Genomic DNA, 72,089 nt, shown 5'->3' with positions numbered 1-72,089 from the left:
ACCTAATAACAGAGTCTCTAAATACCTGATGACAAATCAGAATTAAAGTAAGAAATAGACAATTTCACAAGTATCATTATAAATTTTACACTCCTTTCTCAGAAATTGATAGAACAACTAGACAAAAAATTCTGTGAAGACATAAAAGATCTGAACAACACTATAAGCCACCTTGACCTAATTTATATTTAGAGAACACTAGGTGAGAAGTGATGGTGATTTGGACCAGCAAGAACAGCAAAGTGGTGACACGTGATCAAATTCTAGATATATTTTAAAGGCTGACTTGGGATAGTCACTTAACACCTCAAAACATTTGTTATAAATCAGTAAAATGAGGATTAATACTATCAACCTCATGGAGTTATTGTGGAATTAACTGAGATAGTACATATAAATGCACTATGCTATACAAATTATGAGATAGTATATATATGGTGCATAGCATAGTGCATGGCTCAGAGTAAGCAATAAGTATACTTAGCAATTAGTCTTACTATTACAATAGTAAGCCCTCCTATGTGCACCCTCCTATGTGCCAGGGCCTAAATTAGGCACAGAGAATACATATTTCAATATGAGGCTCACATCTTACAGATGAAATGGAAACCAAACATTGCACTCACTTCATTGCAGTACCAATGGGAGCAGGAATGTCCAGCAGCTATAACAATGGGACATAAAACACACAACTTTCATTTATTAAAATGTCTGTCAGGAAGACACACCTGTGATTCCCTGCATTTTACCACTCCCACAATTTCATTTTTGAGCCCCTATGCAGAGTCAGATTACCCAAGAAAAGCTTTAAGTCAGGGGAAATTTGGGGAAAAGAATAAGCAATACCTGATACAGAGTTTCATGGTTAAAGTTTAGATTTTTGTATCCTGACTGAACTCAGGGTATTTATTTGGCTTCTGTTGTTTTTCACTGAAGGAATATTGACCTTTAAACAGTCCTGGCTTCTGTGGAATTAGAGGAGAATAAGAAGTGTAAGAGCTGGAGACTCAAGATAGAGCATTTACAGTAAATATTTGAGTAGCACATTGTTCGAGTCATACAACACTCTGGCCAAAAATATTTTGACAATGGGGAAAAGAGCCTTTTCAAGTTAATTCTTCAGATACATTAACCCTAGAGGGTCTTGTATGGGTTGGAATAGGAAAAGGGAAATTATGTAATATGATCCTGTGAAATGAGTGGGTCAGAAATAAGTGTTTCTACATGCATGGGGTTAACACCAACATCTTTATTATATCTACTATGGGCTGGGCTCAGAGGATACAAAGAAAAATGAGGCACCATAGAGGTTTCCTTCAGGAGGTGGTATCAGTCTGGGAGAACACCCAGTGACCTTAGGATCATGCCACCAGCCCAAATTCAGGCTATATTCCTGTCCCTCAGAAAGACATGACTACCGTGGGCAAAAGCCTAAAGAAGGGATCCCCTGGTCTTTGGGCTGGATGCCTTTTGAGTGCCTCTCCAGACCGATTCTCCCTGCTATGTGACCACAGAGGCTAACTTTATGGTCTGCCCCACTTGGCTCCATTGCCCTGAGGCTTCTGGTGAGCTTTCAGTGAGTGCTGGGGCAGAGCCAACAACTTCAGATTATTAAAACAAATATCTATTTCAGTCTCATGTTAAACAAGGACTTATCTAAAAATCTATCGCCAAATATAAGATCATGTAGATTTACCCCTTTATTTTCTACTAAGGTTTTTATGGTTTTAGTCCTTACATTTAAGTCTTTGATCCATTTTTATGTATTTTGTGTATCATGTGAGGTAGCTGTCCAACTTCATTCTTTTCAATGTGGATATCCAGTGTCCCAATATAATCTGTGAAAAAGGCTATGCTTTTCCCCATTGAATGACCTTGGTACCAGTGTCAAAAATCATTTGAACATATATGCAAGGGATTATTCCTAGGCTCTCTATTCTATTCCATGGTTCTATATATCTCTCTTTATGCCTGTACCACACTATTTTGATTATTGTAGCTTTGTAGTAAGTTCTGAAATCAGGAAGTATGAGTCCTTCAAAGTTTTGTTATTTTTCTAGATTGTTCTGACTATTCTAGGTCTCTTGCAGTTCTATATGAATTTAGAATCAGCTTGTCATTTCTACAAAGAAACTAGCTGGAATTCTGATAGGGATTGTGTAAAATCTGTAGATCAATTTGGGGAATATGGTCATCTTAACAATATTAAGCCCCTTGATTCATAAACATGGATGAATCATTTAGGTCTCTCATTCCATTCATTTAGGTCTTCTTTAACTTTTTCAATGTTTTGTCATTTTCAGTGTATAATTCTTCCACTTCTTTAGTCAAATTTATTCTTAAGTATTTTATTCTTTTTGACACTATTGTAATGAAATTGTTTTCTTGATTTTATTTTGATTCATTGCAATTGTATAGAAATACAACTGATTTTTATGTGCTGATCTTGTAATGTGCAATTTTGATAAATTCAGTTATTAGTTCTAATCTTTTTTGTGGATTCTTTGGGATTTTCTATATATAAGATCATGTATCTGCAAATAGAGATAACTTTACTTCTTCCTTTTACAATTTGAATGTCTTATTCATTTTTCTTGCCTAATTGCACTGGCTAGAACGTCCAGTACAATGTTGAATAGAAGTGGTGAAGCAAGCAGCCTTGTCTTGTTTCTGATCTCAAGGGGAAAGCTTTCACTCTTTAATCATTGAGAGTAATGCTAACTGTGAGTTTTTTTTATAAATGCCCTTTATCCTTTGGGGGAAGTTCCTTTTTATTCCTAGTTTGTTGAGTGTTTTTATTATTAAGTAGTAATGAATTCTGTTAAAAGTTGTTTTGGTATAGATCAAGATGATCGTGTAGTTTTTCCCCTTCATCCCGTGAGTGTGATTTTCATATGTTGAACCACTCTTGCATTCCTGGTATAAATCCCACTTAGTTATGATGTAGAATATTTTTAATATGTTACTGGATTCATTTTTCCTAGTATTTTGTTGAGGATTTTTGCATCTATATGCATAAGGGATATGAGTGTAAAGTGTCCTTTTCTTGTGATATTTTTACTGGCATTTATAGCAGAGTAATTCTGGCCTCATAGAATAAAGTAGGAAGTGTTCCTGGCTCTTCTTTTTATATTTACTTATTTATTTTTTATACTATAACCATTTTATTAATGGTTGACAACAAGAATATATAAAATCAAGAATATATAAAATCAGTGCAGAAAAATGGTATTACATAAATATCATTCTTATAATAGAATCAAAATCTCATGACTACAGAGTATTTTCACTTTGTGTAAGCAATAACTAAAGTCAGTTTTAGAGCTCAACATTCTGATGAAGTTTAGAAGTATTTTAAACTAGCTTTTGGAATCTTAGAATTTATTTTTTAATCTTTCTTTTTCTTTCTTCTCCCAGTAACACTGAGATATAAAATATAAAATATAATATATAGCATATTTATTTTTATTTTTTGAAGAGTTTGAGAAGTATTGCTGTGAATTCTTCTTTAAGTGAATGGTGAATTCACGAGGGAGGGTACCTTATCCTAGGCTTTTCTTGCTTGTTATAGGTCTGTTCAGATTTTCTATTTCTTCCTGAGGCAGTTTTTATAATTTGCATGTTTATAGGAACTTATCCATTTCATCTAGGTTATTTAATTTGTTAATATATAATTGTTTATGATATGCTCTTATAATTTTTTATAAGATTTACAGTGATATATTCACTTTCATTTCTGATTTTAGTAATTTGAGTCTTTTCTTTTTTTTCTTAGTCAAGCTAAAGTTTTGTCAATTTTGTTGATCCTTTCAAAGAATCAAGTTTTGGTTCCAGTGATTCTCTCTTTTGCCTTTCTATTCTCCAATTCACTTATTCAGCTCTTATCTTCATTATTTCCTTTTTTCTGCTAGCTTTGTAACTGAGCAGGACCCTATGAGGCCTTCCTGGGACAGAACCCTCCCCCATATCCTTTGCTTTAGCTCCTCTCTGAAGTACCTAGGTAATAGTATCTGATGCATATTTCCTTAGTTTTTCAGATGCTAAAACCACCACCAAATGGAAGAAATTAACTACTTGATGATGAGGAGGACACAGCCTCCAGACCTTTTGGCGCTTAAGGATTGATTACCGTCAACCAATCAGAGAATTATGCACGAGCTGATCACGTACCCTGGGACACCTCTCCCTCCCCTTGCCTTTAAAGATGCCTTGCTGAAACACTTCCGGGAGTTTGGGGTTTTTTTAAGCACAAGTAACCTGTTATCTTTGCTTGGTCCTGCAATAAACCTTTCTCTGCTCCAAACTTCAACGTTTTGTTTTGTTTGGCCTCGTACATTGGGCACACGAACTTGTATTCAGTATCAACTTTGGGTTTAGTTTACTCTTCTTTTTCTAGTTCTTTAAGGTTTAGAGTTAGATTACTGGTCTGGGATCTTTCTTCTGTCTTCATGTAGGTGTTTACAGCTATAAATTTTCCTTTGAGCACTGTGATGGGGCTTGGGGCAGGCTGCCCCCAAATATGCCAAGGTGGCATATTGATTATTATGAACTGAAGTTACTTGACAAACAGCCAGTACAAGAAGAATATTCTGACCCTCCTTTGTTTCTCTGAAAGCAGGAAACAGTGCTCCCATTGGAAGATACCCTCTCTATGCTGAGAGGATGGAAGGCATTCTTATTACTGGCGATAGGGAATTCAAAACTGAGAAATCTGTATAAACAAACTGTATTATTTCTTCATTAATTTGTTACACCAAGCAAAAACCCCTCTGCTTTGTCAGGTCTTCACAAATAATTGATTCTTTGTCTAAGAAGGTATATTAACCCTGCTTTGGTCACTTCTTAGGTCCCACACCCATGGGACCTCTATACAAACAAAATTACATTTGTGTATTTTTCTCCTGTTAAGTTGCCTTATGTCAATTTGATTATTAGGCTAGCTTAAGAAACCTAGGAGGGTAGAGGAAAAATTTTCCTCCCCTACTACTGTTTTCTCTGCATCTCATAAGTTTGAATATGTTTCATTTTCATTCATTTCTAATTATTTTCTAGTTTCACTTCTAATTTCTTTTTTGACCCATTAGTTGCTTGAGTGTGTTAATTTCCCCATATTTGTGAATTTTCTAGTTTTCCTTCAGTTATTAGTCTTATCTCATTGTACTCAGAGAAGAAATTTTAGATGATTTAAATATTTTAAAATTCATTAAAATTTGTTTTGTGGCCTAATATGTGTCTTTCCTGGATAATGTTCCAAGTACACTTGAGAAAAAATGTATTCTGCTGTTGTTGTGTTCCACAGATGTGTCCCATAGATGTCTGTAAAGTCTAGTTGGTTTATAGTGTTGTTCAAGCCCTATATTTTCTTATTGACCTTCTGTCTGGCTGTTCTACACATTATTGAAAGTAGGGTATTGAAGTCTCCGACTATTACCGTTCAATTGTCTATTTCTCACCTCAATTCCATCAGTTTTTGTGGCATATATTTTGGGGTTCTGTTATTTGGAGAGTATATGTTTTAAATTGTTAATTTTCTTGATGGATTGACTCTTTAATAAATCTATAACGTCTCTGTCACCTGTAACAATTTTTGTCCTAAAGTCGATTTTGTCTGATATTAGCACAGCCACACCAACTCTCTTTTGATTACTATTTGCATGGAATATATTTTACCATGCTTTTACTTTCAACCTATTTGTGTCCCTGGATCTAAAGTGAGTGTCTTATAGATGGAATATAATTGGATCATGTTTTTTATTCATTCTGCCAATATCTGCCTTTGCATTGGAAAATTTAAGCCATTTACATAAAGTAACTACACATAAGGAAGTACATACTTCTGCCATTTTGCTATTTGTTACCTTTAAGTCTTATATATTTTTTTCCCCATTTTCTCCATTACTGCCTTCTCTTTTTATTGATTTTTTTTCTAGTGTGCTATTTTGACTACACTCATTTCTTATTCTGTGTATTTTTGTTTTCTTCTTAGTGGTAACCCTGAGGATTACAATAAAATCTTAACTCTATAATAATCAAATTTGAGTTAATGCTAACATTTTCAATAGCATACAAAACTCTTCTCCTTTATAATTCCATCCTCATTTTTCCCAATGTTTCTGTCACAATTAAATGTTTCTACATTAATTATAGATCTATAATTATTATTTTATGCATTATTCTTTTAAATTATAAAGAAAAAAGAGAAGAATTACAAATAAAAAATATAACAATATCAGCTTTTATATTTATTCATGTACCTACTTTTTAACATTGTTCTTTATTTCATATGGCTTCAAGTTACTGTCTAGCATCCTACCATTTCAGACTAAAGGACTTACCTTAGTATTTCTTACAGGGCAGATCTACTAGTGACCAACTCTGTTTTTTTATATCTGAGAATGTCTTAATTTTCCCTTCATTTTTGAAGGATGGTTTTGTCACATATAGAACTTTTGGTTGACAGTGTTTTTCTTTTAGCACTTTAGAAATGTCATCCTAATGCCTTCTGACCTCCCTGGTTTCTGAAGAGAAACTGTTAACCTTATTGAGGATACCTTATACATGATAAGAAACTTCTCTCGTGCAGCTTTCAAAATTCTCCCTTTGTCTTTAGCTTTTGACAGTTTGGCTCTAATGTGTCTCAGTGTGGATCTCTGAGTTTATCCTGCTTGAATTTAATTGAGTATTTTGAATGTATAGATGCCTGTCTTTCATCAAACTTATGTTTTTAAACATTATTTTTTCAAATATTCTGTGTTCTTTTCTCTCTTTTTTCCCTCTACGACTCCTATTATGCATATGTTGGTATGCTTGAGGTGTCCCAAAGGTCTCTTAATCTCTGTTTATTATTCTTCATTCTTTCCTCTTTCTTCTCCCCAATTGACCTAACCACTGATTCTTGTTAATAGTCACATTTGTTACTGATCTCCCCTAGTGAATTTTTCATTTTATTTTACTTTTTTTTTCAATTCCAGAATTTCTAGTTAGTTCCTTTTTATAATTTCTTTCTCTTTATTGATACTCTCTATTTGGTGAGACATCATTCTCCTGGTTTCCTTTATCTCTTTGAACATATTTAAGACAGCTGATTTAAAGTCTCTCTCTGGTAAGTCCCATGTTTGCTTTTCCTCAAGGATGGTTTCTGATGACCTCTTTTTTTCCTGTGGATGGGCCATATTTTATTGTTTCCACGCCTCATCATTTGTGTTGAAAACTGGACATAATGAAAATTATAATGTAGTAACTCTGGAAATTCAATTCTTCCCATTCCCAGGTTTGCTGCTCCTGCTTGTTGTGAGTTGTTGTTGTTGTTTGTTTAGTGAGTTTTCTAAAGTATTTTCTACAGTCTGTATTCTTTGTTACATGTGACCACTGAAGTCTGTGTTCCATTAGCTTAGTGGTCAGCTAGTGTTATGACCATAATTTCCTTAAACAACTACAGCCAAAATTAGAAGAAAAAAAGAAAAAGAAAAAATTACTCTCCCAGTTTTTTCAAGTTGGTTCTGTGTTGGGCATTCCTTCAGTGCTTAGCCAGGGATTTATAACTCTGCCTTAGCCTTCACTTCATGCTACCATGGAGACTGAAGGTCAGCCAGAGGTGAAAATATAGGGTCTTCTAAGGCCTGTTTTGAACATGTGTCCAGACTTGGGTATGAGCATTGACTTCCTGATTCCCCAGTATACATGTGAACTTTTAAAAGACCTTATTCTCCCATGTATCTCTTTTCTTAAGTTCTTCCTTTCCAGGCTTTTTGACTTGTCTATTGCTTATTCTGTTTTATATCTTGTCCCACGATGCTGCAGCCAATTCTTTTGCCTTTAAATGTTTTTGGCAAACACTTCCCAGGAGGCCACCACAGCCCTGGGAATGCTTCAAATCAAATAAAAGAAAGGAAAGTACCTGCACCAGTCCTTTAGGGAGCCTCAAGACAGGTCAAAACACACAACCAGAATTCTTTGAGAATAAGGTCTATCTTCCTCCTTCTGGCACTAGCATCTGCACCAGGGGTGCAGGCTGTCATCTTCCTGGCTGCCATTGATCTGGGGGATGAAGGATGGCAAGTAGGCAATTAAAAATGCCACAGCACTCTCTCACTGCAATGCACCAGCTTCTTTCTTCGTTAAGCTTTTTGTGGTTGTTGTAAGTTTTTACTAGATTGAAGGGTAAGTGAAACTTGATTTTAACAGCTCTTGTCAGCTTATTTGTTGCTTTTGTGAAGGCATGGAACCCTGGAATTCCATATTCTGCCATATTAAGTGACATCAATTGAAATAGTTCTGCAACTTACATTATGGACAAGAATATGTTTAATTTTGTAAATGTTCTATGCATGCTTGAAAAGAGTATGTATTCTCCACTCTTAGATAAAATGAAATTTATATATCCATTTGACCTACCTCATTGATTGTGTCATCCAAGATTTCTAAATTCTTATGAATATTTTTTCTGCTTAATAGTTGCTTATACATATTCAATCTCTACTAGAATGATTGATATGTGTATTTCCCCCCATAATTCTATTCATTTTCGTTTTATGTACTTTAGACTGTAACAGATTTTTGTTACTTTAGATATATTTCTTCCCAGTGTATTGAATGTTTTGTCATATTCAGTAAACTTCTTCATCTTTAGGTAAACTTTTTACCTAAAAGCATAACATGAATGAAGCAATACTAGCTTTCTATTGATTAGTATTTGCCAACATATAATTTTCTAACCTTTAATTTCAATTTATAGATTTTGTATATGTTTCTTAAAAACAGCATATAGATGAATATTTTCAAGTCCAATCATATTAGTTTTTGTTTTTGTTTTTGTTTTTGCAGTACGCAGGCCTCTCACTGTTGTGGCCTCTCCCATTGCGGAGCACAGGCTCCGGATGCGCAGGCTCAGCGGCCATGGCTCACGGGCCTAGCCGCTCCATGGCATGTGGGATCCTCCCGGACCGGGGCACAGACCCGTGTCCCCTGCATCGGCAGGTGGACTCTCAACCACTGCGCCACCAGGGAAGCCCAATATTAGTTTTTTGACTGGAGCATATAATTCATATAATGAAATTATTGATATATTTGGGTTAAATATACTCTATTTTGTCTCTTCTCTTTGTCTTGTCTTTTGCATGTTTTGTTTTCTCTCCTTTCTTGATTTGTATTGTATGAACTGTTTTGTTCTTTCTCCAGTCTTGCTTGATTTGTATTGTATAGACAACTATTTCATCTCCTTTTTTTTTTTTCTTGGGCAGCACCATGGGTCCTCTAGGATCTTAGTTCCCCAACCAAGGATTGAACCCAGGCCCTCAGCAGTGAAAGTACACTGCACTGCTAGGGAATTCCCTATTTTATCTCAGTATACTTGACCTCATTCTATTTTTCCTCCTCCAATAGTTTGGAAGTTAGTTATGTGCCTGATATCTATTATTCTGAAAATCTTCCTGAAAAATGTAACAGGCATGTTTAATGTATCTAAGCCTAAAATTCAGGAATATTTTTATCCTCTTTCTGACAAATACATGGTCTTAGAGAATTCCCATTCCTATAATCACCTCTCCAGATTTATGGGCTACTTTTGTCATGTATTTAGTTCTAGCTTTTCTTAATATTACAATAAATTATTATCATCATTTATACTCAATATTTGTTTAGTAGTACCTCCATATTTATCATATGCTTTGCTCTTCAATTCTACTTGAACCTTAGGTCTACCATTTGGGGTCAACTTCCTCTGTCTGAAGTATATCCTTTACAATTTCATTTTTAAAAGTCTGCTTGTAGCAAACCCTCAGTTTTAGCTTTTTTTCTCTTTTAGGAACAAAGTAACATTGCCAGATCTAGTATGTGTCTGTGGGTCAGCAAAATTTCAGACAGCCTCCTTGTAGCTACCCTGAAAGGAGGCAGTTGGTACTTGAGAATGAACAGGAGAGAAGAAAGAACTATGTAAGTCATAAAACCGGGGTGACCATATCTCAGTATTCACCTATTACTCTGACTAATTATTAATAACACTTTTCTCATTCTAAAAAGTTTTACAGTTTGGATAATAAATTCTACTGTCACTTGAATAAAGCCCAAATGACCTGCAGTCCTCCTGGCTTCTGGAGCCATGTTTTCATTTGTATTGAACTCAGATAGCTAGGGACTTTCACTTCGAATAGAATGGAGTAGCTTGTGGCAGTCCAATGTTGCCATTAAGAATAACCAAAAAGAGGGCTCCCCTGGTGGCGCAGTGGTTGAGAGTCCGCCTGCTGATGCTGGGGACACGGATTTGTGCCCCGGTCCGGGAAGATCCCACATGCAGCGGAGTGGCTGGGCGTGAGCCATGGCCGCTGAGCCTGCGCATCTGGAGCCTGTGCTCTGCAACGGGAGAGGCCACAACAGTGAGAGGTCTGCGTACTACAAAAAAAAAAGAATAACCAAAAAGGGCTGATAAAACATCACAAACAAACAAATGAACAAACAAAAAAACAAGCAAACAAAAACCCATTTAAGGTAAGAGAAAGATAAGAAGCATTGAGGATGAGGAATCAAGATTCCAAGGACAGGGAAGCTGAAGCTACAGCTGCTTTTTTCCCAAGGGCATTGGTCAATTCCATGTTTGCACCAGGAGGCAGGCAATCTGGATTCTCTCTGGGCAGAAGGCCACTGCTAGGAAACAGAGAAATCAGCAAAGTCTTTGGTTGTCTTGTGGGGCTGAAGAGACAAAATTGGAGCCTTGAAGGGCCAATAACTTAGTGGAAAAAAAAGGCCGGGGAGAACTGAGCCTGACATACAAAGAGTCTTCTCCTCAAAAAATTTGCCAAATTAGGGAATTGCATGAGGCAGAGGTTTAAAATAATTAGAAAGCCATTAAAACAGAGCTGAAGTTTTGGCAGTTTTTGTTGTATTTTGCAATCTTACTCTTCTGAGGAGAGAAAAGTTATAGTGCATGACTGCTAGGGGAAATTTTCATAATTTAAAAATTTGATTAATCCAAAAGAAGCAAAGAAAGAAAGAAAATGTGGCATAAACCAGGAGGACAAAATATAGAAAAATAAAGCAAAATTGTAGACATAAATGCAAATATATCAGTAAATACAGTAAATATAAGTAGACTAAATAGTCCAGTACAAAGATAAATGATAGCCAAACTGGTTAAAAACAAAATAAAACAAAAACCAACTACATACTGCTTATAAGAGATACTTCTTAAATAAAGAGGAACATTTTATAATAAAACAGAGTTCAGAGTACATCATAAAGTCACACTGTTTATCCTTTGTAATCTTAGTATTTGCAAGAATTACCAGGGTAGAGCATAATGACAGGTCCCTTGGTTGTTGCCTGTCATCTCTCCCTCCCATTTACTGCACACAGCTCAACTCCAAATCAGCACAGATCGTCTAGCTTCTTGCCTACTTGCCTTCTTCCTTCACTGCTTTATTTCAAGAGGAGATACAGCCCTCTTCTTTCATTCCTCACAAACACAACACTTAGCTTGTAACAGATAATTGCTCAGGCTTAGGGATAATGAAAGTGTTGCATGTGACATGACTCTCATGTGAATTGGAAGTATAAAAACAGAACATAAAATCCATAATTGCTGGATTAATTTAAGATGGAAATGGGGAGAAGACAGAAAGCAGTGAATCTTAGTTGACAGGATTGTAACTATTGGCTTTTTACATGCTATTAAAACCTGCTAAAATCTCATCCATTCAGCTCTCCCTTCTACAGCAATTTGGTTCTCTGCCAAACTTTCGGTAATAAATAGAGACTGCAAGCTCTCTGAACAGAGAACTGCAGCTTTTCAGGGGAGAAATCAAAACAAGATTACAAGGTAAGAATGAAATCAATATTCTGGTAGATTTTTAGTCACGTCTTGCAAAGTGAGACCTTGAGAACCATGGAGAAATGGTTTTATTTCTATAAAATAAAGGATTAGGTCGATTTATTATTATTGCCAATAGAAGTAAAAGTTGATGATAATAGTTGCTACTAACTTCGAATTCCATTTTGCTTTCCTTTGAGTGATTTATAAAATTATTAACAGATTGCTAAAATAAATTGTTTTTATAGTACTGTTCCCCTTCCTCACCACAAAACTTCGTAAAGCAAGTTGATAATTCTATTTCCTACTCCTGAAATGCTTATCCAAGACAAACATACTCACAATTGTTTACAAGCGGTTTTCAAGAAAGAAGGACAAATATAAGAACTGAAAAGTGCCATTCCCTCAAAAAAATCTGCTCAAAAATAATTTGTGAAAAAATAAGGAATTAACATTCTAAATAAGTAAATTTAAAAGCTCATTAGTGTTGTTACTATTCTTCATTTAGAGTGAAAATAGTTTTTGTTCTCTTTAATTCTTGCTGTCTTGCACTTTCCTTTGCCTTATCTTTCCCTGCATGAATACTTGCCTCCAGACTATTTTAATTTAAAACATGACACAAGGTCCTAAGTATTGTGGCTGCACAAGAGTTGATTCTAGAAGGTCTTCGGAGACTTGAGAGTGGAGTATCTAGGACTAGGTGTGGCTGGATATTCTTGATGCTCACTCACTCCTCAGCATTGTGCTTCCTCAGCTTGAATCATCTCTTTATGTCACTGTATGCATCCCTGTATGTCATCCTATGCTGTTCCCTACATCCCTACCTACTGCTTCTCACATTTGTCTTTTGAATACTTAGTGCACTTCTTCTAATTTCGACCCTGAAAAGGCACAGCTCTGTATTCAGAAAACTTCAGAATCCTCTGTTTCTTAAAGTTTAGGGTGGGTGCTTGAGGTGAATCACACAGCTGGGTAGTGCCCTTAAACTGTAAAGAATTCTCATGGGCATCACTGTCTGCAACTCAAATTTCACATTTTCTTCTCCATGCTTCTCTGAAAGGATCCTGGATTTCCTACAAATATTTGACTGGTGGCTGCATAATTCATTTTCTCAGCAATGTGTTGACCTAGATGTTTTTCACTTTCCCATCACTGTTTAACTTACAATATCTAAAGCAAGAATGTACCTCTTTTCCTTTCCCATTTATGGAGAGAGAAGCATCCTGAGGGGAACTTTCACTTAGGGGTTGAAATAGGTCTAAAAAGTAAGGGAAGCAATTGAGAAATGGGAGCTGCCTCTTCTGGCCAAAGTCTGTAGAGGATTAAATAAACAGCTTTCGACCAACTTCAGGGAATGTATCTGAGTTTCAGCTGTAAAAAGTTCTGCTCCATGGAGGAATTAAATCATTACAGGGAAATACTGTGGGAGGTGAGGAGGGGGGTTGGGGTGCAGCATTGAGGGAAGAAAAAAATAAACACCAAGAATTGTTTATGCGAGTAAATCTGACAGCATGAGGTCTGTTTTGGAGATATGAGTGCAAAGTTAAATCATTACATGGAAGTACTGCAGAGGGGGCAGCACTGGGGGAAGAAAAATATATACATCAGGGAATATTTATGCCAGTAAATCTGATAGCATGAGGTCTTTTTTGGCGATGTGAGTGTAACTGCGCCAAAATCAATGTATCTTTCATTCAACAAGTTGAAATTTTGCCAAACATGGTGGGAATCAAGTGATAGAATTCTCTTATATCTCAACTTGCAGCAGGAACATTTAGAAACATTAAGACCAAAAATAATCTCCTTGAACAGCAGAAAGAGATCTTAATTCCATTAAAAAAAAATGATGCTTGGTTCAAGGACTTTAGGAAATCCTGGTAGAACCTCTAATCTCTTTTCAATTTCCCTGTGGTTTCTCTGGTGCTATATCTGTATGCAAAAAGGAAACTTTAAGGGTACACAGCCTTAGAGGACAGGCAAAGTTCATTTTTGGAGGTGTTAAAGGGGGGAATAAAGAGTTTGGGGCACTTCTTCCCTGTAGCAGACTCCTGGCACACGTTCACATGCTGTCCTTGTTATTGTTGGTAAATCATGCTATATCTGTGAAGGTTTTTGATTTTTTTGTTTTGTTTTGTTTTTTGCTTTAAGTGAAGAGTGCAGTATAGCATAATAGTAAAAAACACAGATTTTTAGATAAGATAGGCCTCAACTCCATTATCTGTCATTGATTAGCTGTATGATTTTGGATCTTAACTTTCCTGAGCCTGAATTTTTTTTCTCTTGTGTACAATGTACAACAAAATCGAAACAATAATAAAACACTCTACCCTAGAGAGGTGATGAGATGCTTATGAAGGTAAAGCAAGTCAGAGCAGTCATGAAAGGTAACTGTTAATGATCACTGAAATTTTACTAAATGTGAGACATTCATTCCACATTCTCCCATTTAATCTTCACAGTACCTCTGTGAAATAAATATTATCTTCTCCATTTATAAAATTAAGCAGGTGAGATTTAGAAAGATCATACTAACCCAACATGACACAACTAGCAAATTTCAGACAGCAATTAAAACCCAGAGTTAAGTTCCATGAATGAGAAAGACCAACAGGGAAAATGGATTCCAAATGACTTAATTTAATGTGTCTCTAATCCTCTTTGTGAAGCCATTTTCTATTCAAATTTTCCATCATTGCCAAACAAAAATTTTAGTGAGATAACATTAAAACCTTTCACCTGTTTTCCTTAGGGCTACATTCATTACCATCTGAGGGAAAGGGTTCTTGTCAGCCACTGTTCTCTTATGTGACTTTCTTTTGTCATTCCCACTGGTAATGCCAGAACAAACAGTATCCATCCATAAACTTGGCTTTACTTTTAACCAGCATACCAGTCTACATCTAGTTCCCCTTCACTTTGAACAGCTCATAAATTGGATGATCATCACAATTTTCCCCAGCAGTGTTAATGAATCTGAGACCTTTTGCAATTGTAAGAATGTTTTGCTCATTACTTCTCTTGGATTTCCTAGCAAAGATTAGATATTTTCTTAAAGAGTTGGACAGAACTTCATAGTTTTGCATGTCTGCTGTGTTCGAATCTCAACCACTCTAACTTCTTAGCCCTAACTTCTTAGCCTGCTGGCTCTATCAGTTGCAGTTGTTTAAGAAATGCTATTTAAGTAGTTTATATTTTCTTTAAAGAGAGGAAATGATTTGACTTTTCCCCATGTTCTTTCATTTGGGGGCTTGTTAAACCCAAACATGAACTTTCCTCTAACCTGAATTTATTAGTTCCAAAATTTTTCCTACCTAAGGTTTTATTTTTCAATTATCTTTTATACATATATTATATATATTAATTGTCCACACTCTTTAGCAATCCTGTTTAAACAATACTTTATCAGTAGTCAGCATGATTGCTTCATGCAGGTAAATCAATAGTAGTAATATTGTTTCCTTGAGTAAATATTTCTTATTTTCTAGTCATTTTTAAGAGCTTGAGCCACAGACCTAGGTGTCAACATTCATTCTAGTGTAATTCGGTGGCTATCTTTAGCTTCCTTTTTTTTCTTCACTATGACTTGTATAAGATCCGTATTACCTCAATGTATATGTAGCATTACTTTATCAAAGAGCATGCATATTTTTTTCTTCACTGACTTTCTCACATGCCGTATGGTTTGTGAAATCATAATCATAATTGTCACTATGTGGTGCCAATTACATTTATTAGAATAAATCGGATGTTATTGACTCAAAGGAGTATAAGCTGTTTTACTAAAAAAGTTTGGAGGGTTCCATGCCTAGGATGTGACATATAATGCTTACATGTGGCTGTCCAATTATTATTACCATTCATTATGTCAAGTGGAAGGATTTCTCCTCAGTACTATGAGGTCCATGAGATTAGACACAGCATTTAGAAGCATTAAAGTCATTCGCACTGTGATGTGCCAGTTGGAAAAAAAGGTTGTTTATAAATCTTTGTATTTTTTAATTCATAAAAGTATAAAAAATTAGATAGAAGTCCAGTTTATAGCAGCGTCCAATTTTTTTTTCTGGTTATTTGTGGGAAATGCTCCTAAAAGAGCATCTGGCTTTAGACTTATTGGCTCTCCCTACTATCTAGATAGAATCATGCAGGGACTAATAACCTCGAGGGTTGTAGTTCACTGCTAGGTCCAGATAACTTCTGTACTTATTACATGCAACACCTCTTCTTGGCAAAGAAAGGGACACCAGTTATATTCTTTTGCTCTGCATCATTAGGCATAGAAAGAGGTCATATCTGTCCAGGGGAGGAAAATAATTAGGTCTTATTTTGGAGAAGAGAAGTGTCTAGCATAGTCTTTTCATTTCAGTAGTTTTCACTTTAAACTCAGCTACCAGGTAACCAAGACTGAGCTTACTTGGATTCCCATGTAAGGATGATGAAGTCAGCAATCTGGGAAACTGCTACAGCCCATGAAGTAGGCAGGGTGGGAGACAAAGGCTTGTCACATCATGGTGGACAAGTTTCCAGACCTCTGAGTTGTATTTCTGATCATTGCACAAGATAGCTCTGTTGAAACTTTTATGGGAATTAAATATCCAGGGTATGGATTGTGTCTTAGCTTATTCAGGTCAATGTCCAGGAACTCCCACATCTGTGAGTAGAAAGCTTCTATACTCTTGAATTTTAAATGTCTTCTAACAATCAAATTTAATATCTAATACACAATGCAGTATATCACTGGGTGGCCATTTGGTTGTGAAAGAAAATCTCATGGTCTGTCCAGGGATGATGTTCAAAACATTTAACAGCTGGCATGGCATGGCAGAGATAAGTGAGAAAGGAACTAGCCACGTGGAGCATGCCAGCTGAATACCAACTTTGGAAGGGACTCTCATTGTGGCTTTGGCCTCTATCAACTAATTTGGGATAATGTGGTAGTGAAGGAGCTGTGGAATAGCTTAAGTTTTGCGGTACGCAGGCCTCTCACTGTTGTGGCCTCTCCCGTCGCGGAGCACAGGTTCCAGACACGCAGGCTCAGTGGCCATGGCTCACGGACCCAGCCGCTCGGCGGCATGTGGGATCTTCCCAGACCGGGGCACCAACCTGTGTCCCCTGCATCGGCAGGCGGACTCTCAACCACTGCGCCACCAGGAAAGTCCAGTGCTTTTCTCTTTTGAGCATCACTACGGACTCATGATTTTTGGTGATGTGTAATTAACTCGTTTTCAGACTTGTTTTGATTAGCTATAATTTTTTGTTGTCTTCAGTCACTTGGTCACAATTTAGCACACAGAAGCCCCTTCACGGTGGCTCTTTCTTTTTAAACTACCTCAGAACTTTGAAATATGCATCTCTGTTCTCAGGCAACAAGTTATTCAGGCTCACCCTGCATTTCTTCTATCTGAAACATTAAATCAGCCATTCTCCAAAGAGCCCTAGTTTCTTCAGTGGAGAACATTATTAGGCTACCAAAATCTGGGCCCTGGGATATACATTGGATTATATCATCTTAATACTGAAATTAAAGCAGTTCAGTTAAAATCATGAGTTCATATTTGTATTATCACTGGAGTTCTATGATATATGTCAAAATACTTCTTACAATTATTTTTAATATTTTATTTTGTTATGAGTATATAAACATTTGTTTGATTTACACTTTGGTCCAATTGTTTAAGTTCTTTTTGACTTTGAAAATGTTGATGTGTTATTAATTGACAGTTTTTTAAATTTGGTTGCTGCATTAGTTACTGGAGGATATGGAAACCTGCTTAACAGTTCACTTTATAAATAGGATGTTAACTGAAGTTTGATCTTCAATGTCTTTACAAGTCATTTCATTTGGCTACTATGTGTGCACCCACAATGACTTAATACATGATTATATGTATATGATTTTCATAATCAATTTTATACACAAATTAATATATATATAAATTTTTGGTGAACAAATCCTGTTGGTGTTTTACAAGAATAAAATAGCAATAAAAGTACTATATTGGCAATCTGTAAAATTAATAGTAAAACTAGTAATAATAGTACCACTATTGGCAATCTGAATTTTTTTTTAAAAGAACAACTCAAATAATTACTTATAAATTTCAAAATCTTTTCATGATATAAAATTTTTCAGTTTATCCATTCTGTTTCTGTCATATCATGCTTTTCTCTCATATAAAATATTTTTATTGATTTTAAAATATCAATTTATGTATTCATATTATTATACTAAAATTTTGCTTAAAATATATCATTATTTAAATATTAAAATGTTTAAACTAGCTGCTATGGAACACAGTATGAAGGTTCCTCAAAAAATTAAAAATAGAACCACCATATGATCTAGCAATCCCACTTTTGTGTATGTATCCAAAAGAATCGAAAGCAGGATATTGAAGAGTTATTTACACACCTATGTTCATTGTAGTATTATTCAGAATAGCCAAGAGGTGGAATCAACCCAAATGTCCACTAATGAATGGATAAAGAAAATATAGTATATACATACAATGGAATATTATTCAGCCTTAAAAAAAAGGAGGAAATCCTGTCACATGCTACAACAGGGATGAACCTTGAGGACATTATGCTAAGTGAAATAAGCCAGACACAAATACTGTATACTATATGATCCCACTTATAGGAGGTATTAAAGTAGTCAAACACAAGAAACAGAGAGTGGAATGGTGTTGCCATGGGCTTTGGGAAGGGGGAAATCGTGAGTTGTTGTATGATGGATATAGTTTTAGTTTTGCAAGATGAAAAAGTTCTAGAGATCTGTTGCACAACAATGTGAATGTAGTTAACACTACTGAAGTGTACACTTAAAAATGGTTAAGATGGTAAGTTTTATATTATCTATTTTTAACCACAATTAAAAATGTTTATAAAGAAGGGCTTTGAGCAGGGGGTGGGGGAGAATGTTTAAACAACCCAACTGTATTTAGAGATATTATTAAGTCAATGTCCAGAATACATTAGTTGTTAGCCATTTCTTTTTAGGATTTAGAAAAAGCCAATGTAGATTACATTTAGACAAAAAATATGTAAAGATAATTTGTATCACTTGATATGCTTTAGCTGCAATAAAAGAATAACAAATTGAATATGGCTCAAATTATAAGGACACTTACTGCTCACTTAACAAGAAGTTCTGAAGTTGGCAGCCCCAGAGTTGGTGCAAAGAATCAAGGACATAACCAAAAGACCCAGGCTCTTCTTACCCTTCTGCTCTGCCATTCTCAGACTGTCCATGATCTCTCCCTTCATGGGAGAAGATGGCTAGCCCAGCTTTGAGCACCACATCCTCACAGAGGGCAAGTGAGTGGAAGTCAAACAGCACTTACTTCTAAGGAGAGAAAGTTTCCCAGAAGTCGCAGGCACACCTCCCCTTTGTCTCAATGGTAAGATCTGTGTTACATGCCTATACCTAGACCTGTTGTTGTCAGATGGAGACAGTATTGCCATGAATGGCTTAGGTTTCTGCATATCTAAATTTCTTTTTTGGGGAAAGAAAAGAGATTTGTCAGTTAAAAAACAACATTCATGCTAGGTAAACTCTCAGCATCCCCTCATTCCTGCAGAACTCCAACCATTTTTAGTTTTTCAGGACTTCTTGCCCGTCGCTGAGAAGGGCACCCAAATTCTTTTCAAAGTCATCCTGAGGATTCTGCCTTAGTCTGAAAAACACCTCAAAAATTGTCTTTAGGGGGGCTTCCGGGAAGATGGTGGTAGAGTAAGACGTGGAGATCACCTTCCTCCCCACAGATACACCAGAAATACATCTCCACGTGGAACAACTCCTACAGAACACCTACTGAACGCTGGCAGAAGACCTCAGACCTCCCAAAAGGCAAGAAACCCCCCACGTACCTGGGTAGGGCAAAAGAAAAAAGAATAAACAAAGACAAAAGGATAGGGATGGGACCTGCACCAGTGGGAGAGAGCTGTGAAGGAGGAAAGGTTTCCACACACTAGGAAGCCCCTTCGTGGGCGGAGACTGCAGGTGGCGCAGGGGGAAAGCTTTGGAGCTGCGGAGGAGAACACAGTAACAGGGGTGCAGAGAGCAAAGCGGGGAGATTCCCGCACGGAGGATCAGGGCCGACCGGCACTCAACAGTCCGAGAGGCTTGTCTACTCACCCGCCAGGGCGGGCGGGGCTGGGAGTTGAGGCTCGGGCTTCAGTCGGAGTGCCGGGAGAGGACTGGGGTTGGCGGCGTGAACACAGCCTGCAGGGGGTTAGTGCACCACGGCTAGCCGGGAGGGAGTCCGGGGAAAAGTCTGGACCTGCCGAAGAGGCAAGAGACTTTTTCTTCCCTCTTTGTTTCCTGGTGCGTGAGGAGAGGGGATTAAGAGGGCTGCTTAAAGGAGCTCCAGAGACGGGTGCAAGCCGCGGCTAAAAGCGCAGACTCCAGAGACGGGCATGGGACGGTAAGGCTGCTGCTGCCACCACCAAGAAGCCTGTGTGTGAGCACAGGTCACTCTCCACACCCCACTTCCGGGGAGCCTGTGCAACCTGCCACTGCCAGGGTCCCGGGATCCAGGGACAACTCCCCCAGGAGAACACACGGCACGCCTCACGCTGGTGCAACGTCACGCTGGCCTTTGCCGCCGCAGGCTCGCCCCGCACTACGTGCCCCTCCCTCCCCCTGGCCTGAGTGAGCCAAAGCCCCCGAATCAGCTGCTCCTTTAACCCCGTCCTGTCTGAGCGAAGAACAGACGCCCTCCCGCGACCTACACGCAGAGGCGCGGCCAAATCCAAAGCTGAGCCCCTGGGAGCTGTGAGAACAAAGAAGGGAAAGGGAAATCTCTCCCAGCAGCCTCAGAAGCAGCGGATTAAAGCTCTACAATCAACTTGATGTACCCTGCATCTGTGGAATACATGAATAGACAACGAATCATCCCAAATTGAGGAGGTGGACTTTGAGAGCAAGATGTATGATTTTTTCCCCTTTTCCTCTTTTTGTGTGTATGTGTATGCTCTGTGTGAGATTTTGTCTGTATAGCTTTGCTTCCACCATTTGTCCTAGGGTTCTATCCTTCCTTTCTTTAAAAAAAAATTTTTTTTTTCTTAAAAATTATTTTTTATTTTAATAACTTTATTTTATTTTACTTTATCTTCTTTCTTTCTTTCTTTCCTTCCTTCCCTCCTTTAGACAACGAATCATCCCAAATTGAGGAGGTGGACTTTGAGAGCAAGATGTATGATTTTTTCCCCTTTTCCTCTATTTGTGAGTGTGTATGTGTATGCGTCTGTGTGAGATTATATCTGTATAGCTTTGCTTCGACCAATTGTCCTAGGGTTCTATCCGTCTTTTTATTTTTCTTAATAATTATTTTTTTATTTTAATAACTTTATTATATTTTATCTTACTTTATTTTACTTTATCTTCTTTCTTTCTTTCTTTCTTTTTTCCTTCCTTCCCTCCTTCCTTCCATCATTACTCCCTCCCTCTCTCCTGTCTTTCTTTCTACTTCTACTAATTCTTTCTTTCTACTTTTTCTCCCTTTTATTCTGAGCCGTGTGGATGAAAGACTCTTGGTGTTCCAGCCAGGACTCAGTGTTGTGCCTCTGACGTGGGAAAGCCAACTTCAGAACACTGGTCCACAACAAGGACCTGGAAGAACTAAAGATGAAACAAACAACGATGAACAACACAATAAATGAAATTAAAAATACTCTAGATGGGATCAGAGTAGCAGAATAACTGAGGCAGAAGAAGGATTAAGTGACCTGGAAGATAAAATAGTGGAAATAACTACTGCAGAGCAGAATAAAGAAAAAAGAATGAAAAGAACTGAGGACAGTCTCAGAGACCTCTGGGATGATGTTAAATGCACCAACATTCGAATTATAGGGGTTCCAGAAGAAGAAGAGAAAAAGAAAGGGACTGAGAAAATATTTGAAGAGATTATAGTTGAAAACTTCCCTAATATGGGAAAGGAAATAGTTAATCAAGTCCAGGAAGCACAGAGAGTCCCATACAGGATAAATCCAAGGAGAAATATGCCAAGACACATATTAATCAAACTGTCAAAAATTAAATACAAAGAAAACATATTAAAAGCAGCAAGGGAAAAAAAACAAATAACACAAAAGGGAATTCCCATACGGTTAACAGCTGATCTTTCAGCAGAAATTCTGCAAGCCAGAATTTATTTAAAGTGATGAAGGAGAAAAACCTACAACCAAGATTACTCTACCGAGCAAGGATCTCATTCAGATTTGATGGAGAAATTAAAACCTTTACAGACAAGCAAAAGCTGAGAGAGTTCAGCACCACCAAACCAGCTTTACAACAACTGCTAAAGGACCTTCTCTAGGCAAGAAACACAAGAGAAGGAAAAGACCTACAACACCGAACCCAAAACAATTAAGAGAATGGGAATAGGAACATACATATCGATAATTACCTTAAAGGTAAATGGACTAAATGCTCCCACCAAAAGACACAGATTGGCTGAATGGATACAAAAACAAGACCCATATATTAGCTGTCTACAAGAGACCCACTTCAGACCTAGAGACACATACAGACTGAAAGTAAGGTGATGGAAAAAGATATTTCATGCAAATGGAAATCAAAAGAAAGCTGGAGTAGCAATTCTCAGATCAGACAAAATAGACTTTAAAATAAAGACTATTAGAAGAGACAAAGAAGGACACTACATAATGATCAAGGGATCGATCCAAGAAGAAGATATAACAATTGTAAATATTTATGCACCCAACATAGGAGCACCTCAATACATAAGGCAAATACTAACAGCCATAAAAGGGGAAATCGCCAGTAACACACTCATAGTAGGGGACTTTAACACCCCACTTTCACCAATGGATAGATAATCCAAAATGAAAATAAATAAGGAAACACAAGCTTTAAATGTTACATTAAACAAGATGGACTTAATTGATATTTATAGGACATTCCATCCAAAAACAACAGAATACACATTCTTCTCAAGTGCTCATGGAACATTCTCCAGGATAGATCATATCTTGGGTCACAAGTCAAGCCTTGGTAAATTTAAGAAAATTGAAATTGTTTCAAGTATCTTTTCCAACCACAGCGCTATGAGACTAGATATCAATTACAGGAAAAGATCTGTAAAAAATACAAACACATGGAGGCTAAACAATACACTACTTAATAACGAAGTGATCACTGAAGAAATCAAAGAGGAAATTAAAAAATACTTAGAAACAAATGACAATGGAGACACGATGACCCAAAACCTATGGGATGCAGCAAAAGCAGTTCTAAGTGGGAAGTTTATAGCAATACAATCCTACCTTAAGAAACAGGAAACATCTCGAATAAACAACCTAACTTTGCACCTAAAGCAATTAGAGAAAGAAGAACAAAAAATCCCCAAAGTTAGCAGAAGGAAAGAAATCATAAAAATCAGATCAGAAATAAATGAAAAAGAAACGAAGGAAATGATAGCAAAGATCAATAAAACTAAAAGCTGGTTCTTTGAGAAGATAAACAAAATTGATAAACCATTAGCCAGACTCATCAAGAAAAAAAGGGAGAAGACTCAAATAAATAGAATTAGAAATGAAAAAGGAGAAGTAACAACTGACACTGCAGAAATACAAAAGATCATGAGAGATTACTACAAGCAACTCTATGCCGATAAAATGGACAATCTGGAAGAAATGGACAAATTCTTAGAAATGCACAACCTGCCAAGACTGATTCAGGAAGAAATAGAAAATATGAACAGACCAATCACAAGCACTGAAATTAAAACTGTGATTAAAAATATTCCAACAAACAAAAGTCCAGGACCAGATGGCTTCATAGGCGAATTCTATCAAACACTTAGAGAAGAGCTAACACCTATCCTTCTCAAACTCTTCCAAAATATAGCAGAGGGAGGAACACTCCCAAACTCATTCTACGAGGCCACCATCACCTTGATACCAAAACCAGACAAGGATGTCACAAGACAGAAAACTACAGGCCAATATCACTGATGAACATAGATGCAAAAATCCTCAACACAATACTGCAAACAGAATCCAACAGCACATTAAAAGGATCATACACCATGATCAACTGGGGTTTATCCCAGGAATGCAAGGATTCTTCAATATACGCAAAACAATTAATGTGATAAACTATATTAACAAATTGAAGGAGAAAAACCATATGATCATCTCAACAGATGCAGACAAAGCTTTCAACAAAATTCAACACCCATTTATGATAAAAACCCTGCAGAAAGCAGGCATAGAGGGAACTTTCCTCAACATAATAAAGGCCATATATGACAAACCTACAGCCAACATCGTCCTCAATGGTGAAAAACTGAAACCATTTCCACTAAGATCACTAACAAGATAAGGTTGCCCACACTCACCACTCTTATTCAACATAGTTTTGGAAGTTTAAGCCACAGCAATCAGAGAAGGAAAGGAAATAAAAGGAATCCAAATCGGAAAAGAAGAAGTAAAGCTGCCACTGTTTGCAGATGACATGATACTATACATAGAGAATCCTAAAGATGCTACCAGAAAACTACTAGAGCTAATCAATGAATTTTGTAAAGTGGCAGGATACAAAATTAATGCACAGAAATCTCTGGCATTCCTATACACTAATGATGAAAAATCTGAAAGTGAAATCAAGAAAACACTCCCATTTACCATTGCAACAAAAAGAATAAAATATCTAGGAATAAACCTACCTAAGGAGACAAAAGACCTGTATGCAGAAAACTACAGGACACTGATGAAAGAAATTAAAGATGATACAAATAGATGGAGAGCTATACCATGTTCTTGGATTGGAAGAATCAACATTGTGAAATGACTCTACTACCCAAAGCAATCTACAGATTCAATGCAACCCCTCTCAAACTACCACTGGTATTTTTCACAGAACTAGAACAAAAAAATTCACAATTTGTATGGAAACACAAAAGACCCCGAATAGCCAAAGCAATCTTGAGAACGAAAAGCGGAGCTGGAGGAATCAGGCTCCCTGACTTCAGACTATACGACAAAGCTAGAGTAATCAAGACAGTATGGTACTGGAACAAAAACAGAAAGATAGATCAATGGAACAGGATAGAAAGCCCAGAGATAAACCCACGCACATATGGTCACCTTATCTTTGATAAAGGAGGGAGGAATGTACAGTGGAGAAAGGACAGTCTCTTCAATAAGTGGTGCTGGGAAAACTGGACAGGTACATCTAAAAGTATGAGATTAGATCACTCCCTAACACCATACACAAAAATAAGCTCAAAATGGATTAAAGACCTAAATGTAAGGCCAGAAACTATCAAACTCTTAGAGGAAAACATAGGCAGAACACTCTATGACATAAATCACAGCAAGATCTTTTCTGACCCACCTCCTAGAGTAATGGAAATAAAAACAAAAATAAACAAATGGGACCTAATGAAACTTCAAAGCTTTTGCACAGCAAAGGAAACCATAAACAAGACCAAAAGACAACCCTCAGAATGGGAGAAAATATTTTCAAATGAAGGAACTGACAAAGGATTAATCTCCAAAATTTATAAGCAGCTCATGCATCTCAATAACAAAAAAAACAAACAACCCAATCCAAAAATGGGCAGAAGACCTAAATAGACATTTCTGTAAAGAAGATATACAGACTGCCAACAAACACATGAAAGAATGCTTAACTTCATTAATCATTAGAGAAATGCAAATCAAAACTACAATGAGATATCACCTCACACCAGTCAGAATGGCCATCATCAAAAAATCTAGAAACAATAAATGCTGGAGAGGGTGTGGAGAAAAGGGAACCTTCTTGCACTGTTGATGGGAATGTAAATTGATACAGCCACTGTGGAGAACAGTATGGAGGTTCCTTAAAAAACTACAAATAGAACTACCATATGACCCAGCAATGCCACTACTGGGCGTATACCCTGAGAAAACCATAATTCAAAAAGAGTCATGTACCAAAATGTTCATTGCAGCTCTATGTACAATAGCCCGGAGATGGAAACAATCTAAGTGTCCATCATCGGATGAATGGATAAAGAAGATGTGGCACATATATACAATGGAATATTACTCAGCCATAAAAAGAAACGAAATTGAGTTATTTGTGGTGAGGTGGATGGACCTAGAATCTGTCATACAGAGTGAAGTAAGTCAGAAAGAGAAAGACAAATACCGTATGCTAACACATATATATGGAATTTAAGAAAAAAAAATGTCTTGAAGAGCCTAGGGGTAAGACAGGAATAAAGACACAGACCTACTAGAGAATGGACTTGAGGATATGGGGAGGGGGAAGGGTAAGCTGTGGCAAAGCGAGAGAGAGGCATGGACATATATACACTACCAAACGTAAGGTAGATAGCTAGTGGGAAGCAGCCGCATAGCACAGCGAGATCAACTCGGTGCTTTGTGACCACCTGGAGGGGTGGGATAGGGAGGGTGGGAGGGAGGGAGACGCAAGAGGGAAGAGATATGGGAACATATGTATATGTATAACTGATTCACTTCGTTATAAAGCAGAAACTAACACACCAGTGTAAAGCAATTATACTCCAATAAAGATGTAAAAAAAATTTTTTTTCTTTAATCTGATTTTCAGTTCTTTCAGGACAGAAAACTAAGTCTTTAATCAGACATATCAGAAGCACTTCTTCCATACTAAGGGAAAAGAGGAATGTGTCCATTTCCCATTTGACCATTTTCTAGTCAGCTCAATTCATTCTTAAATACAGACGCTGATGTTCCTTTAATTTTTTTTTTTTAGCCATGAAATAGATTGCTTACTTAATTCTGTCAGTGAGTCTCTTTGATCACCACACTTGAAAAAGTAGAATCCATATATTTTAGAATTCACTGACAGTCTCTATTTCCTTTAACTTAAAAAATTCATTAACATATACACACAGAAAATTGCACAAATCATGTGAACGAACCTATGCAACCATAAAAAGAAACAGAAGAGTAAAGAACTCCAGAATCCTCCTCCTGCCCTCTTGTTGTCACTTCTCTCTACCTCAAGAAAAGCCATTATTAGGTTTTCTAATATCATATATTCAATATGCCTTTGGGGGTTTTGACCTATTTATAAATAAATTCATACATTCTATATCTCTTTGCGTCTAGCCTCATTCATTCACGATTATGTTTGTGAGATACCTCTGTGTTGTTGCACATCGAAGTAGCTTGTTTACTCTCATTACTGGTTAGAATTCCTCTAAATGAATGTGCCACAATTTATCCATTATAATGTAGTCGGACATTTGCATTGTTTGCTGCTTGGAGTTATGTGACTAGGACTGCTAGGAATATTCCCCTACATATATTTTGGCAAATATTTTTATGCCTTTCTGTTGGATATATACCTTCAAGTAGACTTGTTGGGCCAAATGTATGTATATGTTCAGCTTTAGTGGATACTACCACATTATTTTCCAAAGTGGTTGTAGCAATTTACACTCTCATCAGCCATGTATAAGAATTCCAGTTGTCCCAAATCCTTGCAAATACCTGGTATTTCCTGTCTTCCTCATTTTAGCCATTTTGATAGATAAGCATTGTGGTTCTCCTTCAACTTTAATGCATACATTTTCTTTACTTTTCCTAGAAATATGTTGTTTCAGTCTGGGGCAACTAGACTTAAGTTAGCTGACAAACACACTTCAGAAAAAGATATCTTCCCTAGGATTGTAGTTTTGGAGTTGAGGTATGCCTCTGTTGTGTACTAACTGCAAAGCAACATTAATTAGAGAAGAAAACATTAAGAAAACAAACCATCATATTATATTTGGGTTTCAGAAAAAAAGTCAGGAAACACTTTTTAAAAATGTTACACTATAGTAGAAAAAAAGGATTGTTCTCTTAACCCCATGATCACAAATGGAGTTTTTATAGACTTTGAATACAACATACTTTAAGGAAATTTAGTCAAGTTATTACTGAATCATTATGATCTAATAATAATCCACCCTCAATGTTTTATTAAATAAAACATTGTCCAAGTGACATACAATTTAACAAAGTATCTACTTTATGTAATTTATCACAAGCATTTGATAAACCAGGTAATATAGAGGTTCTACACGTGACATCAAAGCACTAAAGGCTGACTGACTGACTGGTTTGGGTTTATTTTTAAGCACAAGGACAACTCTTATCTTCTGGTTGGGTGTCAGAAGCCTTAAGTTCAAACAAAGCAAAGGGTATTTTTAGAGCTTATATTTAGTCTTCATAATATAACTAGCAAGCACTAACTAGTAGTTGACTTCCATTCTTAAAGAGGAAACTTTTTTCTTAAATGTTTTTATTTTTAAAGTGGGTCTGGTACATTATCTTCTACCAATGCAAAGTTTTGCTGCTTTGGGCTGCCTTCTTTTGGCCCTAAATGTTATTTTATTTTTTTATTGTTTGGCTGTACAGCTGCTGTGGAAGTGCAGAGTTTTAACCACTGAACCGCAAGGGAAGTTCCTCTTGGTCCTAAATTCTAGACATTAAAGTCCTTATTTCCCCATTACCATAAACATCTGGCTCACCCTTTCGGAAGCTCCTCTTGTTATTCCTCAGTTTTTCAAATCTGCCTTCAAATGAAGCCTACTAGCCTCCAGGATCAATTCCAGAAATATCTAGTGGCATCCCTATTCACTGGGAATGGAAGTTAGGTATACTTTCACTGGCTTTAAACATATATATATATATATATAGTATCTGGAATAAACTCTTCTTATCAATGTTTTATGTAGTTAAGAAATGTACCATACCCAAATCAGTCTGCTTCTTTAGAAATTTAAAGATATATATTGCATTCTACTTTAAAGATGCACTTCAAACTCTAAAGCTTTTCCTGTCTAAAATATGATGTTTCTCTTAAAAACCAAACAGCAAGTCACCTGCTAGAATTTCGGATGCTGCCCAGATAACCATATCCTTGTTAGGATTTGGAATTGTACAAATATTAAACCACTCTAGACTTTGGAATGTGGGCACTATTTCCAGAGTCATAGCTGACATTAATGGGCAAGTTCTCATCTTTGGTTAAGCAATCTGTTTTGGTTGTATTGTTGCCAATTCCAGATGCCCTCACACTTCTTGGTATGTATTTGTGGAGAACAGGCAAGATCCAGAAATAATTCTTCCAAACATACATACACATAGATGCAATTACTATCTTTTTTATGAATAAACAGGGATGATAGAGTTTGATATAGCTTCATTGCCTACCGTTGCAAGTTGTTTTCCTTTGTGGATCTAGGTATAAACTTTTTAGAAAGCAAAACAAGGCAGGTCTAAAACAACGAACTGAAGCAAACAGATTGGATTTTTATCTCCAGTTTTGAGTGCTGATTTTATGACCTAGTGACTCAGGTATATTCACATGCTGTGGCTTGGCACCTGCTTTTACCTTGTCTATTTCTCAACAAAGCCTTTATCTGAGATTTTGCCCCCACTCCTTGTTCCCCTGCCACCTTCTACGGAACGCTGTGCCAGAAATATTTTCTGTGATTTAGTTTTAATCACATCTTCTAAAACCTTTCTCACTCTTCCCTCACTTTGTCTTACAAGCTAGAAGGAAACAAATCAAGGCTGCATGCCCTTATCCCCATCCAAAAAAGTGAGCAGTTTCATTGGTTCCTAGAGACAGGACATTGCACTGTGGAAGAAGGTATTCAAACATTTATTAAATTCCATACTTGAGACAAAAGGACAGCATCAAAAATTTCCCTGATAAAATGGAACAGTTCCCTGTATTTTCTTCACACTTTTTCTTTGCTGTTGTTGCTTAAAATTTTAATGAAACATTAGCAGGTTATAGAGGAAAGAGCAGTCATAGCTACTGCTCTGTGAGTTGGGGACCTAAGTTCTGGTCCTGATCCTCCACCATATACTCACTCACTAGCTGTGTGACCTTAAGTAAGACCTGCTTTGAGTGTCACTTCCCTCATCTGTAAAATAAGGTTTAGGCCAGCCCTGCAGTTTTTAATGGTACTCAGTGGATGGCAAATGTGCTTTAGTGGTTCTAGCATCTATCTGATGCTAATTTCACAGGTTCTGGGGCTACTCTAAGACTAAACACTGATCCATAAACCCAATCAAAATTTCCTTCCTGCTCATCCAAATAGTTTCATTGTCTTCAGTGACTGACATTACAATCTTCTCTCTTTTTAAAAATGTTCTGCAGTTTCATAATTAATATATCAAGATGTAGATTTTTTTCTTTTTTTAAACCTACTTGGGATTCATTGGGAGTTTTAGATCTGAGGATTGGGGTCTTTCAATAATTCTGGAAAGTTCTCAGCCTTTATATCTTCAAATATTGCTCATTTCCTATTCTATCTCCTTCTAAAATTCCAAATAGATACACATTAGACTGTCTCATTCTGTCCTTGAAGTCTCTTACCCCCATTTTTATATTTTTCATCTTTTTAAAAAAGTAATAATTATCTTTTTAAAGTCTTTATTGAATTTGTTACAATATTGCTTCTGTTTTATGTTTTGGTTTTTTGGCCGCAAGGCATGTGGGATCTTAGCTCCCTGAACAGGGATCTAACTCGCAACCCCTGCATTGGAAGGCGAAGTCTGGACCGCCAGGGAAGTCCCTATTTTTCATCTTTAAGTGTTACTGGATTATATTCCAAGGAATATCTTCAGATATATTTTCTAGTTCACTGACTCTCTTCATATGTGTCTAATCTGTTTAATCAATCCATGGAGCTTTAAGTTCAACAATATATTTTTCATTTCTAGATATTCTATTTGGATCTTTTTCAAATCCATTTGTTCTTTGTTCATGTTTTCAATCTTTTTAGAGCTCTACCTAAACATATTACAATCAGTTGTTTAAAAAAAAATCAGTTGTTTTATATGTCATTTCTGATTGTTCTAATACATGAAGCCTTTGCAGGTTGGTTTCTGCTGTCTGTTCCCTCCATGGGCTCTCACCATGATGCCTAGTATTCTTGTTTGCTTTATAAATCTTGACTGCAAATTACTCATTCATCCTGCAAATTTTTCTCTGTGAATATTCTGTGGCTTGAGTTGCAGCTGGTAAAATTCATCAAGATAAGATTTGAGTTTTCCTTTCCAATATGCCTTGGGATACTACCAACCTAAAACCATTTTATGTTTAATTCTCTATTTCAGGCTTTTGGAGGCACACAGGTAGTGAGTGTGAATACAGGCTGCAAACCCCTGTGGGGGCTGACTTTTCATGAGGAGATAAATTCTCAGAGCAATGGTTTCCCTTCCCTCGGACAAACAAGCTTCCTAGCTATCCCCTTCTGCAAGTGGGGTTTATTTATCTCAATCAGCCTTAACCTGTGAGTGTAGCCCTTTGGATATCCAGGTTTGTGCAGCAATTCCCTATTAGAAGCCCCATCTTAGGCACATCCTGGGCTTTATTTCCTGGCCCCCGCACTTCATGTAGTTGTCCGCTCTCTCTAGCATTTAGCAGACAACTTTAGGAAAAAGCCAAGCTTGCATGCCTACTATACATTCTTTACTTTCATGCCAGCTCAACGATAAATTTGAAAAAACTTTTTTTTTTTTTGCACGGTATGCGGGCCTCTCACTGTTGTGACCTCTCCCGTTGCGGAGCACAGGACGCGCAGGCTCAGTGGCCATGGCTCACGGGCCCAGCCGCTCCGCGGCATGTGGGATCTTCCCGGACCAGGGCACAAACCCGTGTCCCCTGCATCGGCAGGCGGACTCTCAACCACTGCGCCACCAGGGAAGCCCTTGAAAAAACTTTAAAAAATATTTCTTACAGCATTATAGTTGTTTTGTCAGGTGGGCTGGCCATGGTAACTAATCCACTGTTATGTCGGAAACAGAAGTCTCTGATTAATTAACTTTATAATGAGCAAATATTATAAATTTAAATATATAAACCATAGTTATATTAATAAATCAACAAATTCCTGATTTTCTCTTTTTTGTCTCTTGGGGGTTCTATTCAATATTCCTTTTTCAGAAAAGGATTCTACTTCTTTAAAAGTTTTGAAAATTTCCTCTTCCACCCACAAACTGTAATGATTATAATGATTTCTCCTTATGATGTTGCTAAATCTATTAACTAGCTAGACCACCACTGATGGCGTATGAACTGAGTCTCAGTTTCACTCTCCCTTACAAGGTCAAATAATCCAGGTGGCATGTCATATTTTCAAACTTTTAATTTTGTTTTCTTAGTAGGGAAACCTTTTTGACCTAGAAAACTTTAAGCAGAAGCCCAGTATGGAAAAGAGGTTTCTGCTCTGGGCTCAGGAATAGGGAAGAAGATCTGAAAGCCAACAGATTTGAATTTCTCCACCACTTTTCTGGAATACCTCATGAATTCTAAAAGTTTGCTTGAGGTTTTAGGCTACGGGACCTTACGCAAGTTCTTTGATCTCTCTGTGCTTCAGTTTCCTCATCTGTAAAATAGGGAAGATAATAGTACCCCCTGATAAAACTGCTATGATGATTGAATGAGTTATATATATAAAGCACTTAGTACAGTACAGTATTGGCACAGAGTGAACACTATATAAAGGTTAATTTTTTAAAATACAGAACTTTTAACTCTTCAAAAATCCTATTGGATTTTTCATACTCTTTTGACTTTTTACAAAATTCATAATTTGTATATTACTTTTCCAGTTTTACTTAAAAAGAATTTTCAAAATAAAAGAAAAAAGTGATCTCAACTTTAAACTTCAGAGTCAAACTAAAACTAAAGACCTATTTATTCTATGTTGTTTCATTCCCATATATTGCTTTCTTCTAGCACTTAGGGCTCTCTGAATCCATAAAAACGAAAACAAATCTATACTACAGACTCAATAGACTTCCCTTTTCACTTTAAGTTTGCTCTAAGACAAAACATACCCAAGTCCATTATGTACCTTGATTTCAGATCCACCTCTACCCATCTAGGTTACTTAATGCTCCCTTGTCCGCCCGCCTCATCCTGTCTGCTATAAGGTTAGTGAAAAGAGAGGAGAAGGGCACAGGGCTGAGGCAGAGCTTGTGCATTTCTCTGAGGATGGCATCTTTTGGGTGGTCAAGGGGCTGGTGTGGCTGCTGGTATAGAACCAAGCCCAGGGAGAGGGGAAAGAAGGGGCTGAACCAGGAACCTGTATAGGAGCACAGGAAAGAGAGTCAAAAGGATAAGAAGACACTGGCTTTCAGGAACTCTCTTCATTTTTGAGATGAGGAGACTGTGACCTAGACAGCTGAAAAGCCCTGTGGGGAGGGAGCAAATCCTGGGTCTAAGCTTGAGAATGGGAGGTCATTCTACCTCTGCTTCTTCAAAAATTACTAAAGACTTGGTCCAATACACAGCTGGGTCTCCAAAGTATGTGATGCATGGGGAGGGGCAACCAAGGGGAATAAAACAACACATTGAACTGAATAATTCAAAATGTTGATCACACTAAAACCACAGGGCCAGAGGCCAAACATAATGTCAGCTTCTTTAAATGCTTTAGAAAAAGCATTGACCCAAGAACAAGAAGACCTGGGTTCTATTAGGCTGAGCCATATAAAACTGTCATTTTTGTAGGTCAAAATTCAGTAGTGCCCATTTCACACTGCTCAACCCACAGTCCCATTTCCACCACTCTGTGGATCTTTGGGATCCACAGAGGCTAGTGATGCCTGCCTTGTCTAGTTTGTAGGGTTTTTGCAAGGACAGATCCAAATTACACAACATTTATTGAGTGCCTGCTTATGGGTAGCTGCTTGGAAGACAAAAGATGACTAAGGTATAACGCTGGTTCCCAAGGAACTAGCAGTCCAGTGGAGAAGATAGGGAAACAAATAAAGTTGGATACGATAAGCAAATAAGGGAGGAAGCAATAAATTCTGCTGATTGGGAGACAAAGGAATTTGAATTGAGCTCTAAGGGTTAAATAGAAGTTTCCCAGGTAAAGGGGAAGAGGCAACTTTAGCAAGAGGAACAACTTGAGCAAGGCATGGAGGTGTGAGAGTGCATGGTAGCTTGAGGAACAGTAAATAGTCCAGTGGGTCTAAAATGCACAGGGCATAGAGGAAGGGGCTGTGTGAGGCTAGAAAGTCTGAAGGGCAGGTCGTACCAGTGTATAAAAATGATTAGATAAGACTGCATCCAGGAAAACCGTAAGAAAGCATAGAAGTGTTTTATAAATACTGTGTTATTTACCTTAAAGACATAAAAGAAAGTTTTCCTAAAAACTCATACCATCCTTCCCCTCCTCTAACAAAAGGTTCAGCTTGAGTCATAGATTGATTTGCCAGATTTCTTAATAGAGTGTTTCCTCTCCCTAGGAGGCATGTAGAAATTTTCAGAGATGTGGGGAGTGGGGGACAGGAAGTGATTCAGTTTGAGTGCTGTCTCATGGTTCCCCAAACTCAACCTCCCTTTCCTCGACATCACTTATTCTGATCTCCCCCAGAAGAAAGAAGTGAAGCCACCACAATCAAGGGAGTAGAAGGTCAGTGTGAGCACACTCCTCTCTTACCTTCTCCCTTCTGCTTCCCTGCAAAATCTCTCAGAATTAAGTCATACAGTGTTGCCAAGCTTAGCCATAATCCCCATTTTTTCTTCCCCCTACCAGACAGGACCAGTTTTGGGATGCTGACTTCTTTCAGTAATTTTCTGGTAGCCAACAACGGGTTGTGTAATCCCACCACATCCTCAGAGATCCTCTGCACAAACCAGAACATGCAATCTTGATGACACAGTGAATGGAATTAAAGGCCCAGGAATATAATTCTACTTCATTCTACCAATGGCTTCCATGGAATAAGAGAAAGAACCAGATGGACTTGATTTCAGATTCTGACTTTGTTACTTATTAGCTATGTGGCCTTTTCCAAGATACTTAATCTCTCTGAGCCTCTATTTCCTCACTTCTAGAATGGAGGCAATGATATTCAAATATTAGTGTCATGGTGACAATTATAAATAATGTATGTAAAACATCTGACCCACAGAAGATGTCCAAGATACTGTAACTGTTATAACCGTTAGTATTATCGCCACCACCATCATTATTAAGAGTTTGCACTAATGCAGACTCCCTACTGGTTTCATTCCTACCCTCTTACTTCCCTCAATCTGTTCCTAAAATGGCAGCCAGAGCACTCTTTTAAAAACTAAGTCATATTCCATATTACTTAAAACCCTTCTTTGGTTTCCCATTGTACTTTGTTTTTTTGTTTTGTTTTGTTAATCTTTATTGGAGTATAATTGCTTTACAATGTTGTGTTATTTTCTGCAGTACAACAAAGTGAATCAGCTATATGTATACATATACCCCCAAACTCCCTCCTGCTTGGGCCTCCCTCCCACCTCCCTATCCCAGCCTTCTACGTCGTCACAAAGCATCGAGTTGATTTCCCTGTGCTATGCAGCAGCTTCCCACTAGCCATCAAGTTTGCATTTGGTACTGTATATATGTCAGTGCTGCTCTCTCACTTCTCAGCTTCCCCTCCCCCTCTGTTTCCTCAAGTCCATTCTCTACATCTGCATCTTTATTCCTGCCCTGCCACTAGGTTCATCAGTACCATTTTTTTTTATTCCATATATGTGCATTAGCATATGGTATTTTTCTCTTTCTGACTTACTTCACTCTCTATGACAGACTCTAGGTCCATCCACCTCATTACAAATAACTCAATTTCGTTCTTTTTTATGGCTGAGTAATATTCCATTGTATATATGTGCCACATCTTCTTTATACATTTATCTGTTGATGGACAATTAGGTTGCTTCCATGTCCTGGTTATTGCAAATAGTGGTGCAATGAATATTGTGGTACATACCTTTTTGAATTATGGTTTTCTCAGGGTATATGCCCAGTAGTGGCATTGCTGAGTCATATGGTTGTTCTATTTTTAGTTTTTTAAGGAACCTCCATACTGTTCTCCATAGTGGCTGTATCAATTTACATTTGCACCAACAGTGCAGGAGGGTTCCCTTTTCTCCACACCCTCTCCAGCATTTATTGTTTCTAGATTTTTTGATGATGGCCAGTCTGACTGGTGTGAGGTGATATCTCACTGTAGTTTTGATTTGCAGTTCCCTAATGATTAGCGATGTTGAGCATCCTTTCATGGGTTTCTTGGAAATCTGTATATCTTTGGAGAAATGTCTATTTAGGTCTTCTGCCCATTTTTTGATTAGGTTGCTTGGTTTTTTTCTTTTTTTTTTTTTTAGTTTCCCTTGCTATGCAAAAGGTTTTAAGTTTCATTAGGTCCCATTTGTTTATTTTTGCTTTTATTACCATTACTCTAGGAGGTGGGTCCAAAAGGATCTTACTGTGCTTTATTTCATAGAGTGTTCTGCCTATGTTTTCCTCTAAGAATTTTATAATGTCTGGACTTACATTTAGGTCTTTAATCCATTTTGAGCTTACCTTTGTGTATGGTGTGAAGTAGTGTTCTAATTTCATTCTTTTACATGTAGCTGTCCAGTTTTCCCAGCACCACTTATTGAAAAGGCTGTCTTTCTCCATTGCATATTCATGCCTCCTTTATCAAAGATAAGGTGACCATATGTGCATGGGTTTATCTCTGGGCTTTCTATGCTGTTCCATTGATCTAAATTTCTGGTTTTGTGCCAGTACCATACTGTATGGATTACTGTAGCTTTGTAGTATAGTCTGAAGTCAGGGAGCCTGATTTCTCCAGCTCCGTTTTTCTTTCTCAAAATTGCTTTGGCTATTTGGAGTGTTTTGTGTTTCCATACAAACTGTACATAAAAACTTGTTCTACTTCTGTGAAAAATGCCATTGGTAATTTGATTGGGACTGCATTGAATCTGTAGATTGCTTTGGGTAGTATAGTCATTTTCACAATGTTGATTCTTCCAATCCAAAATCATGGTATATCTTTCCATCTGTTTGTATCATCTTTGATTTCTTTCATCAGTGTCTTATAGTTTTCTGCATACAGGTCTTTTGCCTCCTTAGGTAGGTTTATTCCTAGATATTTTATTCTTTTTGTTGCACTGGTAAATGCAATGTTCTGATTTTTCATCGTTAGTGTATAGGAATGCAAGAAATTTCTCTGCATTAATTTTGTATCCTGCTACTTTACCAAATTCACTGATTACCTCTAGTAGTTTTCTGGTGGCATCTTTAGGATTTTCTATGTATAGTATCATGTTATCTGCACACAGTGACAGTTTACTTCTTGTTTTCCAATTTGGATTCCTTTTATTTATTTTTCTTCTCTGACTGCTGTGGCTAAACCTTCCAAAACTATGTTGAAAAATAGTTCTGAGAGTGAGCACCCTTGTCTTGTTCCTGATTTTGAGGAAATGGTTTCAGTTTTTCACCATTGAGAATAATGTTGGCTGTGGGTCTGTCATATATGCCTTTTATTGGCTTTTTTATTTTGATTAAAAATTCTGGAGAGTTTTTAATCATAAATGGGAGTTGAATTTTGTCAAAAGCTTTTTACTGCAACTATTGAGATTATCATATGGTTTTCTTTTTCTTTTCTTTTTTATTTTTTTGCAGTACGCGGGCCTCTCACTGTTGTGGCCTCTCCCCTTGTGGAGCACAGGCTCCAGATGCGCAGCCTCAGTGGCCATGGCTCACGGGCCTAGCTGATCCACGGCATGTGGTATCTTCCCGGACCGGGGCACGAACCTGTGTCCCCTGCATCGGCAGGCGGACTCTCAACCACTGTGCCACCAGGGAAGCACTATCATATGGTTTTTATCCTTCAGTTTGTTAAAATGATGTATCACATTGATTGATTTGCATATATTGAAGATTCCTTGCATTCCTGGGATAAACCCCAGTTGATCATGGTGTATGATCCTTTTAATGTGCTGTTGGATTCTGTTTGCAGTACTTTGTTGAGGATTTTTGCATCTATGTTCATCAGTGATACTGGCCTGTAGATTTCTTTCTTTGTGGCATCTTTGTCTGGTTTTGGTATCAGGGTGATGGTGGTCTCGTAGACTGAGTTTGGAAGTGTTCCTCCCTCTGCTATATTTTGGAGAGTTTGAGAGGATAGGTGTTAGCTCTTCTCTAAATGTTTGATAGGATTCTCCTATGAAGCTATCTGACTCTGGGCTTTCGTTTTTTGGAAGATTTTTAATCACAGTTTCAATTTCAGTGCTTGTGATGGGTCTGTTCACATTTTCTATTTCTTTCTGGTTCAGTCTTGGAAGGCTGCACTTTTCTAAGAATTTGTCCATTTCTTCCAGGTTGCCCATTTTATTGGGATATAGTTGCTTTTAGTAATGTCTCATGATCCTCTGTATTTCTGCGGTGTCAGTTGTTACTTCTCTTTCTTCATTTCTAATTCTGTTGATTTGAGTCTTCTTCCTTTTTTTCCTGATGAGTGTGCCTAATGATATCTCAATTTTGTTTATCTTCTCAAAGACCCAGTTTTTAGTTTTATTGATCTTTGCTATTCTTTCCTTCATTTCTTTTTCATTTATTTCTGACCTGATCTTTATAATTTCTTTCTTGTAATAACTTTGGGGTGATTTTTGTTGTTCTTCTTCTTTCTTTAATTGCTTTAGATGTAAGGTTAGTTTGTTTATTGAGATTTTTCTTGTTTCTTTTTTTTTTTTTTTTACATCTTTATTGGAATGTAATTGCTTTACAATGGTGTGTTAGTTTCTGCTTTATAACAAAGTGAATCAGTTATACATATACATATATTCCCATATCTCTTCCCTCTTGCGTCTCCCTCCCTCCAACCCTCCCTATTCCACCCTTCTAGGTGGTCACAAAGCACCGAGCTGATCTCCCTGTGCTATGCGGCTGCTTCTCACTAGCTATGTATTTTACATTGGGTAGTGTATGTATTTCCATGTCACTCTCTCACTTTGTCACAGCTTACCCTTTCCCCTCCCCATTTCCTCAAGTCCATTCTCTAGTAGGTCTGTGTCTTTATTCCCGTCTTACCCCTAGGTTCTTCATGACATTTTTTTTTTAGATTCCATATATATCATACAGTATTTGTCTTTCTCTTTCTGACTTACTTCACTCTGTATGACAGACTCTAGGTCCATCTACCTCACTACAAATAACTCAATTTCGTTTCTTTTTATGGCTGAGTAATATTCAATTGTATATATGTGCCACATCTTCTTTATCCATTCATCCGATGATGGACACTTAGGTTGCTTCCAGGTCCTGGTTATTGTAAATAGAGCTTCAATGAACATTTTGGTACATGACTCTTTTTGAATTATGGTTTTCTCAGGGTATATGCCCAGTAGTGGGATTGCTGGGTCATATGGTAGTTCTATTTTTAGTTTTTTAAGGAACCTCCATACTATTCTCCATAGTCGCTGTATCAGTTTACATTCCCACCAACAGTGCAAGAGGTTTCCCTTATCTCCACACCCTCTCCAGAATTTATTGTTTGTAGAATTTTTGTTGATGGCCATTCTGACCTTTATGAGAGAATATCGCATTGTAGATTTGATTTGCATTTCTCTAATGATTAGAGAATGTTCAGCATTCTTTCATGTGTTTGTTGGCAATCTGTATATCTTCTTTGGAGAAAGGTCTATTTAGGTCTTCTGCCCATTTTTGGATCGGGTTGTTTGTTTTTTTCGATATTGATCTGCATGAGCTGCTTGTAAATTTTGGAGAATAATCCTCTGTCAGTTGCTTCATTTGTAAATATTTTCTCCCATTCTGAGAGTTGTCTTTTCATCTTGTTTATGGTTTCCATTGCTGTGCAAAAGTTTTTCAGTTTCATTAGATCCCATTTGTTTTTTTCTGTTTTTATTTGCATTTCTCTAGGAGGTGGGTCAAAAAGGATCTTGCTGTGATTTATGTCATAGAGTGTTCTGCCTATGTTTTCCTCTAAGAGTTTGATAGCGTCTGGCCTTACATTTTGGTCTTTAATCCATTTTGAGTTTATATTTATGGATGGTGTTAGGGAGGGTTCTAATTCCACTCTTTTATGTGTAGCTGTCCAGTTTTCCCAGCACCACTTATTGAAGAGGCTGTCTTTTCTCCATTGTATATTCTTGCCTCCTTTATCAAAGATAAGGTGACCATATGTGCATGGGTTTATCTCTGGGCTTTCTATCCTGTTCCATAGATCTATATTTCTGTTTTTGTGTCAGTACCATATTGTATGGATTACTGTAGCTTTGTAGTATAGTCTGAAGTAAGGGAGCCTGATTCCTCCAGCTCTGTTTTTCTTTCTCAAGATTTCTTTGGCTACTTGGAGTCTTTTGCGTTTCCATACAAACTGTGAAATTTTTTGTTTTAGTTCTGTGAAAAATGTCAGTGGTAGTTTGATAGGGATTGCAGTGAATCTGTAGATTGCTTTGGGTAGTATAGTCATTTTCACAATGTTAATTCTTCCACTCCAGAACATGATATATCTCTCCATCTGTCTGTATAATCTTTGATTTCTTTCATCAGTGTCTTATACTTTTCTGCATACAGGTCTTTTGTCTCCTTAGGTACGATTATTCCTAGATATTTTATTCTTTTTGTTGCAATGGTAAATGGGAGTGTTTTCTTAATTTCACTCTCAGGTTTTTTATCATTAGTGTAGAGGAATGCCAGAGATTTCTATGCATTAATTTTGTATCCTGTTACTTTACCAAATTCATTGATTAGCTCTAGTAGTTTTCTGGTAGCATCTTTAGGATTCTCTATGTATAGTATCATGTCATCAGCAACCAGTGACAGTTTTACTTTTTTCTTTTCTGATTTGGAATCATTTATTTCTTTTTCTTTTGTAATTGCTGTGGCTAAAACTTCCAAAACTATGTGGAATAATAGCGGTTAGAGTGGGCAACCTTGTCTTGTTCCTGATCCTAGTGGAAATGTTTTCAGTTTTTCACCATTGAGGACGATGTTGGCTGTGGGTTTGTCATATATGGCCTTTACTATGTTGAGGAAAGTTCTCTCTATGCCTACTTCCTGTAGGGTTTTTATCATAAATGGATGTTGAATTTTGTTGAAAGCTTTCTCTGCATCTATTGAAATGATCATATGGTTTTTCTCCTTCAATTTGTTAATATGGTGTATCACATTGATTGATTTGCGTATATTGAAGAATCCTTGCATTCCTGGGATAAACCCCATTTGACCATGCTGTATGATCCTTTTAATGTGCTGTTGGATTCTGTTTGCTAGTATTTTGTTGAGGATTTTTGCATCTATGTTCATCAGTGATATTGGTCTGTAGTTTTCTTTCTTTGTGTCATCTTTGTCTGGTTTTGGTATCAGGGTGATGGTGGCCTCGTAGAATGAGTTTTGGAGCTTTCCTCCCTCTATTATATTTTGGAAGACTTTGAGAAGGACAGGTGATAGCTCTTCTCTAAATGTTTGATAGCATTCGCTATGAAGCCATATGGTCCTGGGTTTTTGTTTGTTGGAAGATTTTTAATCACAATTTCAACTTCAGTGCTTGTGATTGGTCTGTTCATATTTTCTATTTCTTCTTGGTTCAGTCTCGGCAGGTTGTGCATTTCTAAGAATTTGTCCATTTCTTCCAGGTTGTCCATTTTATTGGCATATAGTTGCTTGTAGTAATCTCTCATGATCTTTTGTATTTCTGCAGTGTCAGTTTTTACTTCTGCTTTTTCATTTCTAATTCTATTTATTTGAGTCTTCTCCCTGTTTTTCTTGATGAGTCTGGCTAATGGTTTATCAATTTTGTTTATCTTCTCAAAGTACCAGCTTTTAGTTTTATTGATCTTTGCTATCTTTTCCTTCATTTCTTTGTCATTTATTACTGATCTGATCCTTATGATTTCTTTCCTTCTGCTAGCTTTGGGGTTTTTTTGTTCTTCTTTCTCTAATTGCTTTAGGTGTAAGGTTAGGTTGTTTGTTTGAGATGTTTCTTGTTTCTTAAGGTAGGACTGTATTGCTATAAAGTTCCCTCTTAGAACTGCTTTTGCTGCATCCCATAGGTTTTCAGTTGTTGTGTCTCCATTGTCATTTTTTTCTAGGTATTTTTTGATTACCTCCTTGATTTCTTCAGTGATCTCTTGGTTATTAAGTAGTGTATTGTTTAGCCTCCATGTGTTTGTATTTTTTACAGATTTTTCCTGTAATTGATATCTAGTCTCATAACGTTGTGGTCAGAAAAGATACTTGATATGATTTCAATTTTCTTAAATTTACAAAGGCTTGATTTGTGACCCAAGATATGATCTATCCTGGAGAATATTCCATGACCACTTGAGAAGAATGTGTATTCTGTTGGTTTTGGATGGAATGTCCTATAAATATCAATTAAGTCCATCTTGTTTAATGTATCATTTAAAGCTTGTGTTTCCTTATTTATTTTCATTTTGGATGATCTGTCCATTGGTGAAAGTGGGGTGTTAAAGTCCCCTACTCTTATTGTGTTACTGTCGATTTCCCCTTTTATGGCTGTTAGGAGCACCTCAATACATAAGGGAAATGCTATGTTGGGCGCAGAAATATCTACAATTTTTATATCTTCCTCTTGGATTGATTCCTTGATCATTATGTAGTCTCTTTCTTTGTCTCTTGTAATAGTTGTTATTTTAAAGTCTATTATGTCTGCTATGAGAATTGCTACTCCAGCTTTCTTCTGATTTCCATTTGCATGGAATATCTTTTTCCATCCCCACACTTTGAGTTTGTATGTGTCCCTAGGTCTGAAGTGGGTCTCTTGTTGACAGCACATATATGGGTCTTGTTTTTGCATCCATTCAGCCAGTCTATGTCTTTTGGTTGGAGCATTTAATCCATTTACATTTAAGGTAATTATCAATATATATGTTCCGATTACCATTTTCTTAATTTTGGGGGGTTTGTTATTGTAGGTCTTTTCCTTCTCTTGTGTTTCCTGCCTAGACAATTCCTTTAGCATTTGTTGTAAAGCTGCTTTGGTGGTGCTGAATTCTCTTCGTTTTTGCTTGTCTGTAAAGGTTTTAATTTCTCAGTCAAATGTGATAGAGATCCTTGCTGAGTAGAGTAATCTTGGTTGTAGGTTTTTCTCCTTCATCATTTTAAATATGTCCTGCCACTCCCTTCTGGCTTGCAGAGTTTCTGCTGAAAGATCAACTGTTAACCGTATGGGGATTGCCTTGTGTGTTATTTGTTCTTTTTCCCTTGCTGCTTTTAATATGTTTTCTTTGTATTTAATTTTTGATAGTTTGATTAATATGTGTCTTGTTGTGTTTTTCCTTGGATTTAACCTGTATGGGACTCTCTGTGCTTCCTGGACTTGATTGACTATTTCCTTTCCCATATTAGGGAAGTTTTCAACTATAATCTCTTCAAATATTTTCTCAGTCCCTTTCTTTTTCTCTTCTTCTTCTGGGACCCCTGTAATTCAAATGTTGGTTTGTTTAATATTGTCCCAGAGGTCTCTGAGACTGTCCTCAATTCTTCTCATTCTTTTTTCTTTATTCTGCTCTGCAGTAGTTATTTCCACTATTTTATCTTCCAGGTCACTTCTCCATTCTTCTGCCTCAGGTATTCCACTATTGATCCCTTCTAGAGAATTTTTAATTTCATTTATTGTGTTGTTCATCACTGTTTGCTCTTGTTCTTCTAGGTCCTTGTTAAACGTTTCTTGTACTTTCACCATTCTATTTCCAAGATTTTGGATCATCTTTACTATCATTATTCTGAATTGTTTTTCGGGTAGACTTCCTATTTCCTCTTCATTTGTTTGGTCTGATGGGTTTTTGCCTTGCTCCTTCATCTGCTGTGTGTTTCTCTGTCTTCTTATTTTGCTTAACTTACTGTGTTTGGGGTCTCCTTTTTGCAGGCTGCAGGTTTGTAGTTCCCATTGTTTTTGGTGTCTGTCCCCAGTGGCTAAGTTTGGTTCATTGGGTTGTGTAGGCTTCCTGGTGGAGGCAACAAGTGCCTGTATTCTGGTGGATGAAGCTGGATCTTGTCTTTCTGGTGGGCAGGTCCATGTCTGGTGGTGTGTTTTGGGGTGTATGTGGCCTTATTATGATTTTAGGCAGCCTCTCCGCTAATGGGTGGGGTTGTGTTCCTGTCTTACTAGTTGTTTGGCATAGGGTGTCCAGCACTGTAGTTTGCTGGCCATTGAGTGAAGCTGGGTCAGAGTTGGAGATCTCTGGGAGATTTTCACCGTTTGATATTACATGGAGCTGGGAGGTCTCTTGTGGACCAGTGTCCTGAACTTGGCTCTGCCACCTCAGAGGCACAGCCCTGACACCCGGCTGGAGCACCAAAAGCCTGTCATCCACATGGCTGCTAGTGTTGGAGGGTCTCCTGCTGAGGTGGGGGGAGGCTGTGGCTCACCATGGGGACAAAGACACTGGCAGCAGAAGTTCTGGGAAGTACTCCTTGGCATGAGCCCTCCCAGAGTCTGCCATTAGCCCCACCAAAGAGCCCAGGTAGCAACCATCACTTTTTTTGATGCACAAACTATGCCAAATTTGCCCAGCAGGAGACTCTTCAAAGGGGCTCCTGTGTCCTTTTGACACAATCTCACTAATTTTTTAATGACTCATTGCTTTATGGCACAACAAGGTACTCAATGTTCACTTCTACTTTCCCAGCCCAGATCTAGAATCCTGGCTCCTTTTAGTGGAGAAAGTATGTAGAAACTAAGATATGGGCACACTGATATTGGTAATTCAAATTTAACACTACAGGGATTTTCCCTTCTTTTTTTATTTTATATTTATATCTCCTTTTCCCTGCAGTGAAAATCCTATAACACCAATACATTTGTTTTATTCCATAGTATAGCAAAAACAATCTCAGAATTTCAATACCAATATTTCCACTAACAACAAACCCAGAAAGTAAAGTTTAAGATTTCTTTACAGTTCTTTTTGTCCTCTCACTATACTTCTAGTATAGATATATATTCAGAATATGATGTTCAAACTTTACTGAAATTATTATTTTCTCTATGTGGCTATGTTATCAATTTTATACTGAGTTAGCCACAGTTGTTTCTGTTTGTTTTCAAGTTGAGACAATTGAACTATGTTATATGTTAATCCAACAGAAGCCTGAAAAATGAAGCCTGAAATGAAGTATTCAACCACCAAAATTTCCCCAGCAAAGATGAACAGCTCAGCAGGCAAAGCCTTGGTAAAATCTCCCAAGTTGAGAAGTAAGGACTTAAGCCTTTCTGATTGTTTTACACACTATTTTTTACCTGTTACCAAATCTTTATTATTCCAATGTTTATACATTCTACCTTACCAAAAACTACTAAGAATACAAGAGCTGAAATTGAAAGGGATGGCTCATAAATGTGTAACACAGTCAGTGCTGTTTTGTTTTGTTTTGTTTTGTTTTTTGCGGTACGTGGGCCTCTCACTGTTATGGCCTCTCCCGTTGCGGAGCACAGGCTCCGGACGCGCAGGCTCAGCGGCCATGGCTCACGGGCCAAGCCGCTCTGCGGCATGTGGGATCTTCCCGGACCGGGGCACGAACCCGTGTCCCCTGCATCGGCAGGCGGACTCTCAACCATTGCGCCACCAGGGAAGCCCAGTGCTGGTTTTAAACAGACTATATCTGGCCAACTTTTGCTTATTTGATATATCACAGAACAGGAGTGGCTCAGATGACTTAAACCTGCTAATAGTGATAAACGTAATTATGGCCCTTCATATTAACCCCTTCTCTACCCATACTTCCTGCCACCAAATCCCAAAACCTTTTTCCCAGATTTCCTAACAAAAATTTAAACGGACCCACTTTTATTCAACAAACATTTATTAAGACCTTTGGTATATCGTGCTTGTGGTCTTGACTTGAGACTTCTGATAAAGGAGAGAATAACAAGCAAATATATTTGCATAATCCAGGACCCAAATAAAGCAGAATTGACCAAATGATGCTCAAGTCTGTCCAATTGCAAACTCAAAGGGTTTGGAATAAGTTGAAAGGTAACTAAGTCAGGTAGTAGCCTTACCTTTAAAATCAAAGGACTATTAACATCTTTGATTCTTAAAATTACTTATCCTAGAAAAGAATTATGCAAATTTATTCTCATGTTGTTCATTTGAGAGCAGTAACACAAAAGAATTAACAGAGCTCTGGTGGACCAGAAAGAAAATACAGCATGAGAAATGGTAGTGGGGACTGGCATATCTTTGTCCTTTGTGCTCTTCTGCATTTCCCTGAACATTTTAGGCGAGAAGAGAAAGCAGTGTTAAAGAATATCATTTCTGTCTCCCTGAGGCTCTGGCCCACCCATGCTCTTCTTTTGTAAGTAGGAAAACCAGTAATTGGACTGCGGTTTCTGAATCACCAGGAAATCACAGCTAAGTTAGTTCTTTTATTTATGTCTGAGTCAAAATGCTCCTTGCAGGAACAGTGACTCATTAGAAGTGACTCTGTGTCTCCAAATTCCCTCTTAATAAAAAATGAATTTTCTTTGTACCCTAGGAGATGTGGGCTCTATGTAGATACTGGAATGAGGGAGGGAGCAGGCTGGAATATACATCAGAGTTTCTGGCATTGATGGAAAATGAAAATGTAACCCCACCTGTCGGGGTTCAGTGGCCCTAACTGCTTATTTACACCATTCAGAGAAACAATGATAAAGATAATCCCAAATCTCATCGCATTATTTTTATGGTTCCTTAGCAGATTTTCCCTTCCAACAATATTGGCTCAGTTTAATACTATAATTGTCATTATTTAAACACTCCTGGCTAAAATTTCAACAGATCCCTGTGTGGTGTGTGACAGGTATGAACTGCTTTTCAAAAATGTCACATCTTATTTTTCTATATAAACTGCTCTGAGCCCCCAAACAACAAAGTTCATTTTAATTCCTTCTCCTCCCCTGGGCTAGCAGGATCTTACACAATCACAAACCCATAAAACGCAATACCCAACCACTACAGGTATCCATACAGTCAGGTCCCACATGAGTTCTGGTCAGCACCAGGGCATTTCACCTCTAGTGCCAACAGGGTACGGGACTTCATGAGCTAGAGGAAAGCCTCTCCCCAAACTCATCTCCTTCCCCGTTTCTAGGAAGCTACTCCTCAGGGTCAGGCCATTCTCCTCTGTTAATTCCTCTCCCTTATATCCATCAACCCTTTCCCTGCCCTGAAAATACAGTGTCCTTATGTATCTATCCAGAGGTCACAATATGGGAGCCCTGGGACATATCCATCCAGCAGGAGTATTTTAGTTGGCCTGAATAGTATTACTGTTGTTTTTTAATTGAGACAACATTTAAAAATTGGGAGATTTTGCATAAAAGTCTGAATGTGTGGTTTCTCTCAAAAAATCTGAAGATCTAGCAACAAATGGGCCCATATCCCTACATGACAATAGTTGAAGGTAGAACTGAGTAGGGATCACCCCCTTTAGTTTGCAGCTCTCCACAGAAGATCTTCTGTTACAGTGAAGGAGCTTTCACTTTATCCTGTGGACAGTAGGGAACCAACTGAAAATGTTTAATTGAAGAAAAACAAGACATTTTTATTTTGGAAAGACCATGTTGGTGGTAGTGAAGATAGAGCAAGCAGGCAAGAGTAGAAATAGAAACTGATCAGAGGTCTACTGCATTCATCTTAGGGGTCTGGTGATGAGGGCCTGACCTAAGATGGCATAATGGAAAGACTAAAATTCAGATACGTTCAGAAAGTGAAATCAGTAAGGTAAACCGAATAAATTGAAGGATAGAGAGAGGGGAAAATGGATATTCTCAGCTTTCTGATTTAAAAATTGGGCAGATAACGGCAGATAGAGGTACTGTTTTTAAAGATAGGGAATTATGGAGGAATATATTGGGGGTAAAAGATAAAGAAGTTGTTTTTTTATTATGAGTATATTTGCATTTGGGGTATGTGTATGTCATTCAGGTAGAGATGTCCAGAATTCAGAAGGCTCTACATAGATAGAAATAGACATGCTTTAAGGTAACTTTAGTCAAAATGCCCTGTGGCATCAAAATTTCTGTAGAGAAAGAGCAACAGATATAAAGCTCAGGAGACAGACCAAAGGTAGAGTTACAGTTTGGGGAGTCATCAACATAGAAAAAGATGATTGAAGTCATTGGAGCAAGCAAGATTGCCCAGAAAGAAAGCCTAGAGTGAGAAAAAAAAGGCAAAGGACAAAACCTTCAGGAACACCAGCGTTTTAGGATCAGGCAGAGAAGGAAGAACTAACAAAGAGACAGAGATGGACTGATCAGAGGGAAACAAGGAGAATCCAAGGAGACAGCTGATACAACAATAAGGGAAGAAGGGTTCAAAGAAGGAAGTGGTCCCCAAGTCAAATGCAACAAACGGGTCAAAGGTAGTAAACAGGGCAAAGAGACCTTGGTAAAATTAGTGTTTGGGGAAAAAATGAAAGATGAAGTGATTCCCTTCTGTAGTTCCTGCCAGCTGTGGTCTGGCTCTACAAAAAGATTTCCAGGCCCATTACCATTTACTCACCAGAAATGCCTGAGGGATTTCATCATGCAGTTGCTATGATGAAACTGTTTATGAGAATTTCCTTAAAAGCCATATAAATACACTGCCCTCAGATATCAAGCAGGATGGAGACACAGGAAATGGCAACAGCCTTTTCATAAGTTTGAGCTCGCTTTTTGACCCTAGTGGAACACTCTCTTCTACAGAGTTCCTATGGCCATGACCGCTTCATGCTTTCCTCCCAAGAACACAACCCTCACACCACAGTTTCAGCTGCCCCGAATACCAAAGTATACCTTCTTCCAAACTCTCCCAATGTAAAGTATTTTAAATATTTCAAACACAGTCATCCCCCAAGGAATTATACCTAGTGTTTGTCTCACTAGATGCTAGCCCTTACATTCACATATTTAGCCCTCAATTCTCTTTTTCTACATCCATAATATTTCCCCAGTGCTATGACCCTCACTTCTAACTACCAAAGACCCATATCCTCCTCCCCAAAGAGTCCACTCTCAATATTAGACATACCTGGCATGGGATGCCTCATGGGATGCTACACATAATGAGAAGCATACAGGAATGAGCATGCTTAGAGCATCATCTTATGCCTTTTAACTCTGAAGAGACGATGTGATACAGTATAGTGTAAACCCTGACAGGTGGATTTTGTTTTTCTATTTTGTAATGCAAGTGCCCGACTTAAGCTTTGATTGCTGAGGCATGCACTTCAAAGAGGTATCCACTACAAAGAGGCATCTACTTCAAAGATGGCTATCTCAAATAAATACATGGCCAGCCACAAGACTAGATAAAGAAAAGGAGATCTTGGTTGATTTTCATAACTGGCCATTTGGACTACTTTCTTTTTTTCTCTTCCCACACTTTAAATTCCTGCTTTTATGTTTTAAATTCACCAATAAATAGTGAGCTCTCACTATCCTAGGCTCCCACCCTCAACCCCAATAAAAGCAGAACCCCACGCCCGTGTACCCTCTCTACCTGTGACTTCTCTGTGGGGTCCCAGATATGCAGTGTAATTTACAGATCCTATAATTAATTAACCTTTATTTCTTCAGTTTCCTGATGGTTATTGCTGAAGGTCATCTTGCAATCATAATAAGAACCTTAACAGCCAGTCCGAAAACAACATTGGTTATTGACAGGCTAAGACCAGCACAAAGCATGCAATTAATGACATATTGTATTAAATTAGTTGTCAGGAGACCAAGTTCAGTGTTGGCTCTGGCACAGCTTTGTAAATTATCTTTGCACTATATAAACGTGAGATACTGTAGCTGACATATCTGTATTATAAAGGAATATTAGGGATTTCCAGGGTGAATGAGTATGATTTAATGGCCTTTCCCTGTTCAGACAGTTGAAGATACTTAAAGGTAGATGCCCATCTGAATTGGAAGTAAGATACAGATAATTCAAAACAGTAACTAACAAAAGTTTATTCCACTTAACTTTGAAAAGCATATTAGGAAGGCAAATCTTCTTGAGAATAAAAAAAAAAATCATAGAATGGGTCTCAAATCACAAGGAATTATTTTCATTTTCTGAATTACTGTCAATAATTGAAATTTGGCTACATTGCATAAATTGCTTGATAATTCATTTACTATAATGTTGGAAATTGAGATCCTATGACTCAAGTGTTTCTTTTCTATTTGACTTTGAAAGGCTTTTTATGATTTCCAAGTGACAAATTTAATGTTTTATTTGAGATTTTAATTTTTATTTGGATAAATGAAATCAGAATTACTGAATAACTGATTATATTTTTTTTACTTCAACTGATTTAATTTCAGTTTGCATTTTGCTATTCCCTAAAGTTGTAGTGTAGCATTTTTTTTAGACGGAGGTAGATGGAAGCATAGCTTTGATATTAGACACACTTGAGTCACATCTTCTCACCAGACCTGTAACCTTGGGCAAGTGTTGTGAATGCTAAGAACTTCAAATCATCATCTGTAAAACAAAGAGAATAATACCTACCTTGCAATATTATTTGTGAAGGGTTAAAGGCAACAGTATGTAGAATTATCAGCACAGTGCTTGGCCCACTGTAGACACACTAATATTTGACAAGGGAGTCAAAAATACTCAATGGAGAAAAGATGGTCTCTTCAATAAATGGTGCTAGGAAAACTGGATAATAACATGTAAAAGAATGAAACCTAACTCCTATCTACACCACTCACAAAAATTAACGCCCAATGGATTAAAGACTTAAATGTAAGACCTGAAACCACAAAACTCCTAGAAGAAAACATAGGCAGAAAGCTCCCTAACATGGTCGGCTATTTTTAGTATCAATAACCTTTATAGACTATAGTCATCTCTCCAAAATTATTAAAAGTATACTCTAGATAAGTAGAAATGATTGTAGATTTCATATGATCAAAGAGCTCCCGCTCAGTTAGGCAAAAATTGCTATATGTTGGATGTAGATCCACACTCCCTTAAACCAATTTTGAAACCAAAATCTTTTCTAAAGACCTAAAGTTTTTCGTATCTCGTTTGACAGCAAAATATGACCTGAACTCATTTGACAGCTAAATCCTGACCTGAACCACATGAGGTCTTTATTTATTTCACTTTATGTAAATTTTCCTGTTTCACTATAAAATTTTTTATTATGAGGTGCTGCCCTAGTCCCTGCTGGGTGTTCTAGGTATATACAATATATGGTCTACATGACAATCTTAAAATGTAATAAACTCTGAATTTTGAAACACAACTGGCCCCAAGGTTTCTGATAAGATACTGTGGACCTGTAGTTGCTTTCTTGGTCTGGTACACTCAGGGTTTGTAAAAGGATAAAGATGGATGGAATGAAATGGTATCACAATTTTTTCAATTGCTCAGAATCCCAACAGGAGGCTGAAGAAGTTTGCCCCATGGTCTTTATGCAGCTACGCTCTGGCCTTAAAATAGAAAAGAAGACCTGTTACTTTAGGAAAGAAACCACCAAAAGGCATTCACCAAGAACAGGTAAGGAGAAACTGCATTTCCTGATAATTTTTCAACATAATGATGGGCATCTATTTGCCTTCACTTACCACATCAAGATACATAAATTTTTCCCTCATCCAAATTCCTTCTGGAAAAGAGTAAGGATGATGAACTATTTTTTAGCCATTTTCAGAAGGGCATATAGAGTTTTTAATAGCATGGGAGAAATGGTTATGCTATAATATTAAGTAAAAATAGAGGATACAAAATTATAAATATATTTACAATATTTTTATTTTTTTCATTTAAAGGAAGTAAACTAAAATGAATAGTGGTTGCCTTTTGGGTGTTGAGACCATGGGTGACTAGTTTTCTTTTGCCTGGACTCCAGCGGGTGTGCCCTATTGGGATATAAGTGTATAGGAGGTATTGATTCCTTCAGACCATGGGGTGACTGAAATCCTGGGGTCATTCATCATTGTCAGCAAGCAGCCTAGACTGGAAATCCTCAAAGGAGAGATGGGAGAGGGGTCTGCACAGAGTGAGGACTGACAGTCCAGTCTTATTCCTACACCTATCCTGCAGCTAAAACGTACAAAGAGAAACATCTGGTATTCGCTGCCTGTCAGGAGCTGGAACACCTTGGACCGTCTGTGAAGAGCTTCGCCTTCGATAAAACTAGGGTCCAGAAATATACTACAGCAACTGGTCTTCCAAGTATCAAAGGTAAGACTGGTCACAGGGGTGGTGTGAGGGTGAGGAGGGAGGTAAGACACGGACCTTGGAAATGCCACTCCAGGAAGCAGCCCCAAGTCTACAATTTCATGTAAATATATCAGAAACTTCTGTCCATTTGTTGCTGATGTGCCCATGTAGTGGTATCCAAACTAAGTACAGGGTAGTTGCTCTAACAATGCATGTGCGTTCTATAGTTAGCATTCCATTATTATTTTGAAATGCTTGCTATGGATTGGAATTTCATATACATTATTCCTGAGAAAAATACATTATCCTTTAGGGGAAAAACCATATTATCTCCCCGAACTTCAACATTTTGACAATGAAAGAAAAGGAAGAGCTATTATATTTTTTAAATATAATTTCAACTCAAGTATTTTAAATAGTTGTTAAAATGGTTTTAAATTATATCACATACTTGTGCAAATATTCAATATTTAATATTCTTAATTTTTTATATATTATTTTCTTTAGCATAATTCTATACTACAAAGAAAATACGATTTTTTCCTCCAGGACCTATATATGTAGTTTCTAAATCTGCTCCAGTTTACCCCAACATGCTGTAGAAATATTATCATTTTCTATGTGTGCTCGTATATTAAAAAAAAATTGAGAGTACTGCTTTAAGTGTCACTGTTATTTAGCCAGAAGACAGAATGAGGCTCACACCTGCATTCTCCAGGACTGTTGAAAGTCTCTGAGTAACTCCATGCTTTACAGATGGGTATTCACTTATCCATGTCTATCAAAATACAGCCCCTTCTTGCCCATAGTTCCCTAGATCATGTGGAGTCAGGAAGCAGAGGTTTCCTCAGGCAAACTCTATAACTTTTCCAGCTTCTTTCTCCCCACTAAACCCTCCCATAAGCACACTAACATGGCCTACCATGGCCTTCATGCAGGATGCTAGCATCTTTAATCCCATTCAGGTGGCACACCTCAGCCTTTTAGCTACATTAAGCTTGTGCCAGAGGCTTTCATCTGTCCAACAGTGATGGACAAAGTGCAGCTCAAATTGCAGAAACAAACACAACCTATTGAGAAAGCTTTTTTTTAATTTCTAAAAGATTTTTCATGGAAACAAGGTTTTTGAATTCTTAATGACAAGATTTTTACTTGTTACAGAGCATTCTGCTTCCCTGAGTACATACAACGATCAATACATTACTTTTGTTTTCGAGGATGGAAATTATGAGATCTATGTTGAAGACTTAGGAAAAGACCAAGAGAAAGGTAGAATATTTCCTTTTGTCTTTAATGATATAATGATGACTAGTAAAGTAAAAAAATAAATTTACCAAACCATAAACAATAGATTAACTCAGACATGGCAAATAGATTTCATGCTATGTGCTAACTCCAATGCATTGGCAGGGGATGCTTGAATATCACTATATTGAGGAGGATTCAGAAGCTTATTCAGGGGGCTTCCCTGGTGGCGCAGTGGTTAAGAATCTGCCTGCCAATGCAGGGGACATGGGTTTGAGCCCTGGTCCGGGAGAATCCCACATGCCACGGAGCAACTAAGCCTGTGCGCCATAACTACTGAGTCTGCGCACTAGAGCCCGCGAGCCACAACTACTGAAGTCCATGCGCCTAGAGCCCGTGCTCTGCAGCAAGAGAGGCCACCGCGATGAGAAGCCCGTGCACTGCAACGAAGGGTAGCCCCTGCTTGCCACAACTAGAGAAAGCCCGTGCAGCAACAAAAGCCCAAAGCAGCCAAAAATAAATAAATAAAATAAGTTAAAAAAAAAAAAAAGCTTATTCAGGATTCATCAGGGGAGAAGGATGATACTGAGAAGTGGTATCTGTTGTGAAATGTGGAAAGAGGTACCACATATACTTGCTATCGCTAAATTATCTACTAGGTCTTTCCAGCTTTATCAGTATCACTAAAGTATAAACCCTAGTAAAAGAATATACCAGTGCTATGAACAACATTTTAAATATTTTAATACCAACATTGTTGGAGAATTCCTCAGAATATATTTATACATTTTTAAGACCTTTCTCAAAACCACAGAAGTTTTGCTTTTATTGATATACAATAAAAGAAGAGGATGTTTTCTGATGTTATATATATGTTGAAACTGAACCATTTGATAAAATTGTATCTCACCAAAGGGATTTTATGCATTCTCTTTCAGACAAGGTGTTACTCCGTTACTATGATTCCCAATTCCCCTCAAGTGAAACAGGTAATTTCGAAAGCTGGGTAGCTCTAGTGCTTGAATTCCTAAATTTAGGGTAAAGACAAATCCAAAAATTCTCCATGGGAAAGGAAAGCAGTCTCAGAAGGTTCTCTCCAGCCCAAATTCATGGTAAAAATCTTGGATCTAAGATTCTAAACTGATATACTCCATCTCATCCATTTTGCAGTTTAATAATTAGGATAAAGGTTTGGCTACATTTAACAGAGATTCAGAATAATAGTGTCTTAAGTTATACAAAACTTTATTTCTGTTTTAGCCAGGGCTGGAATGGCAGTTCTGCTCAACAGGTTGCCCAGACCCAGCTCCTTTTCTCTTTGTGGCTCTGCCAACATCCACATGGTTCAAGATTCCTTGCCACCATGAAAATATCCATTCAGCAGGACAGAGGAAGACAGATGTATTATTTGAGTTCTATTTCCCTTTAAGGATGCAACCTGGAAGTTGCACCTGACACTTCTATTCACCTTATATTGCTCAGAACTTAGACATATTGCTACACTTAGCTACAAGAAGGCAGGCTGGGAAACATCCTATTATTACACAAAAAGAGGAGTTGGATATTGGGGGACAACCATCAGTGGCCTTCTATGCAGACAGGGAAGCTGACAACTAGAGCAACACCCATGAGACTCACAATTCTACTAGTATTCTAATAGTATATAAGAAAACTAACCTCTCTCCTAAGGGGACTTAGAATTACCCCTTACTGTCCAATGACTCTTTAGTTTCATCTGGGTACAAGTATTTCTAAGAGATGTGTTGTTGAATGAAATAGTTATTTTATATGACATCTTGGACTCTTTTCCTGGGTGTTAAATTCATTTAAATTAAAATGAGTTACAATTCTTAACTTTATAATTTGCATTTTTTAATTGCAAGAAGGTGGTGGTGATCATCGGAAGTTAATGGTAAACCTGAGCCCCACAAAAGACAAAGACTTCTTGCTGCATGCCAACAGTAAGGAGCATTCTGTGGAGGTAATAGAAATATGCATCTAACTGTCATGACTGACTCTACTCATCTGTGCAGATTTGGGGTACTTTGAAGAAGAAGTTTTGTTTGTGCTATTGTACATAAAACAAAATCAGTTATGATTAATAACTTGCTTCTGGAACATGGAAGGGAGTGAAATGGCATGTGTAGCCTTGCTACTGAAAGTTTGATCTCTGCCAGCAGTACAGCATTGCCTGGGAGCTTTTTAGAAATGTAGACTTTCAGGCTCCCTCACAACTGAATCGAAATCAGCATTTTAACAAATCTCCAGGAGATTCATAGGTACATTAAAGTTTGAGAAGCACTGCTATATAGAATGACTTGAATCCTTTCTATTTGGCTGTAGGAACTACTGTGTTCTTCCAGGAAGTATTTCCTTGTAAAATATGGTTTTCTTAGGCAATTGAAAAACTAATTTTATACTCTGAGACTGCTAAAGGGAGAGTCATAAACATTTCCACATGCCAAGATATATAGATAACATAATAATCTACATTTTAATCATAGGATTCACTGCATCGTCTTCTTCAGTTAGTAAATAGCAGTATTATATTGGTCATGATGAAGAATTATAAACATCTTGAGGAACAAACAAGCCAAAGTGGACACAAGGAAGAAAACATTAAAGTATAATATAGAAGATAAATTATATAAATATATAGAGCTAACTAATATAGCCATGCAAGGTATTAATATAAACTCTGGATGGTAATCAGCATCTCCCTTAACAAAACATTCCTAAGTATATATAATAGTGTTTGGCATATATAACTACTCAATAATAAGTGCTGACCCCTACTGAGCTTTATTATATACCAAGAAGTGTGCTAAAGGTTTTACAAGTACTATCTCATTTAATTCTCACAGTAACTCTCTTATGAAGTTATTGTATTGGTTAGGTTTGCTGTGTAACAAACCATCCCTAACACTTAATAACTTAAAATAATAATCATTTCTATCACTCATGTATCTGTGGGTAAGTTGGGAGTTGACCGATCTAGAAAACTGGCTACACTAAAAAACTGAGGCTTGAAAGGTAAAGCAAAGTGTCCAGGTCTCAGAGATACTACATGGCAAAAGAGAAGTATGAATCCAGAAATACTGCATCCAGATCCAGTCATTCTAAGCCATCATGTCTCTCAAAATATACTATCAGTGAATCAAATCAAATCCCCCTACTTTGGCCCTCTGCTCATTTCTTCCCCACCTCCCATCCCCTTCTCAGTAAGCAGGCTTGCTAGAAATATCAAGTTATGAATAATTATTCTCCTTTAGTTTCCAATACAGGGATGTAAAGTTGACTCTGGACTTCCAACTCACATATTGGTTACTTTCTCTCTTGTCTTCCTCAGCTACAAAAATGTGAAAACCAATTGCCAGAACAGGCCTTCTTTGTCCTTCATGAGGAGACCTCCCAATGTGTTTCATTTGAATGTAAGAGCAATCCTGGAGTGTTTCTAGGAGTAAAGGATAACCACCTAGCTCTTATTAAACGAGGGGAACACCCTGAGGATTCAAATGAAGAGAATACCATATTTAAGCTCTCAAACTTAATATGATGGAAAGCTGCGGATCTTGGGTTGAGTAGTCCAAACAGCTACCACTGGAGAAAGGATAAGCGATAAAGAGACAGATAACATGAAGGGAAATGGAATGTTTAGTATGCTGAGGAATGTTTTCCTTATTATGTATAAAAATATTTTTTATAATCCTTCAGTTCTGTTTTTTATTTCCCTCTGTATCACTGCATATTCAGTACAAGTATTGGTATATTAAATAGCATATTGGTAAAGAGATTTGCCAACATTCTGAAGAGATACAGCCTGACCTTTACATTTTTCCTCTTTCAGTCCTGAAAGAACTTCTTCATATTTTGAGCTGAGACCTCTGGGGAGAAGCAAAGGGACTGATCCGCAATTTTGCTTTAGACAGGGATCAATTTAAAGAGCTACATAGGGACATAATTCTCCCTCGTTCCAAATAATAGCCTCAAACACTAGAGCCACTAATAAAAAAAAACAACTGGAAGCTACACAGATTTACCATTTCACAACTGGAATAAAACACCAAGTTTGTAAATACCGAAACTTCAGATGCCTATATAGTTAGACAGGTAATATAAACATGTGAAAAGGCAAGGATAATTTAAAAATTAAGGAAAACAAATCTAGTATTTTAAAAGTGAATAATTTCACCTCTAACTCACTTTTAAAATTCTGATTTTTATAGACTGAGTTAACTTTAAGCAAGGCATTCTTACATTAGAAAGTGAAATAAATTTTAGTTCAGACATGAAATTGAAATTATTAGGAATATCTAACAAACTAGAATATTTTTAAAAGCACTGAGCCACAATATATGTTTGGGCATCCCAGTACCATGGGTTCCAAGTACCATGGGTTCCAAGTACCATGGTGTGGACATAAGTCCTCTAACCTACTAGAGCTTAGACGGGACATAGGATTAACATTACAATTTCAATAACTGGTTATCCTTCATATGTTCTTCTGACCCTGGCTTCCAGGAATCTATGACTTTTGATATATTCATTACCTTGGACAAAATTTCTTCTCATCCTTTCTTCCGACATGCACAAGGCCTTTTGTTGTTTAGCTTCCCAATAACCCTGCTTACTATGGAATATTCACTTGACTTCTGTTCTTTCTCCATTTCTTTTGACCATCTGTGTCCTTCTGCACCCCCTGACCTCACTTCCACGTAACCTGACCTCTGAATGCCAACATTTTTATTCTGCTTTTTCTACCTGATGGTGTAGAATTTTATGTAAACCTATTTATGGCAGTATTCTTCATTAAACGTCTTTGTGTTTTATTGCTACTAAGGTACTAAAGTTTATACTCAACCATATAATAACATTTCTCAACTACTAAATAATTTTTGCTTATTTTAAAACCTTAGCAATTTCTACTGTAATTCTTCACAGGTGTAATACTGATAATAAATGACAAACATAATGACAGAATACTTATAAAATGACTTTTTCTGAAAGTGTCGGCTTTTTAATTTGTTGAGATATATTGAATATAACTGTTGATGGAACATAAAATAAAAGAGGCTGAGAATTACTGTATGAGTGCAAACAATTATAGAACAATATATCTTTGATTCATTACTTTGTCAATAATTTTACTATAGAGACAAAAATAAAAGCAGAATCTATATCACTCCCTCTGAAAAACACTAAATGTTGACCATGTGTATCTGTATGATATACTTAAACGATTATTATTAAGTAACCAAATATATCCATTACATTGTTCATATTCTTGAATAAACTGTATTTTTCAAAAGTATGTGAGACCATAATGATTTTATGATAAAATGACTCATATTGTGAAATTCTTAAGTGAAAGTAAGCATACACCAATCCATCAATGTTGGTAAGTGGAGTAGGTCATTTGTCTAATATTTTTGGTGATTCAAAATTAAGTAAGGGGCTTCCCTGGTGGCGCAGTGGTTGAGAGTCCGCCTGCCGATGCAGGGGACACGGATTCATGCCCCAGTCCGGGAAGATCCCACATGCCGCGGAACGGCTAGGCCCGTGAGCCATGGCCGCTGAGCCGGCGCGTCCAGAGCCTGTGCTCCGCAACGGGAGAGGCCACAACAGTGAGAGGCCCTCGTACCGAAAAAAAAAAAAAAAAAAATTAAGTAAGATTTTTCAGAGAAGAGACTGTGTCTTTTTCACCTTTGTACTCATAGTGCCCATCATGGTGGCCAGTACAAAGGAGGTATTCAGTGACTTTTACCCAAGATCAAACAGCCAACATACACTTGCATTAAAACTTTAACCTGGGACTTCCAACTGCTTATTTAGATATCTTTCAATCAGGTTATCTTATTTTACAAGTTTAATTTTCCTTTTTTAAAAAAATACTTTCCACCATCACTATAGTCAGTATTATTTGATTAAAACATTCAAATGTATGGTAGCTTTTTGTCATTTACTTGCATTTTTTTTTTAAACATCTTTACAGGAGTATAATTGCTTTACAATGGTGTGTTAATTTCTGCTTTTATCACAAAGTGAATCAGCTATACATATACATATATCTCCATAACTCCTCCCTCTTGTTTCTCACTCTCACCCTCCCTATCCCACCCCTCTAGGTAGTCACAAAGCACCAAGTTGATCTCCCTGTGCTATGCGGCTGCTTCCCACTAGATATCTATTTTATATTTGGTAGTGTATATATGTCCATGCCACTCTCTCACTTCGTCCCAGCTTACCCTTCCCACTCCCCGTGTCCTCAAGTCCATTCTCTATATCGGCGTCTTTATTCCTGTCCTGCCCCTAGGTTCTTCAGAACCTTTCTTTTTTTTTTTTTTTGAGATTCCATATATATGTGTTATCATATGGTATTTGTTTTTCTCTTTGTGACTTACTTCACTGTGTATGACAGACTCTAGGTCCATCCACCTCACTACAAATAACTCAATTTCATTTCTTTTTATGGCTGAGTAATATTCCATTGTATCTATGAGCCACATCTTCTTTATCCATTCATCTGTTGATGGACACTTAGGTTGCTTCCATGTCCTGGCTATTGTAAATAGAGCTGCAATGAACATTGTGGTACATGACTCTTTTTGAATTATGGTCTTCTCAGGGTATATGCCCAGTAGTGGGATTGCTGGGTCATATGGTAATTCTACTTTTGGTTTTTTAAGGAAACTCCACACTGTTCTCCATAGTGGCTGTATCAATTTACATTCCCACCAACAGTGCAAGAAGGTTCCCTTTTCTCCACACCCTCTCCAGCATTTATTGTTTGTAGATTTTTTGATGATGGCCATTCTGACTGGTGTGAGGTGATACCTCATTGTAGGTTTGATTTGCATTTCTCTAATGATTAGTGATGCTGAGCATTCTTTCATGTGTTTGTTGGCAATCTGTATGTCTACATTGGAGAAATGTCTGTTTAGGCCCTCTGCCCATTTTTGGATTGGGTTTTTTGTTTTTTGGATATTGAGCTGCATGAACTGCTTGTAAATTTTGGAGATTAATCCTCTGTCAGTTGCTTCATTAGCAAATATTTTCTACCATTCTGAGGGTTGTCTTTTGGTCTTATTTATGTTTTCCTTTGCTGTGCCAAAAGCTTTAAGTTTCATTAGGTTCCATTTGTTTACTTTTGTTTTTATTTCCATTTCTCTAGGAGGTGGGTCAAAAAGGATCTTGCTGTGATTTATGTCATAGAGTGTTCTGCCTATGTTTTCCTCTAAGTGTTTTAGAATGTCTGGCCTTACATTTAGGTCTTTAATCCATTTTGAGCTTATTTTTGTGTATGGTGTTAGGGAGTGTTCTAATTTCATTCTTTTACATGTAGCTATCCAATTTTCCCAGCACCACTTATTGAAGAGGCTGTGTTTTCTCCATCGTATATTCTTGCCTCCTTTATCAAAAATAAGGTGACCATATGTGCGTGGGTTTATCTCTGGGCTGTCTATCCTGCTCCAATGATCTATAGTTCTGTTTTTGTGCCAGCACCATAAATGTCTTGATTACTGTAGCTCTGTAGTATAGTCTGAAGTCTGGGAGCCTGATTTCCTGTAGCTCCATTTTTCTTTCTCAAGATTGCGTTGGTTATTTGGTGTCTTTTGTTTCCATACAAATTATGAAAGTTTTTGTTCTAGTTCTGTGAAAAATGCCATTGGTAGTTTGATAGGGATTGCACTGAATCTGTAGATTACTTTGAGTAGTTTGGTCATTTTCACAATCTTGATTCTTCTTTTCCAAGAACATGGTATATCTCTCCATCTGTTTGTATCGTCTTTAATTTCTTTCATCAGTGTCTTATAGTTTTCTGCATACAGGTCTTTTGTCTCCTTAGCTAGGTTTATTCCTAGGTATTTTATTCTTTTTGTTGCAATGGTAAATGGGAGTGTTCTCTTAATTTTTGTTCTGATTTTTCATGATTAGTGTATAGGAATGCAAGAGATTTCTGTGCATTTATTTTGTATTCTGTTACTTTACCAGATTCATTGATTAGCTCTAGTAGTTTTCTGGTAGCATCTTTAGGATTCTCTATGTATTGTATCATGTCATCTGCAAACAGTGACAGCTTTACTTCTTCTTTTCTGATTTGGATTCCTTTTATTTCTTTTTCTTCTCTGATTGTTGTGGCTAAAACTTCCAAACTTGCATTTGTTTTGATGTTGGATAACACATATTACCAGAATGAATTTGCCCATTTCATTTTATCAGAAATGACAATTATGTCAAAATTTAGTTTTCCCTCATTTTATTTATGTTGTTTACATTTTTATGCATTTATTGGACACCTTGAAATATTGTCAGGAAAATTTTATTTGAATGAGTAAAGTGACTTAGAATTGGGAAAGAAAACTAAGTAAGAGTTGAAATTTGGGGAGTTGGGGAAAGAAAATTCCTAATTTAAGTAGAATGCAACAGGTTGTTTAAAGTCTAAAAGGATTAATTCACAACCCCCATATCTGCAGAAAAAAAAATCAAAAAAAAAAAACCCCACCAATTTCAACCTTTGTGCCTCATGCTGAGAAACTGCATGGTGGATAGAGAAATCTTAAGCTGGGATACTCCAGTTGGGTTTGGGACAGTCTGGTCCTAAAACTCCTTCTCCCCTCATACTATCAGCTCTACAGCTCAGAAATCTCATCTTCTAGCAGATACTCCTTAAATATATGCCATATATACTGGATGTATCAATGAGCTACTTCCTGTTGAAGTGCCAAGATGATGAAACACTTCCTCAAGTCCAATTACAGTCCCTAACCCAGAGGACACTCCCATAAAGAGAACGCATGAATCACTGCCTAGCATATTAAGAACACAGGCTGGGACTTCCCTGGTGGCACAATGGTTAAGAATCCACCTTCCAATGCAGGGGACTCCAGTTCCATCCCTGGTCAGGGAACTAAGATCCCACATGCTGCGAGGCAACTAAGCCCATGCACTGCAATTACTGAGCCTGTGTGCTCTAGAGCCCACATGTTCCAAAGCCCACATGCTCTAGAGCCCATGTGCCACAACTAGAAAGAAGCATGTGCCCCACAACAAAAGAACCCGCGTGCCACAATGAAAACCCGATGCAGCTAAATAAATAAATAAATATTAAAAAACAAAAAAAGAACATAGGCTTGGTTTACTGTTTACTGCCTGTGCAACTTCAGCAAATTATATAACCTCTCTCAATCTCAGTTTATCCTCTGCAAAAATGAGGAGATACCAAATATTGTAGTCGTTTACTTACTATCTATCAGCACCACCCCTACTTCCTTGCCCACAGAAACTCATTTTGACCTGGGCAGCAATATGCCCAACTAAAAATACACTCCTTCCCAGACTTCCACACAGTAATGTGGTAACCATTTGAAACCGTTCTGGACAATAAAAGATAGACAGTATAATGGTTTGAGAAAAACTATTTATTTATTTATTTATGGCTGCATTGGGTCTTCATTGCTTTGTGTGGGTTTTCTCAAGTTGCTGTGAGTGGAGGCTACTCTTCACTGTGGTTCGCAGGCCTCTCATTGCAGTGGCTTCTCTTGCTGTAAAGCACAGGCTCTAGGTGTGCGGGCTTCAGTAGTTGTGGCACGTAGGCTCAGTAGTTGTGGCTCACGGGCTCTAGAGCTCAGGCTCAGTAGTTGTGGCACACAGGCTCAGCCACTCCACGGTACGTGGGATTCTCCCAGACCAGGGCTCGAACCCATGTCCCCTGCATTGGCATGCAGATTCTTAACCACTGTGCCACCAGGGAAGTCCCTGAGAAAAACTTTTTAAAGGGGACATATTCAGCTGGCATGTCCTTTTTCAGTCTTTCACCCTCTCCCCTTCTTCCTACCTAGACCATAAGTATGAGGCTGAATGTGCAGCAGAAAACTGACCATGAAGCAGTAAGCAAGGAGACAAAGGCTTACATATTAAAAATGGCAGGAGGAAAAATGGGAGAACGCTGGTGTAGAGAACAATATTCGTGTTCTGCTCAAATCTTAAGTTTCTTTATACTGGATTCTTTGGTAACATTTATGTGTGTACCATACACCCACACCACCGCCACCACTACCACTTTCTGTGTGCTTTCAATATCCAGCACTTGCATCTCTTCTTACAAAGACTGCACTTATAGTACTGATGCTGCTTTTCTCTCTTGCACAGAGAGATAAAAGTTTCTGTGAGTTTGCATTCCTTCCACCAGCCTTATAAAGCTCCTGAAAGCCCAGCTCCCTTGTTTTGGGTGAAACAACTCTGTCTTAAATTTCACTCAAAAATTCCCCTACAGGGTTCATGTGGAAGCTCTGCTGGACTTCAGCATGAGATCACATTCTTGTTTAGATCCCTGTCCATCCCTGCCCTGCCCAACTCCCATAGCAGTATTTCTTGGGAACACTTCCTTAGTAAATCACATGCTGATAAATCCCTTAATCGGAATCTACTTCTGGGGAAACTAATGTAAGACTCCAGGTCACACGTGACATTTTCTTGCTGCCATACTAGTCTTGTAGTGTTAACTGCAGACTTTCTTGTTGAGAGAGAAAAATAAAACCATGTTTGCTTAAGCTAATGGTGGGTTTTCTGTTGAATGTGGCTTAAAGCAAACTCATCCATAGAAGAGGTGATGGTAATACCTGCTTCTTAGGACACTGATAAGAATTGCCTTGCACATTGCAACCACTCAGTGAATGTTTGTTTAGAAAGACAGGCAAACCCAAGAACAATCTTTCTTAGGTATAATTGGAATATAGAAAGGCACAATCAAATCCCTCCATGACTTTAAGAAAAAACCTCTAAGAAATAAAGTGTGATGGTCGGGGTGGGGGTGGAATCAGAATGGATGTGATCTTACAGGTATAGAAGTAATCCACTAAGTTCATAGAGGTTTATTTGATCATACTTCTTAACCTACCAATAAGTTACATATAGTCTTTCATATACTTCAAATATTACATTATAAATATAAAAAGATTTAAAAGCAAAAATGAAAGAATGACTCATATTCCTTCAAAAAATCATTGGATAAGAGCGTAGATGTTCCAAAATATAGAAATGGGATAACTAAAAAATTATATAATAATTTATTAATATTAAATTGATCAGAAAAACAATAGAGAAATCAATGGAAACAAAAGCTCGATATTGCAGAAAAATCAATAAAATGGATAAATCTTTTACCAGATTGATTAGGAAAAAAATGATGATACAAATTACCAACATCAATAGTAAGAGAGTTGTCATCAGTATAGATTCTAAAGATATTAAAAGGATAAAAAAGGGAATATTATGGACAATACTTGGCAATTTTAATAAAAATAGATTACTTGAAAGATACAAACTATCAAGACTTACTCAAGAAGAAACAGACAATATGAATGGCCCTATATTGATTTACTCAATACTCTGTAATGGCCTATAAGGGAAAAGAATCTTAAAAAGAGTGGATATATGTGTATGTATAACTGATTCACTTTGCTATACACCTGAAACTAACACAACATTGTAAATCAACTATAGTCCAATAAAATTTTTTTAAGTGAATCTGTAGTTTAAAATCCTCTCATTAAAAACTCCAGTCTTCATTGTTGAATTCTTCCAAATATTTAAGGAAGAAATATCAATTCTAAACAAACTCTATCAAAAAATTGAGGGAATTCTGTTGAACTAATTCTATGCAGCAAGTGTTACACTAAAAACCAAAGACATTGAAAACTACAGACCAATAGTTTTCATGAACAAAGATAAAAGAATACTAAATAAAATTTTAGCAAATCAAACCCAACAATACAGAAAAAGGATATATAATACATACAAAGGATACACACACACAAACATATATTTAAAAGATATAAAAATGCATCATGACCAAGTGGGGTTTATCCCAGGAATACAAGGTTGGTTAAATATTCAAAAATCAATCAATGTAATTTACCACATTAACAAATTAAAACAGAAAAATAATACGATGATGTCGATAGATGCAGAAAAAGCAGTTCAAAATCTAATATCCATTCCTAATAAAAGCACTCAATAAACTAGAAATAAAACGCAACTTCTAAACATGATAAAGGGCATAGACCAAAGCACACTTACAGCTAACATCATAATTAATGGCAACAGACTGAATAAGATCAAGAGCAATGAACGGATGTCCACTCTCACCACCTCTTTTTTTCTTTTTCTCTCACCAGTTGTATCTAGCATTTTATTGGGGCTTCTAGTCATTGCAATAAGGCAAGACAAAGAAATAAATAATCCAGACTGGAAAACAAAAAGTAAAACTGTCTTTATTTAAAATAACATAATCATCCATGTAGAAAGTCTGATGTAATTTGCAAAGAAGCTAATAGAACTATAAATTGAGTTTAACAAAGATCCAGGATGTTACAATACACAAAAATCACTTTTATTTCTATATAATATAATAACAAAAGACAATTGGAAATTTAAATCTTTACCATTTATAATACAATTAAGTATTTTAAAGTATTTAGGGATAAATCTGACAAAGATGTGCAAGCCCTGTTCACTGAAAACTACCAAGCACAACTGAGAGAAATTAAAGAAGACCTAAATAAATGGAAAGACATACCTTGTTCAGGGGTCAGAAGATTCAATATGGTTAGATGTCCATTCTCCTGAGGTTGATATATGTTTGGTGCAATCCCAATCAAAATCCCAATCTGATTTTAAAATGTACATAGAAATTCTGAGGACCTAGAATAGCCAAAACAATTTCTAAAAAGAAAAACAACACTAGAGGTCTCTACTATTTGCTTTCAAGACTTATTATAAAGCTACATTTATGTTAAGAGTGTGGTATTTCCATAAAGATAGACAAAGTCATCAGTGGAACAGCATAGATAGTTCAAAAATAGACTCAACTATATATACACAACAGATTATTCCCAAAGATGCGAAGTCAATTCAATAGAAAAAAAAAGGTAATCTTTTCAACAAATGGTGTTGGAACAATTGCATATCCATATGCAAAAAACAAAAAAAGAAAGAACGAACGAAAAGAAAAAAACCATTAAACTTCAAGCCATACCTTGCACTACATATGAAAACTCAAGACGAATCACAGACATAAAAAGTAAAGCGTAAAACTATAAATCTAGAAGAAAACATAAGAGAAAATCTATGTGACACTGGGTTAAAGATTTTTTATGTAGGATATCAAAAATATGATCCATAAAATTTAAAAATTTGATATTTTGGAATTCATCAAAATTAAAAACTTCTGCTCTTAGAAAGATGGTACTAAAAAGAGTGAGAAGACAAGCCAAAGACTATAAGAAAACATTTGCAAAACATGTATTTGCTAAAAGACATATCTAGACTATATGAAGAACTCTTAAAACACAGTAAGACACAGTGATGTCAGCATTATGGTAGTATGAGACAGTCCCTTTACCTCTCCCCTTCTATCTATAACTAGTAAAACACGCATAATTTAACAAAGGCTCTGCTGCCCAACACATCAGGATGCTGGAGAGATCCACACGTTTGTACATCTAAAGGTGGGTGGATATGAACTCATAGAACAGACAGAACTGGGGGAAGAGTGGAGGCAGTACAGCTATCCTGGTCCTCCTGGCCATGGTGGCTGAGGCTGCAGCCCCAGAGAACCTGATAGCAGCAACAGAGGTGGTGCACACAAGTCTGGCCTCTAAGCCGCAGCAGCACCCACATCCACAAGCAACTGGGCAGCAGTAGCATCAGGGCCCACAATCTAGTTCTTACCACCACAGTGGCACCCATGACTCCAGTCACCCATGAACATGACAACTCCAGAAGTGGTAGAGGGAACCATAATCCTGGCTTGTCCCAAATTTCCCCCTCTCCCTGCCACAGTGACAGTGCTCACAACCCAGGTGAACCTGGACACAGCAGAGCCACCCACCATTCTGGTGCCCCAGCAGCAATGCCAGAAATAGCACTGGCACCAGCAACAAGACACCAGTGACCCCAGGAGCACAAGTAGCAATAACAAGGGCACTGGTAACACCTCTGATAGAGGTGGTAGAGGAAGCAAAGTGCTGATTCTCAAATATAGCTAGAGCCATCTCAAGCAAGAGAAACCTAAAACTTGTGCTATAGCACCACCTAGTAAAAAACAAAAGGAAGGACTTAATTACCAACCCGTTGAAAAATTAAAATCAAATTGAACAAAAGCTCTACCTAAACAAGAAAGATGTTCACTACTTCAAGTACACCACAGAGGAACAAGTCATCAAGCACCATGAAAAACCATAGTGACACGATATTTTAAAAAGAAAATGAAAGAGGGAGGGGATATGGGGATATATGTATACATATAGCTGATTCACTTTGTTATACAACAGAAACTAACACAACACTGTAAAGCAATTATACTCCAATAAAGATGTTAAAAAGAAAAAAGAAAAGAAAATGACAATTCTCCAGAAACCAAACTCAAAATCTTGAAAGACTGTGAGGACAAGATAGCAGAGTAAAAGGACCTTGAGCTCACCTCTTCTCATGAACACACCAAAATCACAACTAACTGCTGAACAACCATCGATTAAAAGGACTGGAATCTACAAAAAAAAAAAAAGGTATTCTATATCCAAAGACACAAAGAAGAAACCACAAGACAGTAGGAGGGGTGCACTCTTGATATAATCAAATTCCATACCACACAGGTGGGTGACCCACAACCTGGAGAATAATTATATTGCAGAAGTTCTCCCACAGGAGTGAGAGCTCTGAGCCACATGCCAGGCTCCCCAGCCTAGGGGTCCAGAATTGGGAGGAGGAGCTCCCAGAGCATTTGGCTTTGAATGCCAGCAATTGATTGCAGGAGCTCCACAGGACTGGAGGAAACAGAGACTCCACTCTTAAGAGCACACACAAGGTCTCACATGCACCAAGACCCAGCGCAAAAGTAGTGACTCCATAGGAGTCTAGCCCAGACCTACCTGCAGGTCTTGAAAGGTCTCCTGGGGAGACAGGGGATGGCTGTGTCCCTCTCTGGGGTCAAAAAAGCTGGTGGTGGACACAGCAAGGACCTAAATGACCTCTGACTAAATGCAGACATTTTGGTTCCTTGGCATGGAGACCTGGGCCCACACAGTAGCCTGTAAGCTCCAGTGCTAGGACACCTAAGGCCAAACAACCAATAGGGTGGGAACACAAGCCCACCCATCAGTAGACAGGCTGCCTAAAGACTTCCTGATCCCACAGCCAGCCTAAGACATGCCCCTTGACACTGCCCTGCCCACCAGAGGGCCAAGAAACAGCTCTACCCACCAGTGGGCAGGCATTGACTCCTCCCACCAGGAAGCCTGCACAAGCCTCTAGACCAGCCTCACCCACCAGGGGCCAGACACCAGAAGGAAGGAAACTACAATCCTGCAGCCTGTGGAACTGAGTCCACAAACACAGGTCAGAACCTACCCTGGAACCAGCTGGTCCCTGGCTCTTGGGTGATGAGAGGGGAGTGTACTTCTGGGACACATAGGACAGCCCCTACAGAAGACCACTCCAAGGTTGAGAAATGTAACCAAGCTACTACATACATAAAAATACAAATAGAAATTCAAAAATGAGATGGCAAAGGAATATGTTCCAGACAAAGGAACAAGATAAAACCCCAGAAGAACAACTAAGTGAAGTGGAGATAGGCAACCTACCCATGAAAGAGTTCCAAGAAATGGCTACAAAGATGATCCAAGAACTCATAAAAAGAACAGATGCACAGACTGAGAAGTCACAAGAAGTTGTTAGCAAAGAGATAGAAAATATAAAGAACAACCAAACAGAGTTGAAGAATACAATAACTGAAATGAAAAACACACTAGAAGGAATCAATAGCAGAATGAATGAGGCAGAAGAATGAATCATTGAACTGGAAGACACAGTGGTGGATATCACCGCTATGGAACAGAATAAAGAAAAAAGAATGAAAAGAAATGAGGACAGTTTAAGAGACATCTGGGACAACAGCAAACACACCAACATTCACATTATAGGGGTCCCAGAAGGAGAAGAGGGAGAGAAGGAGCCTGAGAAAATATTCAAAAAGATAAACAGTCACCCAAGTCCAGGAAGCACAGAGTCCCTTATAGAATTAACCCATGGAGGAACACACCAAGACACATACTAATCAAATTGACAAAAATTAAAGACAAAGGGAAAATATTAAAAGCAACAAGGAAAAAGCAGCAAATAACATACAAGGGAATCCCCATAAGACTATCAGCTGATTTTTCAGCAGAAACTCTACAGGCCAAAAGGGAGTGGAAAAATATATTTAAAGTGATGAAAGGGAAAAAGCTACAACCAAAAATACTCGACCCAGCAAGGCTCTCATTCACATTCGATGAGAAATCAAAAGCTTTACAGACAAATGAAAGCTTAAAGAATTCAGCACCACCAAACCAGTGTTATGACAAATGCTAAAGGAACTTCTTTAAGTGGAAAAAAAAAGGCCACAACTAGAAACAAGAAAATTACAAAATGGGAAATCTCACTAGTAAAGCAAACATACAGTAAGTGTAGGAAATCATGGACACACAAATATGATATCAAAACGAGCAATCGTGAGTTCCTCTGGCACAAATGCTGGATACCTGAAATGCAATTGAAATTAAGAGATCAGCAACCTAAAACAATCATGTATACATATAGACTGCTAGAGCAAAACCTCATGGTAACTACAAAAATCTATAATAGATAATACACACAAAAAAGAAAAAGGAATCCAAACACAATATTAAAGATAGTCATAAATCACAAGAGGAGATAACAAAAGAGGAAAGGAATAAAAAAAACCTACAAAAACAAATCCAAAACAATTAACAAAATGGCAATAACAACATATGTATCAATAATTACCTTAAATATAAACGGATTAAATGCTCCAATCAAGAGACATAGACTGGCTGAATGGATACAAAAACAAGACCCATAAGGATGCTGTCTACAAGAGACCCACTTCATATCTAGAGACACATACAGACTGGAAGTGTGGGGATAGAAAAAGGTATTCCATGAAAATGGAAATCAAAGGAAGCTGAAGTAGTGATACTCATATCAGACAAAATAGACTTTATTTGTTTGTTTGTTTGTTTTTTGGCCACTGTGCAGCTTGGGGGATCTTAGTTCACCAGCTAGGGATTGAACCCAGGCCATGGCAGTGAAAGCACCAAATCCTAACCACTGGACCACAAGGGAATTCCCCAAAATAGACTTTAAAATAAAGACTGTTACAGGAGACAAAGAACAAAACTACATAATGATCACAGAATCAATCCAAGAAGAAGATATAACACTTGTAATAAATATATATGCACAGAACATAGGAACACCTCAATATATAAGGCAAATGTTAACAGATATAAAAGGATAAATTGACAGTAACACAATAATAGTGGGAGACTTTAACACTTCACTTACATCAGTAGACACATCATGCAGACAGAATATCAATAAGGAAACACAGGCCTTAAAAGACACATTAGACCAGATGGGCTTAGTTAATATTTATAGAGCATTCCATCTGAAAGCAGCAGAATACACATTCTTTCAAGTTCACATAGACCATTCTCCAGAATAGATTACATGCTGGGCCACAAAAGAAGTCCTGGTAAATTTTTAAAAACTGAAATCATATCAAGCATCTTTTCCAACCACAGTGCTATGAGATTGGAAATCAACTACAAGGAAAAAAAACTTCAAAAAACACAAACACGTGGAGGCTAAGCAATAAGCTAGTAAACAACCAATAGATCACTGAAGAAATCAAAGAGGAAATTAAAAATACTTAGAGACAAAAGAAAATGAAAACACGACAATACAAACCCTATGGGATATGGGAAAAGCAGTTCTAAGGGGGAAATTTATAGCAATACAGTCTTACCACAGGAAACAAGAAAAATCTCAAATAAACAACCCAACCTTATAACTAAAGAAGAACAAACAAAAGCTAAAGTTAGTAAAAGGAAAGAAATCATAAAGATCAGAGCAGAAATAAATGAAATAGAGACTAAGAAAACAATAGAAAAGATGAATGCAAGTAAAAGCTGGTTCTTTGAATTGATAAACCTTTAGCCAGACTCATCAAGAAAAAAGGGAGAGAGCCCAAATCAATAAAATCAGAAATGAAAAAGGAGAAATTACAACTGACACCACAGAAATACAAAGGATTTTAAGACACTACTATGAGCAGCTATATACCAATAAAATGGACAACCTGGAGGAAATGGACAAATTCTTAGAAAGGTACAATCTCCCAAGACCGAACCAGAAAGAAATAAAAAATATGAACAGAATAATCACAAGTACTGAAATTGAAACTGTGATTTAAAAACTCCCAACAAACAAAAGTGCAGGACCAGATGGCCTCACAGGCAAATTCTATGAAACATTTAAAGAAGAGGAGAGACGCTCACGATGGCAGAAGAGTAAGACGTGGAGATCACCTTCCTCCCCACAAATACACCAGAAATACATCTATACGTGGAACAACTCCTACAGAACACCTATTGAATGCTGGCAGAAGACCTCAGCCTTCCCAAAAGGCAAGAAAATCCCCACGAACCTGGGTAGGGCAAAAGAAAAAACAGAGACAAAAGAATAGGGATGGGACCAGCACCGCTGGGAGGGAGCTGTGAAGGAGGAAAAGTTTCCACACACTAGGAAGCCCCTTCACTGGCAGAGACCGGGGGTGACGGGGGGAAAGCTTCGGAGACATGGAGGACAGCATAGCAACAGGGGTGCAGAGGGCAAAGCTAAGAGATTCCCGCACAGAGGATTGGTGCTGACCAGCACTCACCAGCCTGAGAGGCTTGTCTGCTCACCGGCCAGCCAGGACGGGTGGGGGCTGGGAGTTGAGGCTTGGGCTTCGGTTATATCCCAGGGAGAGGACTGGAGTTGGCTGCGTGAACAAAGCCTGAAGGGGGCTAGTGCACCACAATTAGCCGGGAGGGAGTCGGGGGAAAAAAGTCTGGAACCACTTAAGAGGCAAGAGTCCATTGTTTCATGGTGCGTGAGGAGAGGGGATTCAGAGCACCGCCTAAACGAGCTCCTGAGAGCGGTGGGAGCCACGCCTATCAGCACAGACAC

General features: G+C 37.6%; 1 protein-coding gene across 2 annotated transcripts; it reads left to right on the top strand.

Annotated features, from left to right (window-relative positions):
* The first annotated feature begins 11,698 nt into the window (after positions 1-11,698).
* IL33 (interleukin 33) lies at positions 11,699-58,320 on the top strand. Of its 2 annotated transcripts, none has more exons than XM_049711333.1 (8): positions 11,699-11,809; positions 44,720-44,827; positions 50,976-51,101; positions 51,648-51,788; positions 52,929-53,036; positions 53,951-54,001; positions 54,896-54,993; positions 56,362-58,320. In XM_049711333.1, the coding sequence occupies exons 2-8, from the start codon at positions 44,731-44,733 to the stop codon at positions 56,566-56,568; spliced, it is 828 nt and encodes a 275-aa protein (XP_049567290.1). In that variant the 5' UTR covers positions 11,699-11,809; positions 44,720-44,730; the 3' UTR covers positions 56,569-58,320. The 2 variants fall into 2 exon arrangements, with proteins under 2 accessions (XP_049567290.1, XP_004279167.1); XM_004279119.3 differs by lacking the exon at positions 11,699-11,809 and adding an exon at positions 34,069-34,236.
* Positions 58,321-72,089: the final 13,769 nt, after the last annotated feature.

The sequence above is a fragment of the Orcinus orca genome, chromosome 6 (assembly GCF_937001465.1).
Source record: "Orcinus orca chromosome 6, mOrcOrc1.1, whole genome shotgun sequence".
NCBI lineage: Eukaryota > Metazoa > Chordata > Mammalia > Artiodactyla > Delphinidae > Orcinus > Orcinus orca.
The sequence above is the reverse complement of the archived record's forward strand: the minus strand, read 5'-3'. Positions and strand labels throughout refer to the sequence as shown.

Coding starts and splice junctions, on each gene's coding strand:
- IL33 (XM_049711333.1), top strand. CDS start 44,731: ATGAAGCCTGAAATGAAGTATTCAACCACCAAAATTTCCCCAGCAAAG. Junction 53,037..53,950: donor AGGAAAAGACCAAGAGAAAG/GTAGAATATTTC, acceptor ATTCTCTTTCAG/ACAAGGTGTTACTCCGTTAC. Junction 54,994..56,361: donor GTAAGGAGCATTCTGTGGAG/GTAATAGAAATA, acceptor TGTCTTCCTCAG/CTACAAAAATGTGAAAACCA.